Source organism: Microcaecilia unicolor, chromosome 8, assembly GCF_901765095.1.
Source record: "Microcaecilia unicolor chromosome 8, aMicUni1.1, whole genome shotgun sequence".
NCBI classification, from domain to species: Eukaryota; Metazoa; Chordata; class Amphibia; order Gymnophiona; family Siphonopidae; genus Microcaecilia; species Microcaecilia unicolor.
In genome coordinates, this window is record NC_044038.1 from 192,609,288 (window position 1) to 192,681,376 (window position 72,089).

Below are 72,089 nucleotides of genomic sequence, written 5' to 3' on the forward strand. Positions count from 1 at the left end.
GTAGGTGCCCCCCTTCACCATTAAGTGCTATGGTAATGGTGTTGAGTTGTGGAGAGTGGGTTTTGGGGGGATTTGGGGGTCTCAGCACCCAAGGTAAAGGATCTATGCACCTGGGAGGTAATTTAATGTTTTTTCCTATTTTTTTAAAGTGCCCCCTAGGGTGCCCGGTTGGTGTCCTGGCATGTGAGGGGGACCAGTACACTACGAATCCTGGCCCCTCTCACGACCCAAAGCCTTGGATTTGGTCGGTTTTGAGCTGGGACGCTTCAGTTTCGATTATCGCTGAAAAACGAAAACGCCCAGCTCAAACAAACGCCCACATCTCAAAAACGCCCACATCCAACGCATTTGCCTGGCACAAACCATATGTTTGAAACTAAAGATAAACGTCCATCTTTTTCGAAAATACAATTCGGCCCACCCCTTCACGGACCCGTTCTCGGAGATGGACGTTCTTGTACACAGGCGTTTGCGTTCGATTATGCCCCTCCACGGGACCTGCAGCACAGATTCAAATGGATAGAATCATGGACTACAGATACTACACTGCTTTGGGATGTAGCAACTGGCCAAAACCCGTCACTCCTGGAATGGACAACTTGGCAGCTCTGTCTCCTCCACAATTATAAGCCTGTTTCTAAACTAGAAATCTCTGTGCCACAAAAGATGAGGACATGTGGTCGAGAGAGCAAAGTCCACTGCTCACCTCCTTGCTGCAGCTGAGACTGAGTAAGCAGAAAGGAGACAGCAATAGGAATAGGAACAGGCCCCCTTATATAAGTGTGTGATGCTCCACCCTATAGCTTTGAGGAAGTTCCCCCAATTCTAGAAACTTCCACCTGCTGGTCTGACAAGATATGGCTTCCCAATGTAGAACAAGCTTACAGCATAGGTGTCTTGTTCAACAGGAACAGAGATCAATAGAAAATAGAAACAAGATTATTATGTCCACAAAATTCAGATTCAGTGCTGAAAAAAACAAGTAATACATGCACCACCCTAGTAGCTGAAATAGTGTAGAGGATACAACAGTTGACTTGATATTCAGGGGTTGCAGATTTAAATCCTACCAGAGGTACCTTTTCCTGGTTTTAATATGAACATCAGGTGTTTTTTGTTTTAAACTTGGCGCTGATTTTAACTCTGATAGTAGGTTCTTCATGGTGAACGTCATGAAGCAATGATGTTTAAATACCATGCTGATCCTCATAGTTGCTATAATTAGTGCTGAGGTGGATGCTACTTTGTCTGAAGGACTCCAGAGTGTGTTAGCATGCTCTTCTGTGATTGCGATGTTAGTTGGTGACATCTGGCGATTTTGCTGTGTGCTGTGACCCAACCCTATACCCATTTCATCTCTAACTTCTTCCCTTCTCACCTATAACTGCTCCACCTCTGTCCAATCCTCCCTATCCCCCTCCCCTCCAACCCCCACCCTGTATATCATCCCTGTATGTAACATGGTGTGCTTGTCTGTGTGTTGGTATATCAGTATTGGTGTGTGTATTAGTGTATGTAGTAGTATTTGGCTTACTGTTTATATATATATATATATGTGTGTGTGTGTGTGTGATATGCTGCAGCCACTTGTTTTGTGTCCCTGTCATTGTTGCTGTCCCATTGTTTGTGTTTGTGACTGCAGCACACAGTGATGGTAGACGCATTCTTGGGGTGGTTGATGGTCCAGAGGAGACAGGCCCAACAGGGGAGGGGAGAGGGAGGGCAGGTGCTGCAGGTATACAGGCCCAGGATCAGGTTTCTCGACCTAACAGATGAGCAATGTGTGGTTTGGTTAAGATTTAATAAGGAGACCATAGTAAAGTTGTGTGAGGAACTGCTGGAGAATCTGGAGCCAATGGCCTGGAGGAGGCATACCCTTGGATGTTATGATTAAGAAATCTGAAGAGGGTTTCTTCACTACAGTTTTCCACAAAACGACTGATAGGAACACTTTTCTGAACTATCAAAGTTGCCACCCACCTTCATTGAAAAATAGTCTTCCCTTCTCTCAATTTTTGAGATATAGGAGGATCTGTTCTACTGATACAGAATTTCGTCATCAGTCTAAACCTTTGTTGCAGAAATTGGAGAAAAGAGGGTACCCAGTTCCTGTTCTTCAACAGGCATGCAGAAGGGCGAAGTTTAATAACAGGAGTCTGTTACTAACCCCCAGAGTTGATTTAGAGAAAGAGGATAGCACTCTAACTTATGTAACAAAATATACCAGCAGCACCTGGAGAACAGTCCGAGCGATTCAAAAACACTGACCACTGTTACTGTTGGTGGAAACCTTTAAAGACTGTACATTGAGGTTCACATACAGTAGGGGAAATAATCTTAAAGAGCTCATTTGCCCTTATGTCTTACCCCCAGAGATCCATGAGGCCGGTTTAAGGCTTAAAGGACGACATATGAAGTGTGGGGCGTGTTTGATGTGTGACCAAATGATAGAAACTTCAGAATTCATTAATCCGGTCACGATCAGAAATATTATCTGAAACAGCAGACATCATGTAAATGTGAGGGAGTGATTTACTGTTTACGCTGTCCCTGTAATAAAATATATGTTGGACAGACATCGAAAATGTTATGTACTCGCCTCATAGAGCATAAGAGCACAATCCAAACACATAAAACCAATCTACCTTTAGCAGTCCATTGTACTGCTCATCAACATGTTTTTGAAGATCTAAAATGTTTGGTGCTACAACAGGTTTTTCCTCCTAAGAGAGGAGGTGATTTTCGAAGGGTGTTACTTCCAGTCCAGCCAAACCCAGGCATTATCTGAGATAACATATGTCCCAATCTCCAAGGTGGAAATTGCGGAGAAAAGTGAGCTCGAGACAAGCAAGTAATCAATATGTGATTGGATAGAATGCGCCCTGGACAAATGCATATAATCTCGATCAGATGGATGTAACACTCACCACACATCCACCAAATCCAATAAATTACAAAGATCCGCAGGAGGCCTCAGTGTTGTTACCATAGAGGATCTGTCCATAATCGGATCTCAAACCATATAAAAATTGCCACCCACTATGAGAGGAAGAGGTTGCAAGGGCAATAGTAAATGAGTCAGTTTTTTAAAATAAAAGTTCCTGTCAAAATGATTAGGCACATACACTGTACAAAAATAAATCGTGCTGCGCCACTGTAAGCTGACAAATAAAAAAACAACCTCCAGGATCTGTCTGGAGTACTTTAGTATGGTGCACCACCCACTTACGTATCAAAATTGCCACACGCCCCTTCACCTGTGCTGCTGCCACCACACATTCTCCCACCCACCACCTCTTCAACTTAGTATGTTCTACAGTTGTAAGATACGTTTATTGAAGCAGAACAATATCAGCCTTCACCCTCTGTAATTGTTGTAGAACCTCTGTGTGCTTTATGGGGGAATTTATACCCCCAACATTCCAAGTTAAAACCTTCAGTTAAATAATAGTTAATATCTGGACCAACCATTGCAGGCGCAAGAATATGAACCAAAGCCTCTAGCCTCCCCACATTGCCCCACATAAATAAAGCCCAAATAGGAACAGAAGTCCAAAAGACCCACACCAGCTATATATGAAGAAACAACAAGACAAGAAACCTACCCCCTTACACAATATCCCAGCTCTAACCCCTTCCCCAACCCCCTTCCACCCCAAGCCCTACAGAAAAAAATCACCAGCCCCACCCTTAGAGCCTCCACGCTAAATGCCCGTCCTCCTCCAAAACAGATACCTGTAATTCGAACCCTTTCCTGAGAGAAATATGAAGAGGAACTAAAGCACCCCCCCCACAAGCAAAGAGGAGTAGAAACTCCAAAAATTCTCACAGTAGAAAATAAAAGGGCACTCTATCCTCAGACCAATTGGTCATGAACAGAGGGTAAGCTCCTTCGAGCAGGGGCAATCTCTTACATGCTCAACGTACAGCATTGTGACACCCTGCAACACTATAGAAGTAATGAGTAGTACTAGCAGGAATAGTAATAACCTCAGCAACCCACCAGAATGTCCAAAGGCTCCCCACCTACTACTGGATAACAACAACCCCCTCCCCCCGCACACAGTCACAGACCCCCCCCCCCCAGTCCAGCTATAAAGAAAGAAAAAAAAAGGAGGGGACACCATCCCAGGTCCAGAACACAAGCCTCTGTCACCCTCTAACTGAAGCATAGATATCCAGCAATACAAGACCTCAGATGCAGCAGTGAATCCAAAAGTATCCTGCAGTAAACAAAATACACTTAAACAACGTCTGAACCCAACCAGGATACAACTGCAGAGGAAAAGGGACACAGATCCATAACAAACTCGAGATGTCCTCCAGCCCCATCAAAAGGCCATCAAAATTGTCCAGGGAGGCCTGATCTTCAAAGGAACAGCTCTGATTCTGAGCCTCCATCACAGTGGCACAGGCACATTGAACAAAGTACCACAAGACCACAAAACAGAACAGCCCCGCACCCTAAGCCGGCAGCCTTCCAGCCACCAGCGGCCACACCAAAACTGCAAAAACAGGATCGGGGCATCAAATCTGTTAGGCAAGGAATCCTGTCCTGCATCATGCAAGCAGTACCACCATCCACTCTTAAACTCCCGCTGCACTCGAGTCTCCTGAAGCTGCGTCCAGCCCATCTAGGAATATCTGAGCCACCCGTAGACAGGCCCGGTAAAGTATGGCAAAATGGATGAGCAACACAAAGAATCTTGAGCAAATAGGCGCAAAGGAAAGCTGTTTGGCCGCAACTCCAGCAGAACAATCTTGGAATACAAGGATTTTTTTTCATAAGTCAGTGATTTCTCATCCCAAAGGGCTTGCAAAATAACAGATTTGTGTGCATAATTGCAGACCTTCACAATGACCACTTGATGTCTCCCATTAGAGAGCTTCCATGAGCCCAGCCTATGAGCTCTTTCGATACGTAGGGGCCCCATGTGGTCAAAAAGGCTAAGCTCTCTCCAGAATCGGGCCTCCAAAAAGCCAATGAGTTTAGAGTCTAGAATGGATTCTGAGAGCCCAACTAGCCAGAGATCATTGCTCCTTCTGGACCAATTTTCCAGATCTTCCAGATGCTCCTGACATGTCACCAAAGCTTTCTGAAGCTGCATGTGGGAGTCCTCCACCAGCTGGACCTGGTCCTCTAGTTCACCAGTAAGTTGTTGATTTGCAAACTCCCATGTTGGCTCCTCAAGCGTCCCCTAGATCTTAGTTAATTTCAGTGGCTGGAATTGGCAATCTAGCATAGCCTCCATAAGAGTTGCCACCTCTAACGCCACTTCTGACACCTAAGTTGAGCTAATGGAGGGGGCCGCCATTTGTCCTCAGATGGCCGAACCCGATGTAGACGCCATCAAGGTTGAAAGTGCCCTGCCAAGTCTGAGCAACCATACCTAGAGTTGAGCCGAGGATTACCAGCAACAAAAGGGTTTGAGATCACATTAAAAGCAAGGTTTTGAGAGAGGGAAGCAGGAGAGCATTTTACCAGCATCCTCTCTCCTACATGGCGTCACATTGTCTGCATTAGAATGTTAAACAATGAAGGTAGGGGAGACCCCTGAGTAAAATACTAAAAAAAAAGTACATCATCCCAGTCTGAATGTTGTAGTAAGGGGCAGGGGTTCAGGGCAGCCATTGCCATGTTATACGTCCCAAAACCTGTGTCAACCAGAACAAGGACTCCCAGCAACAGAAGAAACCTATGGGCAAGGAGAGTTCAAATCAAGCACGCGGTGCTTTCGGCAGATTGTTTACAAGCCTTCAGGTGCAACAGAACTCATTTAGAATGTCACTGAAGGCTTGTAAACAATCTGCCGAAAGCACCACGTGCTTGATTTGAACTCTCCTTGCCCATAGGTTTCTTCTGTTGCTGGGAGTCCTTGTTTTCAAAGCACATAGACTTGCAAAGTTACATGGTAACCCATTTAACTTTCAAAGTGTATGTGCTTTGAAAATGTGCCTCAAAGTGGCAGCAGAAACCATCAATCTGTCTCTACTGCCCCAACCTATTCACCAGGTCCAGCTTCTGGTCTTCATGGCCTCATCCTGTTCCACACCCTACTGTGCTCTCACACTTGAGCCCTGCTTCTGGCCTGCTCAGCATTTTGAATCTTAATTTGGTGGTTTTGCATTCCTATTCTGTGTCTGTGCGTTTCTGCAGGTTGTCCGTTTGAGACAGAAGCTGGTGACAGCTACTGGGAGAAAGCCAGTCACGTGATCGCTGAAGTAAGCGGAAGGCCGGTTTTGTTATTATTTATAAGTAAAGTAGTAAACTTCCTGGTGTCTGCACCGAAGAGTTGCTGAAGGGATCGCTTCTTTTCCTTGTGGGTATGAGGAATTTGTTAGTTTATTATTGTTTGGTTGCTGTGGGCTTTGATATTTTAAAATGTGTTTGGGGGGGGGGGGAGAAGGTCATCTAGGCGTGGCGGTTTTTGTGCTTTTAGGCAGTCGATTGATTGTGGATCTGGGAAAATTCTAGGGCTGGCCTTGGGTCGGACAAATTTTAATGTGGCCTTGTTGAATTGTAGATGGATTCGGAGAAAAAACGGTTGATTTTTTTTTTGTTTAAATGTAATTCTGGAACAGAAAGAAGTTGCATATGTTTTCTTACTGAAACGTGGCTCCGTGAGGGGGAAGAGTCTTATGGTAATGTGTTCCAGCAGGGTTTTCTGTGTCTCGTAAAGTTTGGCAGGGGTCAGTGTACGGTGGTCAAGTCTAGCAAAGGTAGTCAAAACTGCCGTTAAGGTGGTAAGCAAAAGATCCGTGAGATCTGGGTTCGTAGGATCTCTGTTTTATCCGGACCCAGTTTGGCAGAAAGGAGGGGTGGGGGGTTAGCAGTGCTGTCTTCTAATAGTTTAGGTTGTGTTCAAGTGGGGGGGGGGGGGGGGTGTGAGGTTTTTTACCATATGATGAGGTTTTGGTGGTCAGGGTCCAGTATAGCCAACCTTTTTTATGGTGTTATTTAATTGCCCTCCCTCGTTGGGTAGCGATGAATGGGAATTGGTATATCGGAGTTTGACTGTATTGGTGCTCCAGTTTTCGAATCTCGATGTTTCAGGGGATTTATGCATGTGGATGATGATAGGGCTAATAGTAAGGCATGGCAGTTTTTAGAGCAGGTTCCCAGGGTTTGGTTTTGCAAAGCTTCAGCAGAGCCCCACTCATGTTTTGGATCTTATTCTTTTGGTCCTGATCAGGGCGGGCTCAAGGGACAGTGGTGCCCTGAGCCAGCTTGCTTTGGTAGCACCCCCCCCCCCCCCCAATTGCGTTGCTTCTAGTGCTCTCTTCTTTGGGCTGGCATCTGCCCATCTCCCTATCTCCCTTCCCCCTATTACATTCTCTTCTGCCCCCTTTCTCCCTGTAAAGATTGCATTGGTTGCTAGTGGTGGCAGCAGTATTAGCATAACATGCTGTCTTCGGCCAGCCCCTGGGTCTTCCCTTTGCTGCATCCCGCACACAAGAAATTGCATTGGAGGAAGGGCTGACAACTGCTGCTGGTGGTGATTGAAGTAAACTTTACAGAGGGGATTGAAAGAACAGTGCTGGACCCTCAGGGAGGGGGAAAAGAAAAGGGAGAGACTGGACTGGTGTGGGGGAGGGGGGAAGAAAAGACTTAACCTGTAGACCAGGTGAAGTCAGCAGCTGGGAATGTGGCACCCTTAATCACTGGCTCCCTGTGCCAGAGCCTCACACGGTCCAGTGGTTAAGCTGGCCCTGGACCTGATTCTGGACTCCAGGTGTCCCTTAAGGGAACGGTTGTATTATTTGGTTTTTTTTTAAATTGTAAACATCAGGTAAATCAGAGGGGGGGGGGGGGGTAGTACATTATACTTTAATCACAGATTTTGGGACAGTAGATTTAGCTTTATTAGAGCCTCTTTCTAGATATTTTTCTGGTTCATTTGTTCACCTCCTGTAGTGCAACAAGTAGATGAGTGGAATGTTAAGGTGTCAGAAGTTGTGGACAGGGTAGTGAGGAAGGGGGGGTACGGAAGAATCCCTGGTATCATTGGGGTTTATTTTTGTTGAGACATCAGGTAAGAAGGGCAGAGTGAAGATGGAGAAAGGGCTGTTCTCAGGAGGCATGTTTGTTTTTATGGGATGGTAACCCTAGAGATGCAGAGGTTTTATCTAGCTCAGATAAAGCAGGCTGAGGGACTAGTATACAACCCTGGTAAAGGATGCCCCAGATCCTGCCAGTAAGATGTATCAGATTTCACAGAGGTTGCGGAGAGGTGGAGACTAGAGTTGGTTACACAGCCTTTGCCATCAGTGAAGTTGTTGGTAATTGGATTCTACATGCTTGTATAGGGTCAAACAGCAGTTCCATGATCTGTTACCTATGGTGTATGGGTTAGGAAGAAGAGGTGGTTCCTTCCTCTTAGAAAAAAAGCTGCGGTGCATCCTGTTTTGAAGGGGTTAGATAAGAATGTAATGGCGGTGTCTAGTTATAGACCTCTTTGGGCCTATTTACCAAGCTTGTTGAGCAAGTATTTTTCGGCAACTAGTGGATTTTGTGCATCAGGCAGGGACTTTGATCCTTTTTCAGTCCAGGTTTCATGAGGGTTTTGGAACAGAGACATTGCTGATAGTATTGCTTAGTGATGTCTGGTCTTGGTTGGATAAGGGGAGGGTTGTCCTGGCCGTGTTGTTGGATTTAACTGCTGTGTTTGTGTTGAATCATCATCTGTTGTTCAAATGGTTGCAGGATTTAGGTCAGGTGTTAGGATGGTTTTCGACCTTCCTTCAGCATCATTCTTTTGAGGTGTGTGCCTGAGATGTATGCTCTGCAGTTGATGAACTGCAGGCTCTGCATTATCCCCTGTGTTGTTTAATTTGTTTCTGGCTCCCCTGTTGCAGGTTATTGAGCAGTTTGCTGTTAGTGTTTGTGTCACAGATAACATTTTGGTGGTGGGTTATTGTTCCCCGATGGCCCTGGGGATTTGACTTTGTGCAGGATTGTTTGCTCAGAGTTGAGGGTTGGATGAATCAGAATCAGTTGATTTCTGAATGTAGGGAAGACTACAGCCTGTTGGTTGGGAGGGCATTTGACCTGTCCAAATGTGTTACCGCCATTTCTTCAGAGTAAGGTACAGCTTTCAGATTCATTCCAGTATTTGGGTGTATGGATTGACTCTGAATTATGGTTCAAGCAGCAGGTGGTATGACCAGGTTTAAGAGCTGCTCATCCTTATTTTGAGGAAGCGGAGTTGCACACATTTCTGCATGCTTTGTTGATTTCAATTTGGCTTATAGTAATGTAGTTTCTATGGGGGTGTTCCGCTATGTTTTAAGGCGTTACAGTTCAGAATGCAGGGATTAGATTTTGAGGTGGGTTGACCAGGAAAGGTCATGTGACCCCATTTTATGTACAGTATCATTGGCTCCCTCTGGAATTTAGGCCCACATATAAGATACTAACGGTGCATCAGGCGCTTTATACATAGTAACATAGTAGGTGACGGCAGAAAAAGACCTGTACAGTCCATCCAGTCTGCCCAACAAGACTCATATGCGCTACTTTATATGTATGACCTTGATTTGTATCTACCATTTTCAGGGCACAGACCGTAGAAGTCTGCCCAGTACTAGCCCCGCCTCCCAACCACCGGTGCTGCCACCCAATCTCCGCTATATAGCTCTCATGCGTCCAAAATATTTGGCAGCATTCGCAGATCTCCCATTAAGGTGCATTCTGTTTTGAATGAAATCTACTAAAAATAATGTTGTAAGTTGGAAACCCATGTCTTAGGGCTTAAAAAAGGGGGGGGGGAATGGTTAAATCTATTACTGGCAAACCTCCTAAAGATGTCACAAGAAGTCAGAAGACATAGGACCAATAAGGTTTAATGACAGGAGATGCATGACATTAAAAAAGCCAAAGCTGGTTCCCCCTCAGCAGCTCCTATCTTAGTACTTCCAAAACAAACTAGCAGCTACTGCATTCACATTTTTAACATATTTATAAATGACCTAGAGATGGGAGTAACTAGTGAGGTAATTAAATTTGCTGATGAGACAAAGTTATTCAAAGTCGTTAAATCGCGGGAGGATTGTGAAAAATTACAAGAGGACCTTACCAGACTGGGAGACTGGGCGTCTAAATGGCAGATGACGTTTAATGTGAGTAAGTGCAAAGTGATGCATGTGGGAAAGAGGAACCCGAATTATAGCTACGTCATGCAAGGTTCCACGTTAGGAGTCATGGACCAAGAAAGGGATCTAGGTGTCGTCGTTGATGATACGTTGAAACCTTCTCAGTGTGCTGCTGCGGCTAAGAAAGCAAATAGAATGTTAGGTATTATTAGGAAAGGAATGGAAAACAAAAATGAGGATGTTATAATGCTTTTGTATTGCTCCATGGTGCGACCGCACCTCGAATACTGTGTTCAATTCTGGTGACCGCATCTCAAAAAAGATACAGTGGAATTAGAAAAGGTGCAAAGAAGGGCGACGAAAATGATAAAGGGGATGGGACGACTTCCCTCTGAGGAAAGGCTAAAGTGGCTAGGGCTCTTCAGCTTGGAGAAAAGGCGGCTGAGGGGAGATATGATAGAGGTCTATAAAATAATGAGTGGAGTTGAACGGGTAGATGTGAAGCGTCTGTTCACGCTTTCTAAAAATACTAGGACTAGGGGGCATACGATGAAGCTACAATGTAGTAAATTTAAAACGAATCTGAGAAAATATTTCTTCACGCAACGTGTAATTAAACTCTGGAATTCGTTGCCAGAGAATGTGGTAAAGGCGGTTAGCTTAGCGGGAGTTTAAAAAAAGGTTTGGACGGCTTCAAAAAGGAAAAGTCCATAGACCGTTATTAAATGGACTGGGGAAAAATCCACTATTTCTGGGATAAGCAGTATAAAATGTTTTGTACATTTTGGGGATCTTGCTGGGTATTTGTGACCTGGATTGGCCACTGTTGGAAACAAGATGCTGGGCTCGATGGACCTTTGGTCTTTCCCAGTATGGCAATACTAATGTACTTATGCACGTTGTCATTATTTGTTATTTTATCTCCGTTATATTTAGAAACATTCCAGCTTGTGCAGCCTAAACGTACCAAGAACAGGTACAGAATAGAGGTGCTGGGAAACAATGTACAGCACAGTTTGAAGGGAGTTGATGGATCTGAGGCCTCTATAATGCCATGAGACAGTGGGGAAACCAGGTTATTTGTCTACTTTGCTACAGCCGTATGTTCCTGTAAAGGTTCTTCGGTCTCAAGAGTATGGCTTTGTTAGCGCTCCCTCCAGTGGCCCAAGCTCAGCTATCCTCTGAGGACCTGTGGGGTTTTTTTTTGTTTTGGTACGCCCCTATTTTGTGGAACTAGCTTCCACAGGGGCTCCATGAAGAGCAGTCTTATAAAATATTTAAAGTAAAGTTGAATCATATTTTTTTTCTCAAAATTTGTGGGGCAGCACTCACCCTTGAGCTGACTATTCATGGGGAGGGTGTTTAAAAGATTTAAAATTAGGGGGTATTTTTGTTTAAATTGGCAAGAAGCATCAAATTCCAGGCTTGGGGTTGGCTGTTTTTGTGCATGGGGAGGAGCTAAGTGGGCGATATTTTAGGAGCCCCCTCCAAGGATCAGGATGGTTTCCTGTTCTTTGGAGGTAGCTTTCCCTCCCACCCACCCTTGTTAAGCTTATTAATATGATTTGATCGTTTGATATACTGCATTATATCATAGGGCACCAAAGTGGTATACAATGTAACAAGTCATAATATCATAATTCAATAAAATGCTAAAAAATGTAATACATTTAAAATAGTTAAATTTAAATAAGTGTTGGACATGTTTGGGCCCTTGGGCTTTGTTTCTGTCACAGCTTTAATGAGGGGGGTAATGATTTGATAATCTTAATTTTACTAGGCTGTAAAATTAAGTGATAATGTTGGGTTATGTGACTTGATGGTTTGCATGGAAGACCCATGCTTATTTATTTATTAAATAATTTTTATTCTTTACTAACCACTTTTCTAGGTGGATTACAAGTTTACATACATAAAAAAATCACATTACAAATTATATACTGCACGTAGGTTATAAACAAATACAATCCACCATGTTTACTCCCTAAACCCTAGCTGAGCATTGCAGGGTCGAGGGTCAGTTTTGGTTTGAATGATAGGTACCTAGCTGTTCATGGTGGGTAGGTTTTCACTGTACTGTTGCCTAAATATTATTTCATGTAGCTCAAGTTGGGATTCCTTGTTATTTCGTTATAATGAAGCTGTGGCCTTACAGTCTTTTCTAATGTTATCATTTGATTTTTATATTAACCTTTAATGATTGCATTGAAATTTAAAATTTGCTTCGGGGGTGGGGGGAGGTAGGCATATTGGGGTGAAAGCTAACGTTATAGGATAGTGAGGAGGGATTTATATTGGCAGAATTCTGATCATGTACACAACATTTACTCTGGCAGTCTGTATCTTTCCTTCCATGAAATCTTTTCTGCTGCAGCCCCACTTCTCCAGTCAGTATAACAGATAAGAGGAAGAATGGGGTCTTGTAAACCTCCCTATGGCTGGTATTACAGTATAACTACATAGGTAGTGCTAGCATACATAAAACCTGCAAACAGTGAAACACATCTCCTTCAGCACACACCAGATCACTAGATCCAGATATTCTTGTGCTGTTGTCCTAAAAGAAAACAATATCTAACATGAATTGTTCAACATTGCAAACATCACAGTAATCTGAAAAACTTGCTTTTAAAATGTTTTTAAGCTTTTCCCTTTCTAAAGCCCATAAAGAGCTATGGTGTAGGGAAAGGCGCTGCTAGTGAAGTTCCTCTGTAATGTTTCTATATTGCAGCTACTAGTTTTTAAAAGTCAGTTCCATCTAAGAGGATTTTGTGGACCAGAAATACCTTTCTCTCTTCTCACCTTGTCACTAACTACTACTACTACTACTTAGCATTTCTATAGCGCTACTAGGGTTACGCAGCGCTGTACAAGTTAAAACATGGGGAAGGACAGTCCCTGCTCAAGAGAGCTTACAATCTAAAAGCACTTGCACATCAGCGCAATCACATCCTTCTGATGGAAGTCACTGATACTGATCTACAGCCCTGAGCAGCTCACATAACTCTCCTTTAGCCAGAGCCTGAGAGAAACACTTCAATGCATGTTTAGTGCAGAAAACCATTAAGCTTTTCACAAAAGACAAGTTTCTGAAAGATTTGAACTCGCCACTCCAGCATGGTCTTTGGACAGGATTGCTGTGAGAGTGTCTGAACGGTAGAGGACGGTGCAGAGTTATACAGCTTGCCAAAGGACAAACTAGACATGCACCAGTCTTCTCAATTTAACTTGGCCATCAAGAACTTCAAAATAGCTATCTGTGGCTAATTTCTCTCATTTTTTCCCAAAATAAAGATGGCTGCCAACAGCCACAACAGTCTGCTGAAACGGCCAAAAGGCTGTGGTCATCCTGTTAAGACTACATTTTTGCTTTTGACAATACTTTGTATTTTTAAACCTCTCTGATGTACCTGTGAAGGGGGTATAGAAAGAACTGTAATAAACAAAAACAAAGGTAACTGGAATAAAACAAAACTATGCAAAAAGAAAATTTGATAATACCTTTTTAATGGCATAACTTCATACATTTATGCTAGCTTTGAAAGGCCAGAACTTTCTTCCTTAGGTCAGGAATGAGCAAAAGATGACAATATCAGAGGGCTCGATATGCAAAGGATTTATGCTTCTAATTTTGACCAGAACTGGCCCAGTGTAAGGCTCTATGACCCTTGTATTCTCACAAGTGATTAGTCAAACAAATTTATTGTAACGTGTTGTTTAATGGCATTGCTACTATTACATTGCAACATTGCATTTAATATAGAACACTAGTAAAAAAGGCCCGTTTCTGTAGGCAAGGAAACGGGCCTTAGGCAGGCAAATTTCCCCACCCCTCCGCGCTACGGCCCCCTCGAACCCCCCCTTCCGCGAACCTGTCGATCCCTCCCGTGCCAGCGAAAACCACCCCCCCCGCCGCTGCCGTTGTTGTGCTACCTGTGCTTACAGCCGAAGTGTTGTTCTGCCCTTCGCGTAGTTTCGTCAATCATCTTGTCTGGAAGTTCCTCTGCGTGCGTCTGACGTCAGACGCACGCAGATAAACTTTCAGTGAAGATGATTGAGTAACCTACGTGAATGGCAGAACAACACTTGTGTAGTGCACAACGGCCGCGGGGGGGGGGGGGGGCGTTTTTCGGCGGTCCGGGGGGGGATCGACAGGTTCGTGGAAGGGGGGGTTCGAGGGGGCCGTAGCGCGGGGGGTGACAGATGATTCCGAGGCAGTAGCAGGAGTAGGGAAACACTCCTCCCCTTGCCTTGGAATCAGCTGTCGTGACGTCCGTGCGTGTCTGCCTCGCAGACCACCTCCAGCCAGGGAGCCACGGTCCCAAGCACAGAACGTTGGAGGTGAGAATTATTATATAGGATGGGTAGTAAGTTAATTTCTGATGCCTATATGTATGATCATAATACAGCACTGAACAAGTAAAAGAGAGGGAATCCAAAGTACAGAAAACATAGATGCATACAAGAAGTACGATGAACCTTCAAAATTGGGTAATGTCAGAAGTTTATTTATGGACCTGACACGGCTATGTTTCGGCAAATGCCTCCATAACGCTTTACAATACTCTTCATTCTTTGACTAATATTCAACAATCACAGACAGTTACTTCTAACATTCCCTGTTGTTCTTTTGCTACTTTTCATCTTCTTTCGAAAGCAGAATTAGAAAAGGCTATAAAATTGATACATGTCATTAGTGCTCCACATAATCCACTTCCCTCTCTATACATTAAGAAATTTCTTGTAACTTTTTTTTATAAGAATTTAAATTTACAAGCAATAAAATAACTTCCCAGAAATACAGAGAAAGTAATACACAAGAATTATTTCAATCAGGTAATTCTATACTCTTCCTTAGACCACAAAATAGGGAGAGTGAAACAAGACAAGGAGATCTATTAAACAACAGTAAACAGAAAAAACATGGTATTAACCTGATTATCCCCAATTATTTATCTGAATCATTATTCCACATTGATCGTCTGGTTGGCTTCTTCAAACCCAAAACGGTGTATATTCAATTTGTTTCGTTGGAAACATACTTATGGTCTAATATTAGTAGAAATAATACACCTAATTTCATTTTTTTCTCTTTTAAAACCAGAAATTATTTAACAATGCGAACACTTGAGTTTCTAATCCCAATTCCCACTGATTAAGGTAATCCCAGTTTCACAGACTTCACTCCTTTTGAAATAATACTACTAAGTAATAATTTATGTTAGTAAGAGGAATCATTACAAAGGAAAATAACAAAATTTTCAGGAAATATTTCTGAGGAAATCTTTAGGAGTCATACCCGGAACTCTGGGAAAACAACAATCTCAATATTAATCATCTGTAATAATATTCATTTTGTTCAAATTTCTGGTCTATTATCATTTTCAAAATCTTAACCATTTCCTACTCCTGTGAACTTCATTTGCTGTATCAATTTTTCTTTCTCAAAGGGTTCGATTAGGTTATCCAAGTATATCAGAAGCAAAGTTATTTACTACCACCGTTAAGTCCTGGAGCGCCTTCCAGATGATATTCAATGTAACCTCCATGGGAGCCAAAAACTCCAAGCTGATAGCTCTTACGGGTTTAGGAGTGGCACTGCCGACTCAGGTTCAGCTGTAAACAACTTCCGTTTCAGCATGGACTCCTAACTCACTCCTCCACTCCTTTGGACGTGGTGGTTAAATGATTTGGGAGCGATGAGGTTGTTTCCAGGTCCAAGAGCGTTGATTCTCTTTCGCCGACGCTAATCAAAGGATTCACCAACCCAGTCATCTGTGGGCAGCTTGTTGCGCAGCGGTCCCACACTTGCTGCACAGGGGACAAAACTCTGCCCATCTTACCCCCGATTGTCCCCTTCCTCTCAGTTAAGGTAACTGCAGTTGCAGAGTGGAAATTTCAAGTAAACAAAGACAGAACTTCAGAGGACAGCTGGGCCGTTGAGCGTACGAGCTTCAGGTTGTCATCTTTCCATTCTCCCTAGTTTGGGACACTCTTTGTCTGGTTTCTCCTCAGAGGCCTCTCTGATATGGGTAACCGTTCAGCATAGCCCTCTGAGTCATTGAAACACAGAAGCCCCTCCACCACTGCAAGGTGGTGTCCCTCGGAGGAGTCTTGTAACTTTTTTGTCCTTTTTATTCATAATATGGTACAGTCTAGTTTATTAGAAGGTACAATTCCATCAATTTTGAAAATAGCTGTGGTCTTTCCCAAAATTAAAGTTGCATCTAAATGTGTTGCCTCTGTTGAAAACTAGTGTCCTATTACCAACTTTAACATTCATAGTTAAAATTGTAATCTCCTTTATTTCCAATTTTCAGATTGTTTCAACCACAAATATTTTGCATCCATATCAAACTGGTCTTTGTCAATACCATAATACAGAAACAATATTAGGTATCACTACAAATATTCAATATCATATAGATCATTTAAAATCCGTTCTTCTTTCATTAGACCTTACTGCTGCTTTCAACCTTATTGATCATTCAAGAAATTGGTTTAATGAATGCAGTTCTCAAATGGTTTCAATGTTATTGGTCTAATGAATATAGTTCTCAAATGGTTTCAGTGTTATCTATCAGATAGATCATACATTGTTCATACCCAGTGGCTATTTCCAAACCAATCCCTTGATTTTGCTACTTTCATATATGCTGGAATTCGTTGCTGGAGAACGTGGCGAAGGCAGTTAGCTTGGCAGAGTTTAAAAGGGGGTTAGATGGTTTCCTAAAGGACAAGTCCATAAACCGCTACTAAATGGACTTGGGAAAAATCCACAATTCTGGGAATAACATGTATAGAATGTTTGTACGTTTGGGAAGCTTGCCAGGTGCCCTTGGCCTGGATTGGCTGCTGTCGTGGACAGGATGCTGGGCTCGATGGACCCTTGGTCTTTTCCCAGTGTGGCATTACTTATTCACTTACTTTTATACTCTCAACCACCTTGACCCTATGGACTTTGCTGCTCTTAATAACAGATTGATTCTAAACCCTTGAAAATCTATGGCATTACTTTTCACTAATCACAGAATAAAAACTTTATGTACACCTGTTATATTATAACCAAGTTCCTATACTGTCATCTACACGTATCCTTGGGGTTATTATAGATGACACTCTTTCCTTTAGACATAAATTAAATCTATATGACCATTGCTTGAACATTCAGTTCACAATACATTGGTCCACTCTCTTGTGATCTCAAAGTTAGATTATTGTAATTCTCTCTATAAAGAGATTAGAGTAAAAGACTTCAAATAGTTAGTTACTTCAAAATACTGCTTTACAATTGATATTACAGGATAGGTAAATTTGATCACATTATGCCTCCTATGAAAACAGCCCATTGGCTGCCTGTTCAAAAAAGGATCATTTACAAATTTCTTCTTTTTCAAAACTTTACTACTACTTATCATTTCTATAGCGCTACAAGGCATATGCAGCGCTGTACACCATACAAATAGAAGAACCCCCTTATCTTAATAGCCATTTAATTCACTATATCCCTGCTCGCACACTTCGATCCCTTAATCAAAATCATCTATATATACCTAGCACGCACCTAGCACGCAGCTTTGGAATACACTGCCGCGCAACTTAAGAATGATTTATGAACAAGCTTCCTTCCGTAAACAATTGAAGACCCATCTGTTCGAAACAATTTACGGAAAGAGCCAAAACACATAGAGTCCACACTCACTGTTCATTAATGCTTCATACATCCACTTCTGACCCTCATCCCCCGTAATTCCACATCACTCATACACTTACTCACAGAAACATGTACACCAGATGTCTTTGTGTCTCAATACTGCCCTTTAAGCTTCCCACTGTCTCCCCCATTGTTTCCATGTTGATGTCCCATTGTTAAATTCCTAACGATACTTCGATGGTCTCGCATAACTTGTACAATGTAACCCATAACCAAGTTGTAACAAATGTATTTCCATTATTCATATCTTATTGTAAGCCACACTGAACCCGCAAAGAGGTGGGAAAATGTGGGATACAAATGCAATAAATAAATAATTCCATATCATCAAGCTGATCAATCCATAGACTGGTGGGTTGTGTCCATCTACCAGCAGGTGGAGATAGAGAGCAAACTTTTGCCTCCCTATATGTGGTCATGTGCTGCCGGAAACTCCCCAGTATGTTCTCTATCTCAGCAGGTGGTGGTCACACACAGCAGCAGCTCTGGCTAGGCCTCCAAGCCTAATTCTTAGGTTTTGTTGAGTGCCTGGGGTTGAGGGCTCTTTTGAGCAAGTGCAAACCTGGTGGTGCCAGGTCCCTCCTTTTCTCCCCCCTCCCGCTGGCTCCGTTAAAAAAAAAAAAAAAAAAAAAATTTTAAACGTCCTTAAAGGCGTTTATTTCGACGTTTATTTAAACGTTCATTGCAGCTACTCACTGGGACACCAGTTCGTTACAGCTCGGAGCGGACAGCAGGTAATTTTTACCTTTTTATAGCGGGCAGGGGGTTCCCCGATTCTTCTCCTCGTGGCATATGGCGACGGAGGGCGAGGGCACAAAGGGTTGCTCCCCGGATCGCTTGAGCGCTTCTAGAGGGGATGCGGGGGTCTTACAGCCTGATTCGCCCTTGTTGGGTGACAGTTTCGTGACCGATGAATGTCCCGGTCCTTCCTCCGGCGTGGCGGTTTTTCCCGCCATAAACGCCCATCCCCCGCTCCTCGCCTCCGCCATCTTGGCCGGCCACGCGGCTCGGACGGCTTCTTCGTGGGCCGCCCTTGAGGTTGGAGACATTAATGCCATGAACGCCCTTAATTTGGGCGACTGCACAAAAGCGGCTAAAGTTAAGCGCCGTTCTTCCCGCGCGGCTCCTTCGCGGAGTGTCGCGCCGGACGCCATTTTGGATGCGCAGCATGTCTCTCCCCCGCTCTTGCGAGCGCCGGTTGAGGGTGCGTCTAGGGCTGTTGCCCAGGCTGCGGAAGTACACAGTCTGGGGGGTTTCTCCCCCGAGTTTGTTTTGCTGCTGCATCAGGCTTTCCTCATGCAAAACGCTGCCCCTGCTCCCTTGTCTGGTAAAGAGGTTGAGGTTCCCAGAGGTAAACGCCCTCGGGTTGATTCCCAGGCCTTGGAGGACTTTGTCTCCTCTGATGTAGATGAGGGCAGCGTGTCTGAGGTCTCCCAACGGTCCTTGGCGGATTCCTTGGAGGAGACGGATCCCCGCTCGGATGGAGCGGATGACCCCTCTGCAGCGCGGCTTTTTAGCCCAGAGGATTTGCCCAACCTGTTGTTACAGGCCATGGACACTTTGAAGATTTCCTCTCCGGAGGACGTCTCTCCCTCAGCCCCTGTTGGCTCTGCCATTATGCTGGGGACGAAGCGCCCGCCTAGAACCTTCCACGTGCATGATGCCATGCACACCTTAATTTCGGCTCAATGGGATGTCCCGGAAGCGAGCCTTAAAGTGGCTAGGGCTATGTCCCGCCTCTATCCTTTGGCTGTGAGTGAACGTGAGGCCTATCTGTGGCCTACCGTGGATTCTTTAATCACTGCGGTGACTAAGAAAACGGCGTTGCCGGTGGAAGGTGGCACGGCCCTAAAGGACGCCCAAGACAGAAGATTGGAGGCGGCCTTAAGGTCGTCCTTTGAGGCGGCTGCTTTAAGTTTGCAGGCCTCAGTTTGCGGCTCCTATGTGGCCAGGGCGTGCCTGACTATGGTGCAGCGGGCTTCCCCCTCGGATCATTCCTTGAGGGCTGATTGGCAGGCCCTGGAATCGGGCTTAGCCTATTTGGCAGACTTGCTGTATGATGTCTTGAGGGCCTCAGCTAAAGGCATGGCTCAGACAATCTCTGCGCGGCGGTGGTTTTGGCTGAAACATTGGTCTGCTGACCACGCCTCTAAATCCCGCCTGGCTAGATTGCCTTTTAAAGGCAAGCTGCTCTTTGGGGTCGAGCTGGACAAAATCGTGACCGATCTCGGCACGTCTAAGGGCAAGAAATTACCAGAGGTCAGGGCTCGGGCTAGTACTCGTCCCGGTACCTCCAGAGGACGGTTGCAGGAAGCCCGTCGGTACCGCCCGGGCAAGTCGGGTTCTTCTGCCCCCTCTTCCTTCAAGAGGAATTTCTCCCCCAAGCAGCATTCCTTTCGCAGAGACCGCCGTCCCGGAGGTGCTTCCTCCGGTCCTCCCCCAGGGTCTCGTACCCAATGACGGGGCCTTGGTCCACGCCCCAGTGCAGATTGGAGGACGGCTGTCCTTGTTTCTGGGCGAGTGGACCACAATAACTTCAGACGCGTGGGTGCTGGAAGTCATCAGAGACGGCTACAAGCTAGAGTTCTGCCGACCCTTAAAAGACGGGTTTGTACTCTCTCCCTGCAAGTCTCCGGTCAAAGCTGTGGCAGTGCAGCAGACCTTGGACAATCTGATCCGCCTGGGCGCGGTCGTTCCTGTGCCAGAAAGTCAGCTTGGCAAGGGACGTTACTCCATTTACTTTGTGGTACCAAAGAAAGGAGGTTCTGTCCGGCCTATCCTCGACCTCAAAGGGGTCAATCGGGCCTTGAAAGTGCGGCACTTTCGCATGGAGACTCTCCGCTCTGTTATAGCGGCAGTGAAGGCAGGAGAGTTCTTGGCTTCCTTGGACATCAAGGAAGCATACCTGCATATTCCCATCTGGCCTCCTCATCAACGCTTCCTGCGTTTTGCAGTCCTGGGACGACACTTCCAGTTCAGAGCCCTCCCATTCGGGTTGGCTACTGCTCCGCGGACCTTTTCCAAAGTAATGGTGGTCATCGCGGCCTTCCTACGAAAGGAAGGGATACAAGTCCATCCTTATCTGGACGACTGGTTGATCCGAGCCCCCTCTTATGCAGAGTGCGGCAAAGCTGTGGACCGGGTAGTTGCTCTTTTGAGCTCCCTGGGATGGATCATCAACTGGGAGAAGAGCCAGCTGCGCCCGACTCAGTCCCTGGAGTACCTGGGAGTTCGATTCGACACCCAAGTGGGCAGAGTGTTCCTGCCAGACAATCGGATTGTCAAACTTCAGGCTCAGGTGGACCAGTTCCTGGGAGCCTCTCCTCTTCGGGCTTGGGACTATGTGCAGCTGTTGGGCTCTATGACGGCCACGATGGAAGTAGTGCCTTGGGCCAGGGCTCATATGAGACCACTTCAACACTCCTTGCTGCAGCGCTGGACTCCGATGTCGGAGGATTATGCTGTGCGACTTCCCTTGGACCCAGCAGTGCGCAAGGCGCTGAGCTGGTGGATGCAGACAGACAAATTGTCTGCGGGAATGCCTCTGGTGACCCCAGAGTGGATTGTCGTCACGACGGACGCCTCTTTGTCGGGCTGGGGAGCCCACTGCTTGGGAAGGACAGCGCAGGGGCTCTGGTCTCCTGCAGAGGCAAAGTGGTCTATCAACCTCCTGGAACTCAGAGCCATACGGTTGGCGCTTTTGGAGTTCATCCCGGTACTGGTGTGGAAGCCTGTACGGGTCCTGTCGGACAATGCCACGGCTGTGGCCTATGTCAACCGCCAGGGAGGTACCAAGAGCGCCCCTCTAGCCAAGGAGGCTATGTATCTTTGCCAGTGGGCGGAAGCGAACCTGGAGCAGCTTTCAGCGGCTCACATTGCCGGAGTCATGAATGTCAAGGCGGACTTTCTCAGTCGCCATACCTTGGAGCCCGGAGAGTGGCAGCTATCTGCTCAGGCGTTCTTGGACATCACGAAGCGCTGGGGCCAGCCGAGCCTAGATCTGATGGCGTCATCGGCCAATTGCCAAGTGCCGCGCTTCTTCAGCAGAGGACGGGACCCTCGATCCCTGGGAGTAGATGCTCTTCTCCAACAGTGGCCGACACAAGAGCTCCTCTATGTGTTCCCGCCCTGGCCCATGTTGGGCAGGGTGCTAGACCGGGTGGCAAAGCATCCCGGCAGGGTAATCCTGGTGGGTCCGGATTGGCCCAGGCGTCCCTGGTATGCGGACTTGATCAGGCTCTCAGTGGACGATCCTCTGCGACTGCCAGTGGAACAGGGCCTGTTACATCAGGGTCCCGTGGTGATGGAGGATCCCTCCCCCTTTGGTCTTACGGCCTGGCTATTGAGCGGCAGCGTCTGAGGAAGAAGGGCTTCTCAGACAAGGTCATCGCCACTATGCTGAGAGCGAGGAAGCGCTCTACTTCTACTGCTTACGCCAGGGTTTGGCGTATCTTTGCAGCGTGGTGTGAAGCAGGCTCTCTTTCTCCCTTCACTGCTCCAATTTCTTCAGTGTTGGCGTTCCTGCAAGAAGGTCTGGAGAAAGGCCTGTCGCTCAGTTCCCTTAAAGTCCAGGTAGCGGCTCTGGCTTGCTTCAGGGGCCGCCTGAAGGGTGCTTCCCTGGCTTCACAGCCAGATGTGGTGCGCTTTCTCAAGGGAGTTAATCACCTGCGCCCTCCTCTGCACTCAGTGGTGCCTGCGTGGAATCTCAACCTGGTGCTAAGAGCATTGCAGAAGCCGCCTTTTGAACCCTTGTCGAGGGCATCTCTGAAAGACCTGACGTTGAAAGCAGTCTTTTTGGTGGCTATCACTTCAGCCAGAAGAGTTTCCGAGCTCCAGGCGCTCTCATGTCGAGAGCCTTTTCTGCAGTTCACTGAGGCAGGAGTGACTATTCGCACAGTGCCTTCCTTTCTGCCCAAGATTGTTTCTCGCTTCCATGTGAATCAGCAGCTCTGTCTCCCTTCCTTTCGTAGGGAGGACTACCCAGAGGAGTACTCTGCTCTTAAATATCTGGATGTGAGACGAGTCATCATCAGATACTTGGAAGTGACCAATGATTTCCGGAAATCGGATCATCTGTTTGTCCTGTTTGCAGGTCCTCGTAAGGGTCTGCAGGCTGCTAAGCCTACAGTGGCAAGATGGGTCAAGGAAGCCATTGCAGCGGCTTATGTGGCCGCGGGGAAGGTGCCGCCTATCCAGCTGAAGGCTCACTCCACGAGAGCTCAGGCGGCCTCAATGGCAGAGGCCGGATCCGTCTCCTTGGAAGAGATATGCAAGGCGGCAACTTGGGCTTCGGCTCATACATTCTCCAAGCATTACCGGTTGACTGTGGCTGCACGGGCGGAGGCCCGGTTTGGAGCTTCAGTGTTGAGGTCAGGGATTTCTATGTCCCGCCCTGGGTGAGTACTGCTTCGGTACATCCCACCAGTCTATGGATTGATCAGCTTGATGATATGGAAGGTAAAATTATGTATAATCATACCTGATAATTTTCTTTCCATTAATCATAGCTGATCAATCCATAGCCCCTCCCAGATATCTGTACTGTTTTTATTCTGGTTGCATTTCAGGTTCAAGTTTAGTCTTCAGTTACTTCAGAAAGACTTCATGTTCAAGTTCTTCCTTCACTTGGATTCTTCAAGAGTTGAGACGAGTTTGTGTTACAGTGAGCTGCTGCATTCCTCTCCCCTCCGTTTTACGGGGCTGGATTGAGATTTAAATTCTGCCGGCACTCCCTCCCGCTTCGTGCGGCTGTAGGGCAGCTTTGTACCCCTCCCGCTTCGGCGGTGTTAGGGTCAGTCAGCTCCTCCCGCGGTTGCGGTTGCAGGATAAGCCAGATCCCCCCGCATCGGCGGGTGTGGTGTCCCTCCCCCGCTCCGCGGGGATGAGCTGGACGGATTCCCCTCCCCCACTTGTGTGGGGATGAGCTGGGTTAATTCCCCTCCCCCGTTTCGGCGGTGGTGAGCTGGGCAGAGTGTCCCTTCGTGGGTGTAATTCTCTAAGTGCTGAGTCCTGCGGATGGAGCTTTGATATCGACATACTGAGGAGTTTCCGGCAGCACATGACCACATATAGGGAGGCAAAAGTTTGCTCTCTATCTCCACCTGCTGGTAGATGGACACAACCCACCAGTCTATGGATTGATCAGCTATGATTACTGGAAAGAAAATTATCAGGTATGATTATACATAATTTTACCATAGTCATAAAGAAATACTTCATGAACATATCGGATAATGTGTCTTTTCAGTACAAGGCCCACGCCTGTGGAATTCACGCCCATCTCATTTGCGTCTCCAGACATCCTTAACACAATTCAAAATAGACTTGAAAACCCATCCTTCTTTTTTTTTTTAAATGCATATACATAAGGCATTAGCCTGTGTGAGTTCTGCAGGGCAGGAGAGTTCCCTTGTGTATATTGCTCCTCTTGCTCTTCTGTTAAACATTGTAGTTTTGCCCCGCTTTCCTTGCTGTGATGTCTTATTCAGAAACTTTCCCTTTGCCTTTGTAAATGTTTGTTTTAGAATGTAAACCACTTAGATAGTAGCGCTGTAGTGTGGTGTAAAAAGTGTGAAATAAAATTGGAAACTCGTAAATGTAATCCTGATCATAGTTCTTGGTCACTGAAGCTGACATAAATGGTCTGTGCTGGGCCGGTGTGTGGGGCCTTAAGCATCTGCACATTCACGTCAGGTTCAGTGAGCAACAAAATGGTAAGACAATGTCGGGGGGGGGGGGGATGGAAGACAGTAGCACCCAGTGGGTTTCACAGATGAGGGGTCAAAAAGAATTTGGAAACTTTGCAGCTTCAGCCCAATATGTCTGGAGTCTTATGTGCCCAGCTGCCTATGGATGGTGGGGTAGGGTGTTTGGCCACCAGATTAATGTATGTGGTGGGGGAATGAGGGTTTTGTGTGATGCAGCTGGTAGTCTTAGGCCTACAATAAGAAATTATTATCTGACGATGCCTGCAATGCCCAAAGTACTTTGCAAGTTGGACTATATTTACCAAATGACCAAGCTAATAGCATTGCGAACTGGCCAACTGGCAAAATTTCACAGAGTTTGGGATACTTATACTACTTGGTCTAGTGCCTCTGTGGTTCAGTGAGTGCTGGATTGCGTTGCTTTATCCTCCAGTGGTGTTCCTTATTTAATTACTAGGAAAGAAGGCCCATTTCTCAGAGCAATGAAACGGGCGCTAGCTTTTTTTTTTTTTGGGGGGGGGGGGGGTGACTCACATATGGAGAACGGTGGCGATTTTCCTGGGCCGCCCCGTGGCTCGTCGCCGTTGTAGCTGGTTCGTGCGCCGCCGCTGTTGTTAGCGTTGTCGTAGCTCTGTGTGGGTGGCGATTTTCCTGGGCCGCCCTCAACGTCATCACGTTTTGACGTGAGGGCGGAGCACAGGTACAGTAATAAAACTCACCCTCAACGTTTGCTCCGCCCTCGATGTCATGACGTTTGATGCGAGGGCGGGGCCCGGTGGCTTCACCACCACGAACCTGAAGGAACTGAAGTCAGTGGCTTGGCTTCACTGACGTCAGTGTCCTCAAAACGTTGAGGGTGAGTTTTATTATAGTAGATGGATTCCTCTTGCTAGTTAATTACAGCTCTGTGTGAAGGTGGGATTATTAATGGAATATCTTATACTTCTGCTATTATTAAAATCATTTGACAGTCTGTTTTTGATGATGGTTTGTTCTGTTTACTCTTTGGTAATAATTAATTTAAAAAAATTAAAAAAAGAAATTACTGTCTGACTCCCATCCTGCCCTTATCCAAAGGAACCCAGGGAAGCATGAAATGCAGACAAAGATTTTCAGTAGTTGAACCCCAGGAAGCTACTTAGGTTCCACATCCACCTTTCTCCCTGAAAAGAGTGCAGTCTCAGCCCTTGAGTGGCTGTGCAAAACCAACTGGTTTTATTTTTCACAAAGGAACTTTGTCCATTTGCAGGTCCTGATACATCTGTGTATTTCATATGCTCCTTTATTCTCAGGACATGTTCTTTTCTGTCAGTCAGAAAACACAAGATAAGCTAAAGAAGAAAGATTGAGTAGAGAAATTATGAATAGGAAAGAGATGATGATGCAAGACAGGAGCGTTACCATGAGTGAAACAAAGACGCTTTGAGAGAGTTATGAGCAAAAGGAGAGAAGAAAGGATGCACAGTAGGAGGAATAAATGAAGACGAGGCTTCCTCATTTTCAGTTAAGACTGATGACTGATTGATTGTTCCAGGTGTGCTAATATGTTTCCCTGCCCTTTCAGAGTGTGCTACTTTCTTTTATAATTACTCTTCTGCAAATTTGGTGAGCTAAATATTATGCCTAAACACAGTTGGATAGCCTTTGAGCTGACCCAAATATCTTTTCCCCATTGTGATAATAATCACTCCCAACCACATAAATTCAGATATTGAGCTGTTTCCACAGCTCAGGGCTTTTGCAGAATTAATGCTCATGTGTTCAGTGTTGACAAGGTATTATTAGGATGACTTTCTGTTTAATAGCCAGTACTGTATAATTTGTAGCCTAGCTATCATTGGGAGTCTTCCACTGAGAAGGGAGTAGGGCCTTCCCAAATTTTCATGGAGTGTTGCAAGAATCTTGCTGGAAGCAGCCATGGGTGTGCATTAATAGATGTGCTTTGTGCATGACACCTAATCTCTCATGCAGGCATCTATCACACGAGGAGCAAACTTCAAGGTGTTACGAAGGCTTTCTGGAAATTTTCCAGAGTCTATTTATAAAGAACTCTTAATGATATTACCTCAGGGTCTTCCAAACCTGACCTGAAGACTCCCAAACCACTCTGGTTTTCAGGTTACCTATAATAAATACATATGACCTACATTTGCGTACAACGGAAACTACAAGAGATCACAGAAAGAGGAAGACGGGCGACAATATCTGGAAAAGCTAAGAGAAGCTGGTATAGTCAAGAAAGCAAAGATGTAAATGGAATAAAAAATAGCCAATACAATAAAATAAGGGAACAAGACTCATTTAGATATGTTAGTAGAAAGAAGTGCAAAAGTGGCATAATCGAAAGGGTTTTGATGAGGACGTCCTCGCAAAATGTCCCCATGCAGGGCCGGGAAACCCGTATTTTCAAAACAAGATAGATGTCCATCTTTCATTTTGATAATGCGGTCAGGGACGTCCAAATCCTTAGATTTGGTCATCCCTAGACATGGACGTTTCTGATTTTCGGCGATAATCGAAACCGCAGACGTCCGTCTCAGAAAAGACCAAATACAAGCCATTTGGTCGTGGGAGGAGCCAGCATTTGTAGTGCACTGGTCCCCCTGAAATGCCAGGACACCAACCGGGCACCCTAGGGGGCACTGCAATGGACTTCATAAATTGTGCCCAGGTACATAGCTCCCTTACCTTGTGTGCTGAGCCCCCCAAAACCCACTACCCACAACTGTACACCATTACCATAGCCCTTACGGGTGAAGGGGGGCACCTAGATGTGGGTACAGTGGGTTTGTGGTGGGTTTTGGAGGGCTCACTGTTTCCTTCAGAATCATAACAGGTAGTGGGGGATGGGGATGGATGTGCCTGTCTGAAGTACACTGCACCCACTAAAACTGCTCCAGGGACCTGCATACTGCTGTCACGGACCTGAGTATGACATCTGAGGCTGGCACAAAATATTTGTAAAGATGTTTTTTTGAGGGTGGGAGGGGGGTTAGTGACCCCTGGGGGAGTAGTAGGAGGTCATCCCCAATTCTCTCTGGTGGTCACCTGGTCAGTTTGGGCACCTTTTTGTGCCTTAGTCATAAGAAAAACAGGTGAAAACATCCAAGTGCTCGTCAGGGACATCCTTCTTTTTTTTTGATTATGGGTCAAGGACGTCCAAGTGTTAGGCACACTCAAGTCCTGCCTTCGCTATGCCTCCAACACGCCCCCCTTGAACTTTGGTCATCCCTGCAACGGAGTGCAGTTGGGGATGTCCAAAATCGGGTTTCGATTGTACCGATTTGGACGTCCCTGGGAGAAGGATGTCCATCTTCCGATTTGTGTCAAAAGATGGACGTCCTCTTTCGAAAATGAGCCCAATAGTGAGACTCAAAGGTGAATGGGGTGGGGAATATGTAGAAGCAGATAAAGGTGATGTGGAATTAATTAACAGATGTTCTGTTCTGCATTCACAGCTGAAGGGCCAGGAGCAGGACCTCAGAAGACTTAACAAACAGGAATGGAGGGGAGGTAGTCCCTGAATGATTTTCAGAGGACTGTGTTCGTAAGGAGCTGACTAAACTAAAGGTGGACAAAGCAATGGGGCCGGATGGCATACATCTGAGGGTACTGAAGGTACTTAGAGAAGTTCTAGTGGCTCTGCTGGCTGACCTTTTCAATGCTTCTCTAGAGTCGGGAGTGGTCCCGGAGGACTGGAGAAGAGCAGATGTGGTCCCCTCTCCACAAAAGTGAAAGTATGGAAGAGGGTGAGAACCACAGGCCGGTAAGTCTAATTTCTATGGTAAGTAAATTAATGGAAACACTTTTAAAACGGAAAATAGTAAAGTTTTTGGAATCCAGTGGATTTCAGGACCTGAAGCAACATGGTTTCATTAGAGACAGGTTTTGTCAGACAAATCTAATTTAATTTCTTTGGGTGACCAGAGAGTTGGATCAAGGGAGACCACTAGATGTGGTGTATTTAGATTTTTAGCAAAGCGTTTGACATGATTCCACAGAAATGACAAATAATCTGAGTGCTCAAGGTATGGACCCTAAAGTGACTGGATTAGGAACTGGTTGAGTGGAAGATAACAGAGGGTAGTGGTAGATGTAGCTGAGGAAAGGGATGTTACCAGTGGGGTGCTGCAAGGTTCAGTTCTTGGGCCAGTTTTTTAAAACATTTTTGTAAGCAATATTGCTGAAGGGTTGTCTGGTAAGGTTTGCCTCTTTGCGGATGAAACCAAAATCTGCAGTAGAGTAGATACTCCTAATGGTGTGGATAACATGAGGAAGGACTTAGCGAAGCTAGAGGAATGGTCAGGAATTTGGCAGCTTAGATTTAATGCTAAAAAATGCAGGGTCATGCATTTAGGCTGCAAAACCTAAGGGAATGGTACAGTTTAGAGGGTGAAGAACTTTTGTGCATGAAAAAGGATTGGGACTTGGATGTGATCGTATATGATGATCTTAAGGTGGCCAAATGGGTAGAAAAGGTGACGGCGAACGCTCGAAGGATGCTTGGATACATAGGGAGAGGAATGGCCAGTAGGAAAAAAGAGGTGATCATGGCTCTGTATATGACTCAGTGAGACCTTATTTAGAATATTCTGTACAGTTCTGGAGACACACCTTCAAAAAGACAAATAAGATGGAGTCGGTCAAAAGGGTGGCTACTAAAGTGATCAGTGGTCTTCGTGATAAAGTGTATGGGGACAGACTTAAAGATCTCAAAGTGTATACTTCGGAAGAAAGGTGGGAGAGGATACATTTAAGTGCCTATGAGGCATATTTTCAAAGCACTTAGCCTCCCAAAGTTCCATAGAAACCTATGGAACTTAGCCTCCCAAAGTGCTTTGAAAATATGCCTATGTGTAGCATAAATGCACAAGAGGTGTGTCTTTCAATTGAAAGGAAGCATTGGACCGAGGGGTAACAGACTTGGAAGTAACTTGAGGAAATATTTCTTCACAGACAGGGTGGTGAATTCGTGGAACAGCCTCCTGGTGGAAGTTGTGGAGATGAAAACAGTATCTGAATTCAAGAGAGCTTGGGACAAGTACATAGGATCTCTAAGGGAGTGATAAGGAGAATAGATGGCATGGATGGGCAGACTAGATAGGCCATATGGTTTTCTGCCTACGGTTTTCTCTTTCTAGTGCATGCAAATTGTTCTCCTGCATATTCATTGTAGGTGTCATGAAAACCTGACTGGCTGGAGACTCCCCAAGACACTTGCATGCTCTGTGCTACAAAAGGGGGTCTTGGGGACTGTTTATTTCTTGTTTAGTACACTATAGTTTGATCATTTTTAAAGTTAAAATATGATGGTTCCAATTTGTCTTAAGTGAGTGTGAGTCACTCGGGGCAGCTTTTGGCACAGTCTCTGACATACAATCTTGAGAATGAGCTGAAAACATTTGCTGTGCCCTTCAGTCCCTCCTCTGAGAACCGGTCTTCCCTCCCAGAATGGAATTGCTTAGTGTGTTGAGAGTGAAGAAGGCTGCTTCAAGGCTCAGGTCTCCTGTGAAAGCCAGTGATTCCCATACTGGTCTGTGCTGTTCCTGTACTGAACCTGGCTAGCTCAGTAGCTTCTTCAGCTAATGGTAAGAAAACAGTGCTCTGAAAAACTTTCATACAAAGTAGTTACTTCTTTTCCCTTGACTGCAGAAAAGCTCCAGGGAGGATAAACAAGCTGCAGGGCACCAGATCTAGGGTACCTGCTCCTCAGTCATGACTTTTACATTCTGAACTTAGAGAATCAGGTAAAAAAGGTTCAGTGCTGGACTATGGGGCTAGGCAGTGTCTGCAGAGTGGAGAGGGCAGAGAAGGTGCAGGGAATTATCTGCTACATTTCTAGAAAGGTTTGCTCTGACATCAGGTGGAGTCAAACACAAAAATTGATGTGGAAGGTCTGGGGTACCTGCTCCTCTGCCTTGGCTTTTACACTCGGAGCTTAGAGACTCAGGTAAAAAAGGTTCAGTGCTGGAATGTGGGGCTGGGCAGTGTCTGCAGAGTGGAGAGGCCATAGAGAGTACAGGGAATCATCTGCTACATTTCTAGGAAGATTTGCTCTGAAACCAGGTGTTGAATCAAACACAAGGATTGATGTGGGAGGGTGGAACTTAAAACCTAACACTTGGCCCCCACATACAGTACTGATACAGGTGCTCAGAGCATCTTTCTCAATCTTCTCTCTGCATTCTCTTCCTCAAATCAAGGTGCCAAATCAACAGTTGCCAGCTTGTGACTAAGACAGAATTGCCACAGCTCACACAGCTATGGAAAATGGCAGTCTTCACTCCTTGCCACCCACAGGGCAAGGACCACATGATTTTACTGTGTCTTGCTCTCTCATGATAAAGGATTAAGGCATCTTCAGGTTAGCGTTAGCATGATTTTAGCTGATGCTTTTATTGGCTCGGCTTTATTTTATGATGTACAAGGTATGAAGGTATTTTGAAATGTCTTGAGGATTATATTAATACCAGTTCAATGGTTCCTGGTTTATCGCTGCATCCATACTCTGCCCTGGGACCGTCTGCACATGGTCCATGTAAAATATACCTGTTCTTTCCATATGTGTACTTTTTTTTAACACATATATATGTTATGTTAATGTTGTATCCCCTCAAACACCGTAAGTAGGTTTGGACTGAATTACAATATAAAAAGAAAAAAACCTGTCCATCAGATTTATTTATTTATTTATTTATTAATTACATTTGTATCCCACATTTTCCTACCTATTTGCAGGCTCAGTGTGGCTTACAGAGTTTGGTTATGACACTTCACGAACTTATCTCAACCTACACCTTCCCAATTGTAGAGGAATTAAATACAAGACCTACTACGCATCCAGTTTCTCCTTTTTGGGCAGCCAGCTTTGGAATGCTCTACCCAGACCAATCCGATTAATTAACGACTACTTGCCCTTTAGAAAATGCTGAAAGCTCATCTTTTTAAGCAAGCCTATCCTAATGTCCCAACCTAATCTCACCAACCTCCACTCCCAATTCTGTTCTGACTTAGACGACGACCTCATCATTGGTTTTATTTACCCCACCTCCCCATTCCCCTTCTACTCATCCCATCCTTCTCTTCTCCATCTCCCCTTTATTTTATCCCTCCTTACCCCTTTTCTCCCAAATTATACTATCCTATTCTGTCTACCCTCTCTTATCCTAATCATACATTATGAAGCTCAACTTATCATACACTATCAAGCTCAACTATAATGTTTTGAAATTTCTATTATATGACTTTGGGGCTCATTTTCAAAGCACTTAGCCTCCCAAAGTTCCATAGAAACCTATGGAACTTAGCCTCCCAAAGTGCTTTGAAAATATGCCTCTTTGTATTTCAATTTACTATGTAAGCCGCATTGAGCCTGCATTATGTGGGAAAGCGCGGGGTAAAAATGTAATAAATAAATCAGATTGGGAGCTTATGTTAATAAAAAAAAAATTACAATACAATAACTACACAACAGTCTAATTAGAAAGTACATACCTTCTAAACAAATGTCTTCAACATTTTACGAAAAGTCAAGTAATTTGATTTTCACCAAAAAGGTAAGGAATTTCAAATTTGAGATACGGTAAGAAAATAAAACTGCAAAATTTCTTAAAACAAAATCCTTTAAAAGAAGGATAAGATATATTTAAGCTATTGCGCGTATCATACTTTGAAGAAGGTGCATTAATAAGGGAAAACATATAACTTGGTGCTGTTCTTAACCAATATCTTATAAACTAGGCAACAAAGCTTATAGAAAACTCTGGCTTTGATCGGCAACCAATGAAGCCTTTCATAACATATAGAAACCTGTCAAATTTGCTCAAACCACAAATAAGATGACTTTTGGTGTTCTGAGCCATCTCATTAAATATTTTGTGCAACCAAGATATATTACAGTAATCAAGCTTTGTAAGAATTAATGCTTGTACTAACAGTTGAAATGATTCTAAGGTGTAAAGTATTTTGAAATCCTTCTTAAGTTAATCAACCAAAAACATTTTTTTCACAAGACTATTGACTTGGGATTCCCAAGACATGTTATGGTCTAACCAAACTCCTAACATTTTCAAAGATTTTTCTAATTTATAGGTTAGACCAGTGGTTCCCAAACCTGGTCCTGGAGGCACGCCAGCCAGTCAGGTTTTTAGGATACCCACAATGTACATTAATGAGATTTGCTTGCAGTGGAGGCAGTGCATGTAAATCTCATGAATATTTATTGTGGGTATCCTGAAAACCTGACTGGCTGGGGTGCCTCTAGGACCAGGTTTGGGAACTACTGGGTTAGACCATTCATTTTCAAAGAAGATGGCTTTAATACAATGTCTTGATTTGTCAATCAGAAGGAATTTAGTTTTCTCACCATTAAGTTTGAGCCGATTTTCATACATCCATGTAGATATCATAGCCATGCATTTTTCAATATATGAAATTACCTTTGTCCGAGGACAAGCAGGCTGATTGTTCTCACATGTGGGTTGACGTCTGTGTCGGCCCGGGAATCGGCATTTTGCAAAGCAAAATATAAAAAGGTTTTGCCAGAGTCGTCTGGCGCGCGTGCAGCACACAATACGCATGTGCGGACTGACTTTTTGCCTGCTGCGCGAGCGCGTCTCCTCGGTTTCTTTTTTTCCATGATGAGGTTCAGCAGGTTCCTCTTGTGCTCCTCATTTAGGCCTGGGAAAAAGAGTCTTCGTTTTCGCGAGTTTTTCGCATTTTTTATTTACTTTGTTTAAAAAAAAAAAAAAAAAAAGAGTTCCTTTCTTTTATTTTTTGGTTAGTTTTACTTTTCTGCAATTTTTAAGTTTTATTTCTTTTTTGACATGGCCGGCCTTCTCTCCTTTTGTGCCCTTTTCTTTTTTGGCACAATCGCGTAGTTTGATTTCACCAAAGCCATTTTTCCTCCCATGTCATCGAAGATACCCAGCGGCTTCAAACGTTGTACTCGGTGCAACCGGACCATCTCAGGTACCAACACTCACTTATAGTGTATCCAGTGCCTTGGGTCCAACCACAGCCGCTTGTAGTCTGTGTCTTCTTATGAAGAAACGGACTCAAGTGTCTTGAGAAGCCAAGCAAGAAAAACCTTTTGGGGCTCAGTCCGGTCCTTCGACATCAACATCGTTACCGAGGTCGGTGGCGTCGACATCGAGGGAGGCATCGTCGTCGGGAGGAGAGTTAATGGCTGCTGAGAGACCAGCTCGCGCTGGGAGCAGTGAGGCGTCGAGTGGGTCTCCACCTGTCTCGAGGCCTCCTGTTATGCAGGCCCCCCGGGACTGACCTTCATCAGACCCGGCCTCAAGGAGACATGAGGATTCCATTTCGTCCTCACCTATACTGAGGAGTCTCGATGACAGGCGTCGAGCAAAGGTGAAGAAGCACTGTCATCTATCTCCTTCGACACACGGTGCCGGGAGCTCCGGGGCGTCGAGGGACTTGGTACCTGAGAAGCGTCGGCGCTGAAAGGGACCGCTCCCCCTCTATACAGGAGGTGCCGATGCATCGGTCTCCTGGCAGCCCGGTACCTGTTCCTGAACCTTGACAGATTCTGCCACTGGTTGTTTCACCGACCCCCACAGCCTTCTCCGATGGCGGTTTTCGACGAGCGCATCCAGGTCCTGCTTCCAGAGCTTCTGGAAGGATTGCTGTGCCAGTCTAATCTATAGTTGGTTTCTTCTTAAACTGTGTTGAATTTCTGTGCAGGTGATTTCCTATTCTGTGTGCTGAAGTTGTCTTAAAAGTGCTCCCTGGAACTGTGTTTTCTACCGAGTGAAGTAATGTGATTAACAGGCTCTATAGCAGGTACTGCAGGATCTATTTTAGTCTTCCCACCCCTGGGACAACTCTACATTTATAGCAAGAAGTGTAATTAGGGTAATAAGCTAGGAGTGCTCTTACATTACCATTCAAGGAGGAAACATTACAAGGATCATACAATGCCATATATAAACAAAAAGACTCCTTATATCAGACTAATATTCTTAATACTGCAGCAACTCTTACAAGGTTGAAAAACTTGAAAACAAGAAAATTGAGTCAGCAGACCAGCAGCGAGTGGGGTGCTACATGTATGAGTATCTCCCAGGTTGGTGAAATGTGATATGCATGTGTCCGTTGCAAAGAGCTGCTAGACCTCAGAGAGCGTGTTCGTTCTCTCGAGGCTGGAGTAGCAGATTTGGTAGAGATGAGGGAGATAGAGTAATACAAAGACGAGACCTACAGGGATGTTGTAGAGAGGTCCCACCTCCAGTCAGGTAGCCTCTGTGTTGCCTTGGAGGAGGGAGGTCTCCCAGAAGGTGAACTAGGAAGTACTCCTGTAGCCAGGACCTGCACACCTGGGAATGGACTAACCTCCTCCACCAGGGATATGTCTCCAGGTACTGCCCGGGAAGGAAAGGATACGACAGCTGTTGTGGTTGGTGATTCAATCATTAGACATATAGATAGCTGGGTGGCTGGTGGATGGGAGCATCCCCTGGTGACTTTCCTGCCTGGTGCGAAGGTGGCAGACCTCACGCGTCACCTAGATGGGATTTTAGTGCTGGGGAGGAGCGGGCTGTCTTGGTACATGTGGGTACCAATGACGTAGGAAAATGTGGGAGAGAGGTTCTGGAAGCCAAATTTAGACTTTTAGGAAGAAAGCTCAAATCCAGATCCTCTAGGGTGGCATTTTCTGAAATACTTCCCGTTCCACGCGCAGGGCCCAAGAGACAGGCAGAGCTCTGGAGACTTAATACGTGGATGAGACAATGATGCAAGGAGGAGGGTTTTAGATTTGTCAGGAACTGGGCAACGTTCTGGGGAAGGGGGAACCTATTCCGAAAGGATGGGCTCCACCTTAACCGGGATGGGAACGGGCTGCTGGCATCAACATTTAAAAAAGAGATAGAGCAGCTTTTAAACTAGGAATGGGGGGAAGGCCGACAGTCGCACAAAAGCGTATGGTTTGGAATAAGGTATCTTGCAGAGATATCGCCCAAACAGAGAAGACAGGGTTTATTGATAGTAAGTATGAAAAAGAGACTGTAGTGGATTCAATGTCCATAAATAAAATTAACAAAAACTGGTCAAAAGATTGCAAATTAGTACTGTCAAGTAATCAACATGCTGTAATAAGGAATAACAAGCTTAGCTTGAAGTGTCTATATGCAAATGCTAGGAGCCTAAGACATAAGATGGGAGAATTGGACTATATTGCACTGAAAGAAGAATTGGACATAATAGGCATCTCTGAGACCTGGTGGAAGGAGGATAACCAGTGGGACACTGTCACATACTGGGGTACAAATTATATCATAGTGATAGGGTGGACCGGATTGGGGAAGAAGTAGCACTGTATATTAACGAGAGCCTTGAATCAAATAGATTGAAAATTCTACAGGAAACAAAAGACCGCTTGGAATCAAGTGTTAAGGGGAAAAGGATGGTGATAGGGGTGTACTACCGTCCGCCCAACCAGGATGAGCAGACGGACACAGTCATGTTAAAGGAAATTAGTGACTCTAATAAAGTAGGCAACGTAATAATAATGGGTGATTTTAATTATCACTAAATTCAAAAATTCTACAATTTGTTAGTGTTCAAAGGTGAATATGGACTCTCAAACATGAAAAATCGTGGAGAAAAAAGACCTCAGTATAATCGGCAACTCCTCTTTTTAAAGGACACTTAGTAATTTGTGGAGTGCATGATCTGGTACAGGAGGTAACGGTCTGGGGGCTGCTTGACAACAGTGATCATAACATGATCGCTTTTGAAATTTGCTTTCAAAAAGGTAAACGTAGGAAGTCAAATATGTTAGCGTTTAACTTTAACTTTAAAAAAGGAAGCTAGAGGAGCGACTAAAAGGGTTAGAAACCTACAACAGGCGTGGATGCTGTTCAAAAACACCATCCTGGAGGCCCAGGCCAAACATACTCCACGTATCAGAAAAGGAGGACTGAAAACTAAACGACAGCCGGCATGGTTAAAAAATGAGGTAAAGGAGGCTATTGGGGCTTAAAAGGAATCCTTCAGAAAATGGAAGAAGGAACCGAATGAAAAAAATAAGAAGTGGCATAAGGAATGTGAAGTCAGATGTGAAGCGCTGATAAGAAAGGCAAAGCAGGATTTTGAAAGAAAGCATTAGAGTTGAAAACCAATAGTAAAATTTTTTTTAGATACATTAAAAGCAGGAAGCCGGCAAAAGAATCGGTTGGCCTGCTGGATGACCAGGGTGTAAAAGGAAGACAAAGAAATAGTAGAAAAATTAAATGAGTTCTTTGCCTCGGTCTTCACTGAGGAAGATTTGGGAGGGATACCGGTGCTGGACAGGGTGTTCGAGGCTGATGAGTCGGAAAAACTTAATGAAATATCCGTAAACCTGGAAGACGTAATGGAGCAGTTCTGCAAACTGAAGAGTAGCAAATCTCCTGGACCGGATGGTATTCATCCCAGGGTACTGATAGAACTACTGGCAGAGCTACTGTTATTGATTTGTAATGTATCCTGAAAGTCGAGCGTGGTACCGGAAGATTGGAGGGTGGCCAATGTAACGCCGATATTTAAAAAAGGTTCCAGAGGAGATCCGGGAAATTATAGACCAGTGAGTCTGACGTTGGTGCCGGGCAAAATGGTAGAGACTATTATTAAGAATAACATTACAGAGCACATTCAAAAGCATTGACTAATGGGACAAAGTCAACATGGATTTAGTGAAGGGAAGTCTTGCTTCACCAATCTGCTGCATTTCTTTGAAGGGGTAAACAAACGGACAAAGGTGAGCCGGTTGATAATTTGTATCTAGATTTTCAGAAGGTGTTTGATAAAGTCCCTCATGAAAGACTACAGAGGAAATTAGAGGGACATGGGATCGGAGGTAGTGTCTTAATGCAGATTAAAAACTGGTTGAAAGATAGGAAACAGAGTAGGGTTAAAAGGTCAATATTCGCAATGGAGAAGGGTAGTTAGTGGGGTCCCTCAGGGATCTGTGCTGGGACCTCTGCTTTTTAACATATTCAAAGTTGTCAAATCGCGGGAAGATTGAAAAATTACAAGAGGACCTTATGAGACTGGGCGTCTAAATGGCAGATGACGTTTAATGTGAACAAGTGCAAAGTGATGCATGTGGGAAAGAGGAACCCAAACTATAATTACCTCATGCAGAGTTCAGCGTTAGGAGTCACGGACCAAGAAAGGGATCTAGGTGTCATCGTTGATGATACATTGAAACCTTCTGCTCAATGTACTGCTGTGGCTAGGAAATCAAATAGAATGTTGGGCATTATTAGGAAAGGGATGGAAAACAAAAATGAGGATATTATTCTGCCATTGTATTGCTCTATGGTGCGACCGCACCTCGAGTATTGTGTGCAATTCTGGTCGCTGCACCTCAAAAAAGATATAGTGGAATTAGAAAAGGTGCAAAGAAGGGCAACAGAGATGATACAGGAGATGGGACGACTTCCCTAGTTCTGGGATGGGCGGGACAAATTGTTCTTTTGGCCGCTGTCGGAGACAGGGTGCTGGGCTCGATGGACCCTTGGTCTGTCCCAGCATGGCGATGCTTATGTACTTATTTACTTAATGTAGTCTGCTTCGGTGTCAGGGGTGCTTGCGCCTACTGTACCGTCTATGGTTACATTCAAAGTGGTTTTACATATGTACAGGTCCTTACTTTGTACCTGAGGCAGTGGAGGGTTAAGTGACTTGTCCAGAGTTACAAGGAGCTGCAGTGGGAATTGGACCCAATTCTACTGGTTCTGAGACTGCTGTGCTTAGCATTAGGCTACTCCATCCTTCCCTGTGCCAGAGATCTGGGTGCGTCAAAGCCATTGGTGTGACGGGGCCCAACGGCAACTATAACTTGTTTGCCCCATCTATGCTATAGTGCTTCAGAGCTTTGCCTGTCTGGGGCAGGATTCTGGGTTTTCCTGGGACTGGTCTGGGAACCTTGGGTGTTTATTGGTAGGCGCTCTACAGTAGGGTTGAGCTGAGGAGGAGGCGATATGAGGGAGTCTGTAGGACATGGCCATCTTCAGTCAGAACCATCTTAAAAACTCATAGTCCTGCCCATAGGGGAAGTGACATGGGAGGGGTGGAGCCAGGAGGCCATAGCTAGGTTAAGGGGCCCAGAAGGAACCAGTGAAGGCTCACTGCATACACCTGCACCCCATGTCTATTAACAGCGACAGCCACATAGGCCAAACTTAACTTTGGACTTTGGAAAAACTGTATTCTTAAGCCAGCCAGAGGCAGGCTGGTGAATATTGTTGACAAGAGACCATAGTGCATGTTGTGGCCTGCTGGAGCAAGACCACGGGAGATTTTGCTGCATAGGACTAGTTTATTTTCTCCTTTGCCTGTGACGCTAACAAATTAATACGTCCTGCTCACTACGGCATCCCTCACCACCTCACCATCTCTCTTGGCCCCCTCCTCCTTCCTCGCTCTTAACCTTCAACACCTCCTTCCTACCATTAACCCATCACCATTCCTCCTCAGTGCACCCCGTCTTCGTCGCCCGACCTCCCCCACCCTCCTCCGCACTCTCTTGCTCCTCCTCCTGCTATCCGCGGGAGACATTAATCCTAATCCAGGCCCCCCTAACCTGTCCTCCTCCTATCCATGCAAACGATTCCGTGATGTCTCCACTCTTTTCTATTCCCCTCCTCCCCCCCTCTTCCCTCCCCTTCTCATGTGCCTTGTGGAATGCCCACTCGGTCTGCAACAAACTGCCCTTCACCCACGATCTCTTCATATCTCGTTCCCTTCAACTGCTCGCCCTAACTGAAACCTGGCTCTCCCCTGATGACTCTGCCTCAGTCGCGGCCCTTTGTCATGGAGGTTATCTCTTCTCCACTCCCCGCACAGCTGGCCGCGGTGGAGGCGTCGGGCTACTTCTCTCACCCTCCTGTAGTTTCCAACCCCTCCTCCTACCACAGTCTCACTGCTTCTCATCCTTTGAAGCTCACTCCATCCGGCTATTCTACCCATTTCCACTCAGAGTGGCTGTCATTTACCGCCCCCCTAATAAACCCCTCTCTTCCTTCCTCACCGACTTCGATGCCTGGCTTTCCGTCTTTCTTGAACCCTCATCTCCGGCCCTTATTCTCGGAGATTTTAACATACACGTTGATGACCAGTCCAACCCTCGCGCTTCTCAGTTCCTCACTCTAACTTCCTCCTTCAGCTTTGCTCCACCACCCCTACTCACCGAGACGGCCATTGTTTTGACCTCGTGCTCTCCTCTTCCAGCTCTCCCTCCAATTTCCGTGTTTCAACTCTTCCTCTCTCCGATCATCACCTAATCACCTTCACACTTCTTCACCCCCCCTCCCCAGCCCTGTCCAACTTTAACCACTACCTCCAGGAATCTCCAGGCTATCGACCCTCCCACCCTATCCTCTAATATTTCTAATCTCCTCCCCTCCATCATGTCCTCCGAGTCTGTCGACAAGGCTGTTTCCGTTTACAATGCCACTCTCTCCTCTGCTCTGGACACCCTCGCACCTTCCACCTCCCGTCCCACAAAGCGTACTAATCCCCAGCCCTGGCTGACCCCTTGCATCCGTCACCTTCGCTCCTGCACCCGATCTGCGGAGCGCCTCTGGAGGAAATCCCGCACCAAATCAGATTTCCTTCACTACAAATTCATGTTATCCTCCTTCCACTCCTCCCTTTTCCTTGCCAAACAGGACTACTACACCCAATTGACCAATTCTCTCAGCTCCAACCCCCGTCATCTCTTCTCCATCCTTAACTCCCTCCTCAAAGTGCCCTCCGCTCCCACCCCACCCTCGCTCTCTCCTCAATCACTGGCTGATTACTTCCGCGACAAGATGCAAAAGATCAACCTTGAGTTCACTACCAAGCCATCTCTTCTTCACCCTGCAACCCTCTCCCTCACCCAACCAACCCAGGCCTCCTTCTCCTCCTTTCCTGTCATCACCGAGGAGGAAACCTCTCGCCTTCTTTCCTCATCGAAATCCACCACCTGCTCTTCTGATCCCATCCCCACCAACTTACTTAACATCATCTCTCATACTGTCACCCCCTCCATCTGTCATATCCTCAACCTCTCTCTCTCCACTGCAACTGTCCCTACCTTCAAGCACGCCGTAGTCACACCTCTCCTCAAAAAACCATCATTTGACCCTACCTGTCCCTCCAATTACCGCCCCATCTCCCTCTTACCCTTCCTTTCCAAAATACTTGAGCGTGCCGTTCACAGTCGCTGCCTTGATTTTCTCTCCTCTCATACCATCCTCGATCCACTTCAATCCGGTTTCCGCCCTCTTCACTCGACAGAAACAGCACTCTCTAAAGTCTGTAATGACCTGTTCCTTGCCAAATCCAGAGGCCACTACTCCATCCTCATCCTCCTTGATCTATCCGCCGCTTTTGACACTGTGAATCATGACTTACTTCTTGCCACACTGTCCTCATTTGGGTTCCAGGGCTCTGTCCTCTCCTGGTTCTCCTCCTATCTCTCCCACCACACCTTCAGAGTTCACTCTCATGGATCTTCCTCCACCCCTATCCCCCTCTCTGTTGGTGTTCCCCAGGGATCGGTCCTTGGACCCCTTCTCTTCTCAATCTACACTCTTCCCTGGGCGCCCTGATCTCATCTCATGGTTTTCAGTATCATCTCTATGCTGATGATACCCAGCTATATCTGTCCACACCAGACATCACCGCAGAGACCCAGGCAAAGGTATTAGCTTGCCTGTCCGACATTGCTGCCTGGATGTCCAACCGCCACCTAAAACTGAACATGTCCAAGACCGAGCTCATTGTCTTGCCACCAAAACCCACGTCTCCTCTTCCTCCACTTTCTATCTCAGTTGATAACACCCTCATCCTCCCCGTCTCATCTGCCCGCAACCTCGGAGTCATCTTTGACTCCTCCCTCTCCTCCTCTGCGCATATCCAGCAGACTGCCAAGACCTGCCGCTTCTTCCTCTTTAACATCAGCAAAATTCGCCCTTTCCTCTCTGAACACACCACCCGAACTCTCGTCCATGCTGTCATTACCTCTCACCTTGACTACTGCAACTTACTCCTCACTGGCCTCCCACTTAGCCATCTATCCCCCTTCAATCTGTTCAGAACTCTGCGGCATGTCTCATATTCCGCCAAAACCGATTTACTCATATCACCCCTCTCCTCAGGTCACTTCACTGGCTTCCAATCAGATACCGCATCCAATTCAAGCGTCTCCTTCTTACCTACAAATGCATTCAGTCTGCTACCCCTCACTACCTCTCCTCCCTCATCTCCCCCTATTTTCCCGCCCATAACCTCCGTTCACAGGACAAATCCCTTCTCTCTGTACCCTTCTCAAACACCGCCAACTCCAGGCTCCGCTCATTCTGCCTCACCTCACGCTATGCTTGGAACAACCTTCCTGAGCCCTTACGCCAAGCCTCCTCCCTGCCCAACTTCAAGTCTTTGCTTAAAACCCACCTCTTTAATGCTGCATTCTGCACCTAACTCTTACCATTCACTAAATCCAGACTGCCCCAATTTGACCGCCCCTATCGGACTGTCCTTTCACTTGTCTCTTAGATTGTAAGCTCCTTGAGCAGGGACCGTCCCTCTGTTAAATTGTACAGCGCTGCGTAACCCTAGTAGCGCTTTAGAAATGTTAAGTAGTAGTAGTAGTAGTAGTTTTCTGTTTCTGCTGAGTGGCTCCAGAGCTGCCAAGGGGACCAACCTATGCAGGAGATTTAGGGCCTGCTCCTTCTGCCCATAATTCCACTTCACCCTACTCACAACACTGCCCAGCCCTACCCACAGCAGAACCTCAGTATCCTCTCCTTCCTGCTAAGGAGAGGCTGCTCAGCAGGAAATCCCAGCTCCTCTGTGGGAGTGCAGGAGATGACCCACAAAAGCAGGAGTCTTGGCAGATCTGCCACTTTGCCTGGGCTCTGGACCCAACCTTGCTCTCATTACCACACAGGTACATACACATAAGAGCAGCTTTGGCAAGGAAAAGAACCTAGAACCATACAGAGCTGCAGTGAAAATTGAACCCAGTTCCTCTGAATTCAGAGCCCACAGCCCTCAGTCGTAACCCCTAGACCACACCTCACATATACCATACAAGGTCACATTCAAGGAGGCTACAACAAAGGACCACAGAAGGCCTTCAGAGCACTGGGTGCCATCCAAACACTAGATCTCCGAGTCTACACAGAATGTATATGTCATTATGAGGTTTAACGCCATCCTGTGAACCATCAGGCCATCATACCTTGCAGGGGCTATGAAATCTCCAAATAGGTTGTTTCCCTCTATAGTCAAAGCACAGTTTCGGAGGAATACTTCCTCCCCCCAAAAGAAGTCCATTGCCAGGCCAACCGTTATGTGTATGAGTCATGGGTTGGTGTCCAGGCCCTGGCATCACTGAGGGGCCTGAACAAATTGCCATGCTGATACCATAGCAGGATCCTTCCAAATATATGTTTTCCACCTCTAATCCAGTACTGTGATTGTATCAAGGAGGTTCCTGCAGAGGTGGCTAGAAGGTATGGAAGGCCAAACATGGTCTGTTGACCTCTCCCAGTCATCTGTATGCCTCATATGCATGGGTCCTCACCCATTAGGTTCTTAGGCTGCACCTGTGACTGTGTCTCCATCACTGGTACAGCACATGTGCACCTCACATCCAAGCCAGTGACTACCCATGCAGCATGCAATAAGCTATGAATATCTTGTGGACCTTTTCAAGGGTATAGAGTTTGCCCCCCAGAAATCAAAATCTGTGCTTGAGATTGCCAAAGGTGCATTTCTATTATGGAGCGTGTGCTGTAATGTGCTGCATTGTAGCACTCCTCTGCCTCATTTTGTGGTTGTAGAATGGGTGCCATGAGCCTGGTGTGTTGGGGATACCCTCTATCACCTGTGAGGAAAGGAGCAAAGATTACAGAAAGGGGTGTGTATTGCTAGCTATGGGCACTTAGAGTGGGGGAGAGGGTTTGGAGCAGAGGGGTGGTGGGAGCATCTGAAGAAATCTTTAGGTGAAGGGAAAAAAAGGTCATGCTTACCTAAGAGCCAGCACTTCTATTTCATTTCTGTGAAGGTGCTGGTAGATTCCTGAGTGCTGGAAAATATAGGAGTCATGATGACCCGATACTGTGCACAGACATCCTGTATGTTCATGGAATGAAGGGATTTTCTATTTCTATAGGTGGCCTCACTTGCTCTTGGGGGTCTGAGGGCCAGACCTATAGTAGTCCATGCCCTAGAATTGAGTCATGATATCTTGGATCTCCTGTACTGTACTGAGAAGGACTTTGTAGTCAGAGCTGTGTGTGAGAGAGGCATCTAGGAACTGGGATAAACAGTGTGAGACAGCGGGCTGGCTGAGGTCTGCAGTGACTGCTAACATATACTGAAAGTTTCCAGTAGTGAGAAAGGCAAGGGAGGCTGTGATCTTGGACTGGCACAGGATTGCTTCTGTGTGTCCTGGCCTGAAGGAGGGGTTCTAGCTGCTGACAGAGGTGCTGTATGGCAAGCCTATCAAAACAGAACCTTGTAATGCACTCCCCATCAGTAAGGGTCCAAGAACTGGGTTCTTGGTGTGAATAATCTTTGATAGGAGTGTCTCTTGCTAGCCTTCCCTTCCTTACCTTCAGCTACATCTAGAAATTCATGTATGAGATACTCATTCATGCCTGTTGTGCAGCTGTCCCATCATCACAGATGCAACACACTAACAGCACTGTGAACACAGCCACGTACTGCAGATCCAATCACCACTTAGTGAGACACTCAACTAGCAGAAAGCACACAGCACATTCTGCACAACCAGTCAGTACCTGGACACTTGCATACTGACAAACAGGGGCTGCACAATCACACAGGCACTGCACACAGGGCCAGTGAGAAACAGTACAGGTAGGTCAGGAACTTATGGGAGGTGTGCTGGTTTGGGGTCAATGAGGGGTTGATAGAGGATTTCTCCGAGGACAAGCAGGCTGCTTGTTCTCACTGATGGGTGACGTCCACGGCAGCCCCTCCAATCGGAATCTTCACTAGCAAAAGCCTTTGCTAGCCCTCGCACGCCGATGCGCATGTGCGGCCGTCTTCCCTCGTGCCGGCCAGTCTTCTTTTGTCCGCGCTCGGTACGGTCGTGTTTCGCCGTTCGTGCCCCGGAAAGTTGACCTTGCGCGTCGTTTTCGACTCGTTTTTTCTAAGAAAGTTTGAGAAGTGTTTCGGGAAGATACTTTTGGTTTTTCCCTTCCCGTATTTCGAGCTTTTTGCCCCGGTAAGTTTTCTTTCATCGTCGGGGTAGGCCTTAGTTAGGCCTCGGTCGAAATTTTCTTCTCCCCATTTTTGTGGTGCCAATTTTCGCCATTTCGAGTTTTGATCTCGCCGGCGTGATTTTTCCGCCCATGACATCGAAGCCTTCCAGCGGCTTCAAGAAGTGCACCCAGTGCGCCCACCCGGGTGCTCACTGACAGGCACGCGTCGTGTCTTCAGTGTCTGGGGGCTGGGCACCGCCCTCAGGCCTGTAGTCTGTGTTCCCTTTTACAAAAGTGGACTCAGGTAGCGAGGTTAGCTCAGTGGAACATTTTGTTCTCGGGCTCTTCGTCGGCATCGGCACCGGGGGTATCGAGTGCATCGACGTCTCCAGCGTCCAGACCTTCATCCTCGGCCGCCAGTGCATCGAGTGTATCGAGGCATCGACCCTCTGCATCGGCGCTGAGACATCGGACGACTGTGTCGACGTCGGTGGTACCGGGACCTCGTCTGCTGATGTCGTCGGACGGTGGTGCTTCGTCTGGAGTGCAGGTGAGGGCTGTCCATTCCCCTGCTGGTGGCGGTGAGCCTTTGGGTGGGTCTCCCCCTACCCTGAGGGCTCCTGCGGTACAGCCCCCCCGAGACCGACCCTCTTCGGTCTCGGCCCCGAGGAAGAGACGGTTGGATTCTATGTCCTCGTCGGTGCCGGGAAGCGCCGGTGACGTGCTTCGCTCCAAAAAATCGAAGAAGCATCGACACCGGTCCCCTTCCCGTGTCGGCACCGAGAGCTCTGGGTCGCCGAGGGAGTCGGCACCCAGCAGGCATCGGCACCGAGAGGACCGCTCACCCTCTGTCCAAGAGGTGTCGATGCGCTCCACTCTGGACAGCCCGGAACAGCCTCCACGCCCGGAACAGACTCTGACATCGACGCCTGCATCGACCTCCATGCCTTTTTCTGCAGCCGCTCTGAACGAGAGCCTCCGGGCCGTTCTCCCAGAGATCCTGGGAGAGCTGTTGCGCACTACCCCTCCGGTACCGGGGGTGCTTGCGCCTCCGGTACCGTCGAGCGAGGCGCCGGCTGGTCCATCGCCCGGGGTGAGGTCTCCGGCGTCGGTGCCGCGTGCGGTACCGACTGCGGTCGCCTCCCAGGAAGGCTCCCCGACTACGTCGGCGGAGGGAGCTTCGCCGGTGCGGGCGAGGGAGTCTACCTCTCGACGCTCCCACCGTGGCCGTGGTTCCACGGAGTCGAGCCGGGCACGGTTGCAGACACAGGTTCGTGAACTTGTGTCTGACACCGAGGGTGAGGCCTCGTGGGAAGAAGAGGAAGACATCAGATATTTCTCTGACGAGGAGTCTGAGGGTCTTCCTTCTGATCCCACTCCCTCTCCTGAAAGACAGCTTTCCCCTCCCGAGAGTCTGTCTTTCGCTTCCTTTGTCCGGGAGATGTCTACGGCCATCCCCTTCCCGGTGGTTGTGGAGGACGAGCCCAGGGCTGAAATGTTTGAGCTCCTGGACTATTCTTCTCCACCTAAGGAAGCGTCCACAGTACCCATGCATCATGTCCTAAAAAAGACATTGCTGGCGAACTGGACCAAGCCATTAACTAACCCCCACATTCCCAAGAAGATTGAGTCCCAGTACCGGATCCATGGGGACCCAGAGCTGATGCGCACTCAGTTGCCTCATGACTCTGGAGTTGTGGATTTGGCCCTAAAGAAGGCCAAGAGTTCTAGGGAGCATGCTTCGGCGCCCCCGGGCAAGGACTCTAGAACCTTGGACTCCTTTGGGAGGAAGGCCTACCATTCTTCTATGCTCGTGGCCAAGATTCAGTCCTACCAGCTCTACACGAGCATACACATGCGGAATAATGTGCGGCAGTTGGCGGGCTTGGTGGATGCGCTCCCCCCTGAGCAAGCCAAGCCTTTTCAGGAGGTGGTCAGGCAGCTGAAGGCGTGCAGAAAATTCCTGGCCAGAGGGGTGTATGACACCTTTGATGTTGCGTCCAGGGCCGCTGCTCAAGGTGTGGTGATGCGCAGACTCTCATGGCTGCGTGCCTCCGACCTGGAGAATAGAATCCAGCGGCGGATTGCGGACTCGCCTTGCCGTGCGGATAATATTTTTGGAGAGAAAGTCGAACAGCTGGTAGAGCAGCTCCACCAGCGGGACACCGCATTCGACAAGTTCTCCCGCCGGCAGCCTTCAGCCTCTACCTCTACAGGTAGAAGATTTTTGGGGGGAAGGAAGACTGTTCCCTACTCTTCTGGTAAGCGTAGGTACAATCCTCCTTCTCGACAGCCTGCGGCCCAGGCTAAGCCCCAGCGCGCTCGCTCTCGTCAGCAGCATGCGCCTCAGCAAGGCCCCTCGGCTCCCCAGCAAAAGCAAGGGACGAGCTTTTGACTGGCTCCAGCAGAGCATAGCCGACATCCAAGTGTCAGTGCCGGGTGACCTGCCAGGCGGAGGGAGGTTGAAAGCTTTTCACCAAAGGTGGCCTCTCATAACCTCCGATCAGTGGGTTCTTCAAATAGTCCGGCAAGGATACGCCCTCAATTTGGCCTCAAAACCTCCAAATTGTCCACCGGGAGCTCAGTCTTACAGCTTCCAGCACAAGCAGGTACTTGCAGAGGAACTCTCTGCCCTTCTCAGCGCCAATGCGGTCGAGCCCGTGCCATCCGGGCAGGAAGGGCTGGGATTCTATTCCAGGTACTTCCTTGTGGAAAAGAAAACAGGGGGGATGCGTCCCATCCTAGACCTAAGGGCCCTGAACAAATATCTGGTCAAAGAAAAGTTCAGGATGCTTTTCCTGGGCACCCTTCTTCCCATGATTCAGGAAAACGATTGGCTATGCTCTCTGGACTTGAAGGATGCCTACACACACATCCCGATACTGCCAGCTCACAGGCAGTATCTGCGATTTCAGCTGGGCACACGTCACTTCCAGTATTGTGTGCTACCCTTTGGGCTCGTCTCTGCGCCCAGGGTGTTCACAAAGTGCTTGGCTGTAGTAGCAGCGGCACTTCGCAGGCTGGGGGTGCACGTGTTCCCATATCTCGACGATTGGCTGGTGAAGAACACATCCGAGGCAGGAGCCCTGCAGTCCATGCAGATGACTATTCGCCTCCTGGAGCTACTGGGGTTTGTGATAAATTATCCAAAGTCCCATCTTCTCCCAGTGCAGAAACTCGAATTCATAGGAGCTCTGCTGGATTCTCGGACGGCTCGCGCCTATCTCCCAGAGGCGAGAGCCAACAACTTGTTGTCCCTCGTCTCGCGGGTTCGAGCGTCCCAGCAGATCACAGCTCGGCAGATGTTGAGATGGCTGGGCCACATGGCCTCCACAGTTCATGTGACTCCCATGGCCCGCCTTCACATGAGATCTGCCCAATGGACCCTAGCTTCCCAGTGGTTTCAGGCTGCTGGAGATCTAGAAGACGTGATCCACCTGTCCACGAGTTTTCTCAAATCCCTGTATTGGTGGACGATTTGGTCCAATTTGACTCTGGGACGTCCTTTCCAAATTCCTCAGCCACAAAAAGTGCTGACAACGGATGCGTCTCTCCTGGGATGGGGAGCTCATGTCGATGGGCTTCACACCCAAGGAAACTGGTCCCTCCAGGAACGCGATCTGCAGATCAATCTTCTGGAGTTGCGAGCGATCTGGAACGCTCTGAAGGCTTTCAGAGATCGGCTGTCCCACCAAATTATCCAAATTCAGACAGACAACCAGGTTGCCATGTACTACGTCAACAAGCAGGGGGGCACTGGATCTCGCCCCCTGTGTCAGGAAGCCGTCAGCATGTGGCTCTGGGCTCGCCGTCACGGCATGGTGCTCCAAGCCACATATCTGGCAGGCGTAAACAACAGTCTGGCCGACAGGTTGAGCAGGATTATGCAACCTCACGAGTGGTCGCTCAATTCCCGTGTAGTGCGACAGATCTTCCAGGTGTGGGGCACCCCCTTGGTAGACCTCTTCGCATCTCGAGCCAACCACAAAGTCCCTCAGTTCTGTTCCAGGCTTCAGGCCCACGGCAGACTGGCATCGGATGCCTTCCTCCTGGATTGGGGGGAGGGTCTGCTGTATGCTTATCCTCCCATACCTCTGGTGGGGAAGACTTTGTTGAAACTCAAGCAAGACCGAGGCACCACGATTCTGATTGCTCCTTTTTGGCCGCGTCAGATCTGGTTCCCTCTTCTTCTGGAGTTGTCCTCCGAAGAACCGTGGAGATTGGAGTGTTTTCCGACCCTCATCACGCAGGACGAAGGGGCGCTTCTGCATCCCAACCTCCGGTCCCTGGCTCTCACGGCCTGGATGTTGAGAGCGTAGACTTTGCCTCTTTGGGTCTGTCAGAGGGTGTCTCCCGCATCTTGCTTGCTTCCAGGAAAGATTCCACTAAGAGGAGTTACTTCTTTCTGTGGAGGAGGTTTGCCGTCTGGTGTGACAGCAAGGCCCTAGATCCTCGCTCTTGTCCTACACAGACCCTGCTTGAATACCTTCTGCACTTGTCTGAGTCTGGTCTCAAGACCAACTCTGTAAGGGTTCACCTTAGTGCAATCAGTGCATACCATTACCGTGTGGAAGGTAAGCCGATCTCGGGACAGCCTTTAGTTGTTCGCTTCATGAGAGGTTTGCTTTTGTCAAAGCCCCCTGTCAAGCCTCCTACAGTGTCATGGGATCTCAATGTCGTTCTCACCCAGCTGATGAAACCTCCTTTTGAGCCACTGAATTCCTGCCATCTGAAGTACTTGACCTGGAAGGTCATTTTCTTGGTGGCAGTTACTTCAGCTCGTAGAGTCAGTGAGCTTCAGGCCCTGGTAGCCCAGGCCCCTTACACCAAATTTCATCATAACAGAGTAGTCCTCCGCACTCACCCTAAGTTCTTGCCAAAGGTTGTGTCGGAGTTCCATCTGAACCAGTCAATTGTCTTGCCAACATTCTTTCCCCGTCCTCATTCCTGCCCTGCTGAACGTCAGCTGCACACATTGGACTGCAAGAGAGCATTGGCCTTCTATCTGGAGCGGACACAGCCCAACAGACAGTCCGCCCAATTGTTTGTTTCTTTTGATCCCAACAGGAGGGGAGTGGCTGTGGGAAAACGCACCATATCCAATTGGCTAGCAGATTGCATTTCCTTCACTTACGCCCAGGCTGGGCTGGCTCTTGAGGGTCATGTCACGGCTCATAATGTTAGAGCCATGGCAGCGTTGGTAGCCCACTTGAAGTCAGCCACTATTGAAGAGATTTGCAAAGCTGTGACGTGGTCATCTGTCCACACATTCACATCTCATTACTGCCTGCAGCAGGATACCCGACGCGACAGTCGGTTCGGGCAGTCAGTGCTTCAGAATCTGTTCGGGGTTTAGGATCCAACTCCACCCCTCTAGGCCCATGTTTGTTCTGTTCCAGGCTGCACTCTCAGTTAGTTGGTAAATTTTTTTAGGTCAATCTCAGTTATGTCCTCGCCGTTGCGAGGCCCAATTGACCATGGTTGTTGTTTTGAGTGAGCCTGGGGGCTAGGGATATCCCATCAGTGAGAACAAGCAGCCTGCTTGTCCTCGGAGAAAGCGAATGCTACATACCTGTAGAAGGTATTCTCCGAGGACAGCAGGCTGATTGTTCTCACAAACCCGCCCGTCTCCCCTTTGGAGTTGTGTCTTCTCTAGTCTTTGTCTTGCTACATATGAGACTGGCCGGCACGAGCCGGTTTCGGGCGGGAAGACGGCCGCGCATCGGCGCGCGAGGGCTAGCAAAGGCTTTTGCTAGTGAAGATTCCGATTGGAGGGGCTGCCGTGGACGTCACCCATCAGTGAGAACAATCAGCCTGCTGTCCTCGGAGAATACCTTCTACAGGTATGTAGCATTCGCTGTATACACCAAAGAGGGATGGGACCTAATATACAGCAGGGGATGGACTTGGCTAGGGGGAAGCAGATAGGGGCAACAAGTTCAAGAAGAGCCAAACACAACAGGCAGGATTCAATATGCGGGGTTCATGGTTCACACAGAGACAGCAAACAAACTACAATCCACCTCTCCACTCTCTTCAGCAACACAACAGGTGGGTCACAAAAGACAGGTTACAGCTTCATGTGTTCATTTTTATATTGTCTAAGGATGGACATTCTCATTTCTGGCCCTGGATGTTGGCCTGCTATATGTTATTGCATTTAGACAAGTGCTTGGAGAAAAAAGTCCATAGTCTGCTATTGAGTTAGAAATGGGGAAAGCCACTGCTGTCCCTGGGATTGGTAGTATGAAATCCTGCTATTTATTTGGGATTCTATCCACCAAGAAAAGGGAAAAATCCAACACTCCAAAAACAAATTGTAAAAAGAGGTAAGGGAAGTGTTTTAAATGAGCATCAGTGGTAGAAAGAACATTTTATGTAGAATGTATCAAATTCACAAAACATTCACAAAGTAAATTCAGCATTGAGGCAACATAAACCAAGTCAACCAGCTATGAGATCTCTTATAGCCTCCAGCTATATCAGATCTGCAGCACTGAATATAGAATAATCATCTGCCTCTTGAGCTGTGGTGATCTTTTTGTGGATATTACATTTTTATTTTTTATTTGCACTAAGTTCAACAATAAAAAGAAAACGACAGACAAAGACAGCAAAAAAACAAACAAACAGCCTTTGTACTTAACTGATGAGCGATTTAGCATCGCACAAGTGCAGCACTGAAAGTGACCGAAGCTCCCAACGTCCACTATATGGGAAACAGAACATTTCGGTTCCATAGAACCTGCGTCTGAGGTAGTAACAAACTAGGGCGCTGAATACTGAAACAGAAAACACAATTAAGTATTTTGATATTTCGAAAAAAACTATTTTAATGCTCCCATTTATTATCAATCAAAGTCCCTCTGTACCCTTCAGGTGAATTATCTTTTTCCTTGTAGATGAGGAGCAGGGGATGGTACATTCAGCAAACACGTTGCACTGGACATTTTGATATCATTTTCTCACAGTTTGATCCTGCAGCCAGAGTTTATTAAGTGAAGGCAGGCAATTGAACATCATCCATTCACCACATGATTCTTGGTCCCCATGAGAAACCAATGCTTCAACCTCTCTCTTAAGTCTTTGTACTACAAGAAATAATACACCCTTTTTCTAATTAACTTTTGTAAACAGGGTCTGTTGTTGCTAAAAGGTCTAGTGGAAAAGGGAAAAGGCAGGTTTTGGAGTAAGACTGTGCATACACAGTGATGGGTAGTGGGTGCTGGAAAGTGAGATTTGAACACAGTAAGGCTGATTTTTGCTGATTTGTCTAGATTGGATTTGGGATATCCAGACTGAGACATGCATAATTTTCTGGGTATTTTACAAAAGGCTCTGCTGAACACAAGGCCTTTTGTGAAATATCTGTAAGGAGGGCAGAATATGAATGTGCAACATGTCCAGCAGGAATACATTAAAAACAAAAAAGAGCAACATCAGTCAGGAGTATGAATGTATTAAGTGCTGAGTTTTATAAAACTGTACGTCCAAGAAGGCTCTGGTTAAGAATCCTAGTGAAAAAAATTGTTATCCCAAATGAGCAGTTGACTGACACACCAGCCTCAGAGCAGGCAGAAATGTCAACATCTTGATTTTTAAAAGTATGCATGTATTGCCTTGGTAAAATTGGAAATACATACATACTTTACTGGTCTGTCCAAATGACCCACTACATGCTTCCTCCCAAACTGTGCATTTTGTGGTTCTAAACATGTAGATAGCGGTTTTTCTAAAATCTTTATTTTACTCCTAATTGTTTCTATAGTGCTACTAGATGTGTACAGTGCTTTATACATTACATACAGGTATTTTCTCTGTCCCTAGTGGGCTTACAGTCTAAGTTGCTTTTTGTACCTGGGGCAGTAGAAGGTTAAGTGACTTGCCCATGGTCACAAGGAGCAGCAGTAGGAATTGAACCCAGTTTCCCTAGATTGCAGCTCACTGCACTGACCATTAGGGTACTCCTCCACTCCACATGTACAATGTGCATAAACCTGCTAATATCTGCAGTGTCTGTGCATACTGAGTTCAGGTTGGTCATGCTATGCCTGAAGAATTTTGTTGTTCTTTTTGTGTTTGTTGTTCAGACTTTAAAGCACTGGATCTAGGTATGGTGCTACCTTATTCTGTGTACACCTCCCTCGATAATTTTGATTTCATTGCTTCTGTTTGCAGGAGTTGGAGGCCACTCTGAAGCCGGATGTCTGTTGTCCAAGCTTCCTTGGGAACTGATGATGGATGTGAAGCTCCCCAGAAACTTTGATGTTTCCGCTGGAACTAAATGCTGGTTGTGTGGTTGTGTGGTTGGTCGCAGTTCTGCATAGAGAGACTTGGAGTTTTGTTCATGATGCCTATAGAAGCAGCACAGAAGTCCAACTTTGTTTCAAACTCTTCGGTCAGACCACTCCCCTTCCTTAGGCTGGCAGAACATGGCACCCGCAAACCCAGTGCCGTGGAGCGTCTTGAGGCTGACAAAGCCAAATATGTGAAGAGCAAGTGGGTGATGAGTACTCGTCAGGAGCCGGTGAAGCCACAGCACCGACCACTCTTCTCCTCAGTGGTGCAGAGAGGTCTCCTGCCCTCAAGCAAGAGCATGAAAGATGAGGCTCCCAGGACATCTCTCAATCTGCAAATTCTTCACAACCTCATCAATCTGACTCCAGTGCAGACTGAACACTGCAATACCCTTCTGGCCCCAGACTCTGCCACCCAAGAGAGACAGGGGACACCAGACTTTGACTTTCTTGATAGCCCTCTGCCCCTGGTCACTTTCAAATGTGAACGCCTTCTGCCTCTGGATTCTAGTACCCAAGGAAAGTGGGGGGTACTGGACCCCTCTTCATGTGAGATGCCACTGTTGCCAGCTCGAAGTCCATGCAAGCAACCTAGCAGTATGACTGCAGGCAGAGCCTCTGGCTTGGTAGCAATACGGCGTGTGGATGTCCGACCAAGTGTGGCCTCACGGCCTCGACTGTGCCCAACTGTCATGGTCACTCCAGTCAACTCTGATCTTTCCACATGTGGTTTCCCAAAGAAACCCTCCAGTGATGGGCAAATGGCTAGCTCAGTGAAGCAGCCCTGGATGTCCCAGTCTAAATCAGACTTGAGTGATTGCTTTTCTAGGGCAACTGCTGACCTTGAGCGTTTCTTCAATTACTGTGGCCTGGCTCCTGAGGAGATCAACCCAGAGCATTTAACACGGGCAAGCTCTGACATTGTATCTGGTACATATCAAAGCTCTGCCCTCACTGACAATGCTGGTGGCTCAGATTGTGCCCATTCACAGCATAGCAGATACAGCCAGCAACATCAGGCACCCTGCAGTGTCTCTATCATTGAGCGCAATGCTAGGGTCATCAAGTGGCTCTATGAGCTGAAGCAAGCCCAGAAGGCTCAGAGGCAACAAACACTGCCCCGTGTTCAGTAAGAAGCCAAAAAATATCAAGATGAGTAAATAATTTTAATCTGCTGGGGGAAATTGTAAAATTTAGCTACCATATTAACCTAGAGCCATCAAAAGAGAGAACTAGAACACTTAAAAATTTTTTTTAACTATGTGCTAATAAAAGTTGAGGCAAACACAGATCAATGAGTTTCTTATGTCTGCCACATGTTAACTATTCAACTTGTTTTAATCATTACACATCAATGAAACTACAGTGTACACAACTATTTGTGAAAAAAATATTTAAAGTGCACTTAACTGATAAAGATATTGACGAGAAACAGTTTATTTCTTGAATTTAAATCAGTTTGTATGAATGCATGCATTCCACAAGGGTTCTGACATGGACCATGTTTTGCCACTCGCTTCCTCAGGGAACCCCAAAATACAAAATTATGATGTAGTAGACCACAGCTTCCATGTCTGTCTAAAAACAGTAAAACATGAAAAAATTGGTTTCAAACTAAATAAAAACACATTTTAAAAATCCATGGATATCATGACATGCTTGTCAGTAAGGATAAGACACCTTGTTTCAAGATTCTCATCTCAAATGTTCTCTCTGCATTGGGTATAGATGTGATTAAAGTCTGCCTATTAAAAAAGCAAGGTCATGTGATTCCAAGATAGTGCTGGTAGGATAATTCAAATCTTGGCTATCCATTCAAAATTGAACACTCATTAAGACTGTTAATGTCATAAGAATGTCTACCATTCAACTTATTCAGTTCAGAAGGGATCAAGGTACACCATTTATATACACAAGTGAAAGGAAGAGCCAGTCTCCACAAAACAAAAATAGTACAAAAGTAGAGAACCAAATAAAAAAAAAAAAAAATCCAGGCACAAGGATGTGCTAAGAAGTTAACAAACTTTATTAAAATAAGATCCTTTTTTTGGTACACCATTTATATATCCATCGTTGCTCCCTTCGCCACAAATATTGAGGGAAGTTACCACTTGTGAAATGTTGTGGAGTTTCCAAAACCACAAATTTTAAAACTGATATTGAATGCTGCCTGTTCAGCCAGTGTTTAACTAAAGGAGCGTCTGTGACAGCCCGCCGAATGCATACGAGTATGAATTTGATTTTGTGTAATCAATACAGAGCAGGGGATATGGGCAGAAAATAAAATAAATTACTCCACTAGGGATAAAATTTGTAGTTTGTAACAGTTTATGAACATACAGTGGTGGAAATAAGTATTTGATCCCTTGCTGATTTTGTAAGTTTGCCCACTGACAAAGACATGAGCAGCCCATAATTGAAGGGTAGGTTATTGGTAACAGTGAGAGATAGCACATCACAAATTAAATCCGGAAAATCACATTGTGGAAAGTATATGAATTTATTTGCATTCTGCAGAGGGAAATAAGTATTTAATCCCTCTGGCAAACAAGACCTAATACTTGGTGGCAAAACCCTTGTTGGCAAGCACAGCGGTCAGACGTCTTCTGTAGTTGATGATGAGGTTTGCACACATGTCAGGAGGAATTTTGGTCCACTCCTCTTTGCAGATCATCTCTAAATCATTAAGAGTTCTGGGCTGTCGCTTGGCAACTCGCAGCTTCAGCTCCCTCCATAAGTTTTCAATGGGATTAAGGTCTGGTGACTGGCTAGGCCACTCCATGACCCTAATGTGCTTCTTCCTGAGCCACTCCTTTGTTGCCTTGGCTGTATGTTTTGGGTCATTGTCGTGCTGGAAGACCCAGCCACGACCCATTTTTAAGGCCCTGGCGGAGGGAAGGAGGTTGTCACTCAGAATTGTACGGTACATGGCCCCATCCATTCTCCCATTGATGCGGTGAAGTAGTCCTGTGCCCTTAGCAGAGAAACACCCCCAAAACATAACATTTCCACCTCCATGCTTGACAGTGGGGACGGTGTTCTTTGGGTCATAGGCAGCATTTCTCTTCCTCCAAACACGGCGAGTTGAGTTCATGCCAAAGAGCTCAATTTTTGTCTCATCTGACCACAGCACCTTCTCCCAATCACTCTCGGCATCATCCAGGTGTTCACTGGCAAACTTCAGATGGGCCGTCACATGTGCCTTCCGGAGCAGGGGGACCTTGCGGGCACTGCAGGATTGCAATCCGTTATGTCGTAATGTGTTACCAATGGTTTTCGTGGTGACAGTGGTCCCAGCTGCCTTGAGATCATTGACAAGTTCCCCCCTTGTAGTTGTAGGCTGATTTCTAACCTTCCTCATGATCAAGGATACCCCACGAGGTGAGATTTTGCGTGGAGCCCCAGATCTTTGTCGATTGACAGTCATTTTGTACTTCTTCCATTTTCTTACTATGGCACCAACAGTTGTCTCCTTCTCGCCCAGCGTCTTACTGATGGTTTTGTAGCCCATTCCAGCCTTGTGCAGGTGTATGATCTTGTCCCTGACATCCTTAGACAGCTCCTTGCTCTTGGCCATTTTGTAGAGGTTAGAGTCTGACTGATTCACTGAGTCTGTGGACAGGTGTCTTTCATACAGGTGACCATTGCCGACAGCTGTCTGTCATGCAGGTAACGAGTTGATTTGGAGCATCTACCTGGTCTGTAGGGGCCAGATCTCTTACTGGTTGGTGGGGGATCAAATACTTATTTCCCTCTGCAGAATGCAAATAAATTCATATACTTTCCACAATGTGATTTTCCGGATTTAATTTGTGATGTGCTATCTCTCACTGTTACCAATAACCTACCCTTCAATTATGGGCTGCTCATGTCTTTGTCAGTGGGCAAACTTACAAAATCAGCAAGGGATCAAATACTTATTTCCACCACTGTATGATAGATAGTTCAACTATCGTGGTGATTATGAAACGATTGATTACAAACAGTGCACTGTCCACACTGACTGTGTCTTGTAGAAGTAATGCTGGTATTGATAGCCCGTCATGCAGCTCTCTCTCTCTTTTATTTATATATATATATATATATATATATATATATATATATATATATATATATATACATAATCTTTTTATGGCGGTGGGTTAATATGGTGGACTCAGTAAGAAACCAAGACAACTTTTGACAGCAAGGCCTCCTTTGTATCCAGTTATCCAGCTCCAAGCACGGACCCTTTTCATATGTACACCCTGGTGCTCGGTCTCTGCTCTTATCCAGGTATATATTTCTTGCTCTGGATTATCAATGTGCTGACAATGGGATTCTGGGTTAGAGCTTCCCAGTTTATCTGCTGAAGTTATTCCAGTGCCAGGGAGCAGGTTTAACTAGTTCTGGCAAGAAAGCAGGAAGTGAAACAGAACAAAAAGAATGTGTGCTCGCTAACCTCCACCCACCCACACCCACCTAAATCCCATATGGTAAATTATTCTGGCACTGAGTGAGGTCGGACAGCTCCTCCCTATCTTCGGTGTCTTTAGGAAAACCTGTATAGAAATCCAACTCCTCTGTACTCATCTCTCATCTTCTCCTTTTTTTTTTTTCTTATCACAAATGACTTTCAGTTTTGCTTTGTTTTGTTTTCAGAGCTGTTATTTGGCATTTCCTGGTCTAGTTAACACTTTGTTAGTGATGTGAGTACTCCATTGAAGAATCTGATAAAGCAGTGGGGTTATGATGTTAGACCACCTGAATGTATAGAATAAAGGTTAATAAATGGTTAATAGTTTATGATTTATTACAGCTTAATGAATCACCTTTCCTCATCAATGGAAGAAATTGGAACAAAAAAAAACAAAGGTGAGACTTCTAGTGGGGTAACAGAATATGTTTTGTGACTAACTTTGGGGAGCCAAGTCTTCCTTTCTCAGGTCAGGACGGGATGAGAAGAAGATGGCAATACCTGAATATAATGAAGAACGTTCTCACAATATTCTAATGGGTAGGGAGCTTTTCACTGCTATATTAAATTTAACAAAATGAAACCTCACAAGTCCAGGGTGCCTACAAAGATGCTCAACCCCTAAGCGGGACTCATCATGGGTTTCCTACCATCCTCCGAAACCAACCCCAGTATAAAAAAAACTCTAAAAGGGAGAAAAGACACTGGCAAAAAAACGGAGGATACTCTACAATGGTAAAGATCATTACCCATAGAATGTACAAAGAACTGGAAGAACTATGAAGACAAAAATTTAAACAAAAAGGGTATTTTTGTCTTCATAGTTCTTCCAGTTCTTTGTACATTCTATGGGTAGTGATCTTTACCATTGTAAAGTATCCTCTGTTTTTTTTTTTTTTTTGCCACAGTGTCTTTTCTTCCTTTTGGAGTTTTTTACACTGGGGTTGGTTTCGGAGGATGGTAGGAAACCCATGATGATGAGTCCGTTTAAGGGTTGCCTCATCTCTGTAGGAACCCTGGACATGTGAGGTTTCATTTTGTTAAATTTAATATAGCGGTGGAAAGCTCCCTACCCATTAGAATATTGTGAGAGCGTTCTTCATTATTTAGTTTCAATTATTGCTGCTCTATAGATCTATATTTTGAATACCTGAATAATGCAATTGAATCATAAAGTATTCCAGTGGGAGTCTGTGAAAAAAAGAGGGGGAGAGGAAGGATATCCAAGGTGGCAAAGCAGTAGAATTTTATAGTTTTATAATGTGTTACAAATCCCAGATCTTTAAGTCTTTTCTTGTTAGTTTCAAAGTACCTGATCATTTTATCATCTGTAAACCACTTTGTAGCCGCTTCATAAGAAAAGACAATATAAGCCAGTAAATAAATACATGAATTTTAACATCAAAAGTCTTGTGCTCCTGAATTTTTTTAAATCATGAGGTCATTGGTGCACTTCTCTGGGGATAATGTTTCCAAATGTGTTAGTTTTGTGCATACCTTTACGCTAATTAACCTCACTGCTAAGCAAGGTGCTTTGAGGTATCCAATCTTATATCTGTGTGAGTCAATTCTTGTCTTTAACATCTGGCTTGCTTTACAGTTTCTGCATTGAATGATGTATATTCTACTTTCTCCAAGGATAAGCAACAGGCCATTAATTTTCACAAGTGGATAACGTGGCGCCACATTGCCCAGTCCAGAGCTTATAGCAAGCTTTATAGAGCTTTGTGGAGTGCGAGACATGCTCCACCACGCATACGCGGCTGCCTTCCCATCTGCTGCGAGGGCGCAGTTACCGCAGTTGTTTTTCTACCGTGGTGAGGAGAGGTTGCATTGGTAATTTCTCGTCGCACCTGGCCTGGAAGAGCTTTGTTTTGTTATGTCTTTTCGGCTTCTTTTTTCATGATTTTTTGATATGCCTTGTTTAGGCCTTTCTCCCATCTCTTCCCATATATGTTTAGTTCTTTTTGCCAATTTTAAGTTTCCTTTATTTTCTGTGACTTAGGCTGTGTTTAGGCATAGTGTCCAGTCGTATCTTTCCTGTGACTTTTTTCTGGTTTCTTGTCCCTTTTTCAGGTACCCTTGTGTCTTTTGATTTGGCATTGGAAGTTTTTCTGTCCATGTCCACTAAAGTACCCAGTGGCTTTAAAGGCTGTTCCCAGTGCAATCGGACAATCTCTGGCAAAGACAGCCATTCTTGGTGTTTCCAGTGCTTAGGGCCTGACCATAGCCCTGCCAACTGTGCCTTTGCATGAAGAAGAGGACTTGGGTATCTAGAGAGTACATAAGTAATGCCAAACTGGGAAAAGACCAAGGGTCCATCGAGCCCAGCATCCTGTCCACGAGAGGCTCAACATGAGAAGATTTTTGGAGCCAGGTCAGAGTCCTTGACATCAGCATCAAGGTCGTCAACGTCGAAGACTGCATCAGGAGCATCAGTCCACATGGATAGGCTACAGAGGAAATTGGAGGGTCATGGGAAAGAAGGAAATGTCCTATTGTGGATTAAAAACTGGTTGAAGGATAGGAAACAGAGAGTGGGGTTAAATGGGCAGTATTCACAATGGAGAAGGGTAGTTAGTGGGGTTCCTCACTAGGACCGCTGCTTTTTAATATATTTATAAATGATTTAGAGATGGGAGTAACTAGCGAGGTAATTAAATTTGCTGATGACACAAAGTTATTCAAAGTCGTTAACTTGTGACAGGATTGTGAAAAATTACAGAAGGACCTTACGAGACTGGGAGACTGGGCGGCTAAATGGCAGGTGACATTTAATGTGAGCAAGTGGAAGGTGATACATGTAGGGAAAAAAGAACCCGAATTATAGCTACGTCATGCAAGGTTCCACGTTAGGAGTTACGGACCAAGAAAGGGATCTGGGTGTCGTCGTCGTCGATAATACACTGAAACATAGTAACATAGTAGATGACGGCAGAAAAAGACCTGCATGGTCCATCTAGTCTGCCCAAGATAAACTCATATCTTGAATTTGTACCTGTCTTTTCAGGGCACAGACCGTATAAGTCTGCCCAGCAGTATTTCCCGCCTCCCAACCACTAGTCCCGTCTCCCATCACTGGCTCTGGTACAGACCGTATAAGTCTGCCCTCCCCTATCCTAGCCTCCCAACCACCAACTCCTCTTCCCCCCACCTGCTCCGCCACCCAATTTCAGCTAAGCTTCTGAGGATCCATTCCTGCTGCACAGGATTCCTTTATGCATATCCCACGCATGTTTGAATTCCGTTACCGTTTTCATCTCCACCACCTCCCGCGGGAGGGCATTCCAAGCATCCACCACCCTCTCCGTGAAAAAATACTTCCTGACATCTTTTTTTGAGTCTGCCCCCCTTCAATCTCATTTCATGTCCTCTCGTTCTACCGCCTTCCCATCTCTGGAAAAGATTTTTTTGCGGATTAATACCTTTCAAGTATTTGAACGTCTGTATCATATCACCTCTGTTCCTCCTTTCCTCCAGGGTATACATGTTCAGGTCAGCAAGTCTTTGGTCATACGTCTTGGAACGCAAATGCCATACCATTCTTGTAGCTTTTCTTTGCACCGCTTCCATTTTTTTAACATCCTTCACAAGGTACGGCCTCCAAAACTGAACACAATACTCCAGGTGGGGCCTTACCAACGACTTGTACAGGGGCATCAACACTTCCTTTCTTCTGCTGATCACACCTCTCTCTATACAGCCTAGCAACCTTCTCGCTACGGCCACCGCCCTGTCACACTGTTTCGTCGCCTTCAGATCCTCGGATACTATCACCCCAAGATCCCTCTCCCCCTCAGTACCTATCAGACTCTCCCCGCCTAACACATATGTCTCTCGTGGGTTTCTACTCCCTAAATGCATCACTTTGCATTTCTTCGCATTGAATTTTAATTGCCAAACCTCAGACCATTCTTCTAGCTTCCTCAGATCCCATTTCATGCTTTCCACTCCCTCCCGGGTGTCCACTCTGTTGCAAATCTTAGTATCATCCGCAAATAGGCAAACTTTACCTTCTAACCCTTCGGCAATGTCACTCACAAATATATTGAACAGAATCGGCCCCAGCACCGAACCCTGAGGCACTCCGCTACTCACCTTTCCCTCCTCCGAGCGAACTCCATTTACCACCACCCTCTGTCGTCTGTCCGTCAACCAGTTCCTAATCCAGTTCACCACTTCGGGAGCTATCTTCAGCCCATCTAGTTTATTTAAGAGCCTCCTGTGAGGAACCGTGTCAAAAGCTTTGCTAAAATCTAAGTAGATTACGTCTATAGCACGTCTATGATTCAATTCTCCAGTTACCCAATCAAAGAATTCAATGAGATTCGTTTGGCACGATTTCCCTCTGGTAAAACCATGTTGTCTCGGATCTTGCAGCTTGTTGGCTTCTAGGAAATTCACTATCCTTTCCTTCAGCATGGCTTCCATTACTTTTCCAATAACTGAAGTGAGGCTTACTGGCCTGTAGTTTCCAGCTTCTTCTCTATCACCACTTTTGTGAAGAGGTACCACCTCCGCCGTTCTCCAGTCCCTCGGAACCTCTCCCGTCTCCAAGGATTTATTAAACAAATCTTTAAGAGGACCCGCCAGGACCTCTCTGAGCTCCTTCAATATTCTGGGGTGGATCCCGTCCGGTCCCATGGCTTTGTCCACCTTTAGCTTTCCAAGTTGTTGATACACACTCTCTTCTGTGAACGGTGCTATATCCATTTCATTTTCAGGTGTACTTTTGCCAGTCCCTCGTGGTCCTTCTCCAGGATTTTCTTCAGTAAAAACCGAACAAAAGTAGCTATTTAGTAAATTGGCTTTTTCTTCATCATTATCTACATAGCGGTTCGCTGTATCTTTTAGTCTCACAATCCCCTTTTTAGTCCTTCTTTCACTAATATACCTGAAGAAATTTTTGTCGCCCCTCCTTACATTTCTAGCCATTTGTTCTTCCGCTTGCGCCTTCGCCAGACGTACCTCTCTCTTGGCTTCTTTCAGTTTCATCCGGTATTCCTCCCCGTGTTCCTCTTCTTGAGATTTTCTATATTTCTGGAACGCCAACTCTTTAGCCTTTATTTTCTCAGCCACTTGCTTGGAGAACCATATCGGTTTCCTTTTCCTCTTGCTTTTATTTACTCTCCTTACATAAAGGTCTGTGGCCTTATTTATTGCTTCTTTCAGCCTGGACCACTGCCCTTCCACTTCCTGTTCGTCCTCCCAGCCCATCATCTCCTTCCTCAGGTATTCCCCCATTTTACTAAAGTCAGCACGCTTGAAATCCAGGACTTTGAGTTTAGAGTGGCCGCCCTCCACTTCAGCCGTTATATCAAACCAAACCGTTTGATGGTCACTGTTTCCCAGATGTGCACACACTCGCACATTTGACACACTATCCCCATTTCTGAGCACCAGATCCAGCATCGCTCCCTCCCTCGTGGGTTCCGTCACCATCTGTCTGAGCAGAGCACTTTGGAAAACATCCACGATCTGTCTACTTCTTTCCGATTTGGCAGACGGAACCTTCCAATCTACATCCGGCAGATTGAAATCTCCCATCAACAGAACCTCTTTTTTTCTTTCCTAATTTTTGAATATCTGCAATCAGATCTTTATCTAGTTCCTCTAATTGTGTGGGGGGTCTGTAGACAACACCCACGTGGACAGAAGTTCTATCCTCTCTTTTTAAGGTGATCCATATCGCTTCTTCTTTTCCCCAGGTCCCTGTCATTTCAGTCGCCATGATATCATTCCTCACATACAGAGCTACTCCTCCACCTTTACGACCCTCTCTATCCTTCCTGAATAGATTATAGCCTGGTATGCTTGCATCTCATTCGTGGGAACTGTTGAGCCATGTCTCTGTGATTGCAACAACATCTAAGTCTGCTTCCACCATCAGGGCTTGGAGGTCATGAACTTTATTGCTTAGACTATGAGCATTTGTGGCCATTGCTTTCCACCTATATTTCTTGGTGTGTGTTTTAACCTTCTGCTCAGTGTGCTCCTGCGGCTAGGAAAGCAAATAGAATGTTGGGTATTATTAGGAAAGGTATGGAAAACAGGTGTGTGTGTGATGGAGGGGGCGATCCAAGATGGCGGCATAGTAAGACGCACGGAAAGCAGCTCTGAGCCCGATTCGGCAGGAAAAATACTTCTATAGCAGAATGCCACATACAAAACGAAAAGGGGTAACGCGGGGTAGTTCCCCCACCTACCTCGACTCCCTTTGTCGGGTATCGGGCGTTTTTTTTGTGCCAGTCTCCCATACAACAGGAGATACGGAGCCTTTAGCAGGGTTCTCTGGGGAAGCGGAGGCCCTGCAAGGCGAAGAAATATCTCTTTCTCCACCTGCAATTGAGAAACCTCCATGCCCGGCGTCTACGACGGAGCCCGAGGAGCAGGGACGCCCTACCGGAAGTGTTGCAGGCGAAACTGTTTGTGGAGGGCGGGAAACGTCGGGGAAGTCGCCGAAAGCAGAAGAAAGATCAATAGGAACATCGAAGGAGGTAAATCTGGCAATGATATGGACAATGCTGAATAAAATGGATGTGACACTACAACGAACATCAGGAGTAGTGAGTGCTTTGGAAAAAAAATTCCAAGAATTGAATTTTAAAGTTGACCAGTTAAAAACAGATTTTGCTGAAAAAGTAATTGATCTTCAGAATAAAGCAGATTCTTTTCAAGAATTTAAATTTGGTTTGGTTAAAGACAATGCAGATATTCGAAGAAAGTTGGAACAAATTGAGAACTTTAACAGAAGATTAAATTTGCGTCTGTTGTATTTTCCCAAACTCCCGGGGATTAACCCTTATGATTTGTTTAAAAGATACTTAAATGAAGTCTTAAAAATGCCCCTGGAAGCGATGCCGCCTGTAAATAAGATTTACTATATTCCTAATCCCAGAGGAGAGAAAGGGAAAAAACAAGACGAATTACAAGCTAATTTAGACCTTGAAAATATATCAGCAATACTAGAATCTACAGTGGACGAAAAAGCAGAGCGGACAACTTTGATAGTTTCTTTCATTTTTGAACAGGACTTGAATAATATTATGAGACTCTATTTTAAAAATCTACAAACTTCTTTTGGTGGGGTAAAAGTACAAATCTTCCCTGATGTTACAAAATCGACCCAGCAAAGAAGGAAAGCCTTTTTAGCATTGAAAGTAAGAACTTTAGAGATAGGCGGGTTGTTTTTTCTCGCTTACCCATGCAAATGTTTAGTTAGGCTGGGTCAGGTTAAATATACCTTTTATTCACCAGAAAGTCTTAAATCATTTCTAGATTCTAAGCAATTGTAAATAATTTAAGTAAATGGGAGTATTATGCCACCAAGTTTCTTCTGTATATAGAAATGAAAATTTCTTCCCTAACTCTGATTGCCTCATGATTTTAAATGGGGTCTAAGGAAGCATGATTATTTTGTTTGATAAGATTCTGAAAAGTATGTTAATATTTTCTCTTGCTTATTGTTTATATGAAGAGTTATAATACTTTGATTAATTAATTATTGCTGTATTTCAAAACAAGTGTATTCTTGTTAAAAGTGAAAATTAATAAACAAATTGAAATATAAAAAAAAAAAAAGGAAAACAGGTGTGAGGATGTTATATTGCCGTTGTATTGCTCCATGGTGTGACCACACCTTGAGTATTGTGTTCAATTCTGGTCGCTGCATCTCAAGAAAGATATAGTAGAATTGGAAAAGGTGCAACGAAGGGCGACTAAAATGATAGCGGGGATGGGACGACTTCCCTATGAAGAAAGACTAAGGAGGCTAGGGCTTTTCAGCTTGGAGAAGAGACGGCTGAGGGGAGACATGATAGAGGTATATAAAATAATGAGTGGAGTGGAACAGGTGGATGTGAAGCGTCTGTTCATGCTTTCCAAAAATACTAGGACTAGGGGGCATGCAATGAAACTACAGTATAAAATCGGAGAACATTTTCTTCACCCAACGCATAATTAAACTCTGGAATTCGTTGCCGGAGAACATGGTGAAGACGGTTAGCTTAGCAGAGTTTAAAAAGGGGTTAGACGGTTTCCTAAAGGACAAGTCCGTAAACCACTACTAAATGGACTTGGGAAAAATCCACAATTCCGGGAATAACATGTATAGAATGTTTGTACGTTTGGGAAGCTTGCCAGGTGCCCTTTGCCTGGATTGGCCGCTGTCGTGGACAGGATGCTGGGCTCGATGGAGCCTTGGTCTTTTCCCAGTGTGGCATTACTTATGTACTTATGGCTGCTTCGAGACCCATGGTTACTGGGAGCAGTAGTGCATCAAGTGGGTCTCCACCTGTCTTGACACTGGCTGCTGGACAGGGCCCCTGGGACTGGCCAGCGTCTGACCTGACCCCGAGGTGACATGAACTCAACATCGTTCTTGTTGGCAGCGAGGAGTCTCGATACCGAGCTTTGGGCGAAAGCCAAGACGCATCGACATTGGTCGTCCTCGATGCATGGTGCCAGGAGCTCCCGGGGCGTCGAGGAATTCGGCACCTGAGAAGCTTCAGTACCGGGAGGATCACTCGCTCTCTGTCCAGGAGATTCCGATGTGTCTGTCCCCAGGCAGCCGGGACCAGACTCCCATCTCAGCCCCATCAGTTCTGTAACCTGTCTCGGAGCCAGTCTTTCCTGGTGTTGGCACTTGATGAGCATATCCAGGCCTTGCTCCCTGAGCTGCTGGATGGCCTTTTGCAGTGGTGTGCATTGGTATTGAGGTGCTTGTACCTACCCTACCACACGTTACAGCCCCACTTGGCCCTCAGCCTGTGGTATGGCCTCTGATGCCGGCACCGCGGGTGGCCCCGGTGTCAACTGCCACCCAAGCCAGTACCCCCTGGACGTCTGTGGAGGAAGCGTCGCAGGAGTTGAGACGGGAGCTAATTCCTCAATGCCCCTCTGAGGGACATTGCTCCTCTAGATCGAGGCAAGCTCAGTCAGTCCTCCCACAAGGGTTTTTTTTGTCTGACACTGAGGAGGGAATGCTCATGGGAGTCAGAGGATCCAAGGTACTTTTCGGAGGATGAGTCCCTATGGCATCCCCTCTGAACCCTTTCCTCCTCTTGAAAGGAGAAAGTCTCCGGAGAGCCTTTCGTTCCCCTTCTTTGTAAGGGAAATAGCTGAGGCTATTCCATTTCATTTGGAAGTGGAGGACAAGCCTAGGGCTAAGATGCTGAAGGTCCTGGGCTATGAGTCCCCTCCTAGGGAGGCTGTGGCTGTCCCTCCTCTATGAGGTAATCAAGGAAGTCTTCGATAGGAACTGGGAGTCCCCTCTGTCTGTCTCTGTCCTTCCCAAGAAGATCAACATGATTGTATCGGATCCACAGCATACCTGGTTATGATAGGCCCCAGTTGCCTCACAATTCCATGGTGGTGGAATTTGTTCTCAAGAGAGCCAGGAGTTTTAGAAGACTATGCCTTGGCGCCTCCAGGCAGAGAATCTAGGACCTTGGACTCTTTTAGGAGGAAGATGTTCCAGACCTCAATCTTAACAGCTCTTTACGAGTGTGTATTTGCAGGACTCAGTGCGCAAGCTGCTGGACTTGGTGTACTCTCTCCCGCTGATCAGGCTGAGTTGTTAACACCAGTTGGCCAAGCAGCAGAAGGTGTGTCGTAAGTTCTCGGCCAGGGGCACCTATGACACCTTTTAACATGGCATCCAGGATCTCTGCTCAAATTATAGCAATACAAAGACTCTCACGACTGCATGTTTCTGACTTGGAACAGTCGGTTCCGCAGAGGTTGGCAGATGCCCCATGCCGGCTGATAACCTTTTTGGAGAGAAGGTTGAGAAGGTCACTGACCAAATCAAGAAACACACCAATACCATCTCTTCTCTCTCCTGCCAGGTGCCTTCTGCATCAGCCTCCTCATCTAGGAAGTCTTTTGGAAAGTCAAGGAGGGGTGCCTATTACAGAGACATAGGTATGCCACCTCTTCTCACCAGCCTGTTCAGGCTCAACCCCAGCATGCTTGTTCTCGTCAAGTGTGTGCCTAAGGCCTCTGCTGCTGCTCCCCAAGCAAAGCAAAGGACGAGCTTTTGACTGGCTCCATCAGAGCATAGCCACTATAAAAGTGTCCATCCCAGATGACTTTCCAGTTGGAGGGAGGCTGAAGTTTTTCTACAAAAGGTGGCCCCCTTGTAACCTCCGACTGGTGGGTTCTTCAAATAGTGTGCCTTGATATGCCCTCAGTTGGCTTCAAAAACTTGCAGATTGCTCACCAAGAGATCATTACTTCAGCTCTCAGCACAAGGAGGTACATGCAGAGGAACTCTCCGCCCTTCTGCAAGCCCATGTGGTCAAACCCATTCCACCAGGGGAAGAAGGGCAAGGATTCTATTCCAGGTACTTCCTCATGCAAAAGAAGATGGGTAGGATGCTTTCCATCCTAAACGTAATGGCCCTGATCAAATTCCTGGTCAAAGAAAAGTTCAGGATGGTTTTCCTGAGCACCCTTCTCCCCATGATTCTGGAAAATGATTGGCTATGTGCTGTGGACTTGAAGGATGCATATACTCACATCCCAATTATTCCGGCCCACCGGAAGTATCACCAATTTCGTCTGGGATCACATCACCAGTACCGCATGTTGCCTTTTGGCCTTGCATCAGTTCCCAGGGTATTTACCAAATGTCTAGCGGTAGTCACTATGTCACTATGCAGCCTGGGGGTCCATGTGTTGGAATTAATTGGAGCCTTCTCGATACATAGCGGGCACTCAATCACTCTGGCTTCTCAGGCTCAAGTCTCACAGCAGGTCACAGCTTGGCAGATGTGGAGGTTGTTGGGCCACATGGCTTCTATAGTTTATATGACACCCATGACACGTCTTCACATGAGATCCGCCCAATGGACCCTAGCCTCCCAGTGGTGTCAAGCTACAGTAGATCTAGCAGATGTCATCTGAATGTCTCTAGAGCTTGTCACTCTCTGCTCTGGTGGACCCTTCAATCCAATTTGACTCTGGGACTACCATTCCAAATTCCTCAGCCTCAAAATGTTCTGACCACGGATGAATCTCTCCTAGGTTGGGGAGCCCATGTAGATGGACTTCACACTCAGGGAGCCTGGTCCCGCTAGGAAAAGGTCTTTAGATAAATCTTCTGGAGCTCTGTGCAATCTGGAACGCTCTAAAGGCTTTCAGAAATTGGCTGGCCAACCAAATTGTGCTCATTCAAACAGATAACCAGGTTGCAGTGTATTACACCAACAAGCAGGGGTGCACTGGATCATGCCATCTGTGTCAGGAGGCCATCCAGACGTGGTGCTGGGTTCTCCAACATAGCATGTTTCTTTGGGCCACTTATCTGGTGGGCAAAGTCTGGCTGACAGGCTGAGCAGGGTTATGCAACCATACAAGTGGTCCCTCAGCATAGGCGATGCCTGCAAGGTCTTCTGAGTGTGGGGCACCCCCTCGGTAGACCTCTTTGCCACTCATCTGAATCACAAAGTCTTGCAGTTCTGTTGCATACTTCAGGCTTACAACAGACCAGCGTCGGATGCTTTCCTCCTACATTGGGGGACAGGTCTTCTGTGTACATATCCTCCCAGCCCTCTTGTAGGAAGATTTTGCTGAAACTCGAGCAAGACCACGGGACCATCTGGTTCCCTTTTCTTCTGGAGTTATTCTCCAAAGAACTGTGGAGATTGGAATGTTTTCCAAAACTCATCACACAGAACAAGGGATCTCTTCTGCATCCCAGCCTTCAGTCTCTGGCCCTCATAGCCTGGACATTCGGAGCCTAGAATTTGCTTCTTTTGGTCTGATCCTGTTTCCTTCCCTACACAGACCCTGCTTGACTACCTTCTACACCTTTCTGAGTCTAGTCTCAAGACCAACTCCATAAGGATTCACATCAGTGCAATTAGTGCTTATCATCACCGTGTAGAGAGTAAACCCAGCTCTGGACAGCCTCTAGTTTGCTTCATGAGAGGTTTGCTTTTGTGAAAACCCCCTGTCAAACTTCTGCCTGTGTCATGGCACCTCAGTGTCATTCTCACCCAGCTGATGAAAGCTCTTTTTGAGCCAGTGAATTCCTGCCATCTAAAGTATTTGACCTGGAAGGTCATTTTCTTGGTGGCTACTACTTCAGCTCGTAGGGTCAGTGAGCTTCAGGCTCTAGTAGTGGATGCACCCTTATACTAAGTTTCATCACAACAGAGTAGTCCTCCGCACACACTACCAAAGGTTGTGTTGGGGTTCCATCTAAACCAGTCGATAATCTTGCCAACATTTTGTTACAGACCTCAAGCCCACCCAGGCAAAAGCACTTTGTTAACCCTTGGACTACAAGCAAGCATTCACCTACTATGTGCAGCGGAGAAGGCCCCCATAGACGGTCCACCCAACTTTGTTTCTTTTGATACCAACAGGATCATTGGGGAAATGCACAATCTCTAATTGGCTGGTAGATTGCATTTTTTTCACTTATTCCTAGGCTGGGCTGACCCTGGAGGGTCATGTCAAGGCTCACAATGTCAGAGCCATAGCTGCGTCAGTAGCCCACTTGAGGTCAGCCTCCATTAAAGAAATTTGCAAGGCTGCGACATGGTCTTTAGTCCACACATTCACATATCTCATTACTGCCTTGAACAGGATACCCGATGCAACAATTGGTTCGGGCAGACAGTGTTGCAGATTCTGTTTGGGGTCTGGAATCCATCTGCACCCCTCAAGCTCGTTTTTTTTCTGTTCCAGGCTGCACGCTCAGTTTGTATATAATTCAGGTTAATCTGAGTTATGTCCTTGCTGTTGCGAGGCCCAATTGACCAATGTTTCTGGTGAGCCTGGATGCCAGGGATACCCCACTTGTGAGAATTAATGGCCTGCTTGTCCTCAGAGAAAGTGAAGATACTTAACTGTAGCAGGTATTCTCTGAGGACAGGCGACCTTATATTCTCACAAACCCTCCCTCCTCCCCTTGGAGTTGTCTCCTTTTTTTCTCTCTTATGCTGTAGTATTTAACTGTGGTAACTGCGCCCTTGCGGTGGGCAGGAAGGCACCCGCGCATACACAGTAGAGCGTGTCTCATGCACCACAAAGCTCTGTAAAGCTTGTCATAAGCTCCAGACCTGGCAACGCGGTGCCCACTTGTGAGAATATAAGGCCTGCTGTCCTCTGAAAATACCTGCTACAGGTAAGTATCTTCACTTTCCAGGAACAGCATGAGTAGGGTCCCCTTATGCTGAATGTCTTTCCCATATGGCTTAACTGTGATATGTGCTGGCACAATTTGCAGCTTGCTATTTCGCAGGTATTTGTGCTATTCTCTTATTTTTGAGCTGTATGGAGCTTGCTGTTCACAAATGTTTGCTTCCGGTTGGATAGATGTCAGAAGGCCAGTATTAGTAGAGCAGAGAATACCTATTTCAGTAATTAATCCTCCTGCAGTAGTGGCAGTAGGTCTTTTATGATTTTTCTCAGTTTTTCAAGCTTTGAATTGCTTATTGCTGCAGAGGAGGGCTCTCTGGTTTTCTTTTTATTGTACTGCAGTAGGTTTTCTCTAGGGGTTTTAAGTGAAAAAACATCTTCTGGGAGATGATTTCAGAGTTGTAGTCTTTCTTTCCTCCCCCTGTGTGAGACCCCCTGCCATTGCTACGTTTGCTTTTTTTTTAGTTCTTTAGACAAAATAAAGGATCTCATAAATATTTTTTAGTTCTTTAGACAAAATAAAGGATCTCATAAATATTAGACCTGAACCTTATAGGCTGTTTTGTTGAAAATTGAAGACTTTGTGTTTAAGAAATTTTCATACTGTGTAATTTTCTTTTTATATCTGTAGATTAGTCTGTGACATCCCAGAAAAATGAAGTTACTTGCCTGTAGCACGTATTCTCCGAGGACAACAGGCCAATTCTCACATGCGGGTGACATCATCCATGCAGCCTGGTGCAGAAACACTGCCCAGTGTAATATTTCTTTAAGAGCTCAAGGCAGCACACCCACTGCGCCTACATGGGTGCCTTCCTGCCCAGCTCATAAGTATGGGGCCATTAATACAATAATGTAGCTAAAGAGAGGAGACCACAAGGGGAAGTGGGAGGGCATGTGAGAATAATTGACCTGCTGTCCTTGGAGGTAAGTAATTTTGCTTTCTCCGAGGACGAGCAGGCCAGGTTATTCTCACATGTGGGAATCCCTAGCTATCAGGCTCATCAAAAACAACAATATTAGGACAATTGAAACTCGCAACTGCAAGTCCAAAGAAGTCAATTAACCTGAAAACTGTTGTGGAGGTGCAGCCTGGAACAGAAATCGTGCCTAGGAGGGTGGAGTTGGATTCTAGACCCCAAACAAATTCTGCAGGACTGTCTTCCCAAACCAACTGTTGCATTGGGTATCTTGCTCAAGGCTATAGTGGGATGTGAATGTGTGGACTGAAGACCACGTTGCAGCCTTGCAAATCTCTTCAATGGAGGCTGACCTTAAATGAGTTACTGACACTGCCATGGCTCTGACATTGTGAGCCTTGACATAACTCTCCAAAGTCAGTCCAGCTTGGGTATAAGTAAAAGATATGCAATCTGCCAGCCAAGTGGAAATTGTGTGTTTATCGATGGCAACCCCCATCCTGTTGGGATCAAAAGAAAC

At 46.2% G+C, this 72,089-nt stretch overlaps 1 protein-coding gene across 9 annotated transcripts; it reads left to right on the forward strand.

The window, feature by feature from the left end:
- The first annotated feature begins 6,063 nt into the window (after window positions 1-6,063).
- FAM110A (family with sequence similarity 110 member A) lies at window positions 6,064-58,884 on the forward strand. Of its 9 annotated transcripts, XM_030212145.1 has the most exons (4): window positions 30,009-30,101; window positions 30,717-30,877; window positions 52,923-55,385; window positions 56,982-58,884. In XM_030212145.1, exon 3 carries the CDS (start codon window positions 53,029-53,031, stop codon window positions 54,172-54,174), a length of 1,146 nt encoding a protein of 381 aa, XP_030068005.1. In that variant the 5' UTR covers window positions 30,009-30,101; window positions 30,717-30,877; window positions 52,923-53,028; the 3' UTR covers window positions 54,175-55,385; window positions 56,982-58,884. The 9 variants fall into 9 exon arrangements, with proteins under 9 accessions (XP_030068008.1, XP_030068004.1, XP_030068006.1 ...); XM_030212148.1 differs by lacking the exons at window positions 30,009-30,101; window positions 30,717-30,877 and adding an exon at window positions 6,064-6,222; XM_030212144.1 differs by lacking the exons at window positions 30,009-30,101; window positions 30,717-30,877 and adding an exon at window positions 6,234-6,324.
- The last annotated feature ends 13,205 nt before the right edge of the window (window positions 58,885-72,089 follow it).

Excerpts from the sequence above, each read along its gene's own strand:
- FAM110A (XM_030212148.1), top strand. The coding sequence starts at position 53,029 with ATGCTGGTTGTGTGGTTGTGTGGTTGGTCGCAGTTCTGCATAGAGAGA.